Source organism: Megalobrama amblycephala, linkage group LG3 (assembly GCF_018812025.1).
Source record: "Megalobrama amblycephala isolate DHTTF-2021 linkage group LG3, ASM1881202v1, whole genome shotgun sequence".
Lineage (NCBI taxonomy): Eukaryota > Metazoa > Chordata > Actinopteri > Cypriniformes > Xenocyprididae > Megalobrama > Megalobrama amblycephala.
The window spans coordinates 20721370-20793458 of NC_063046.1; the positions used below are offsets into that span (position 1 = coordinate 20721370).

Below are 72089 nucleotides of genomic sequence, written 5' to 3' on the forward strand. Positions count from 1 at the left end.
GTGGCAGGTTTAACTAAAGAGTTCTGAGCGTACTCGGCCCATAGAAGGTAACACCCCCAATCCTCTTGATTCTGGTGGCAGTATGATCGAAGGAAGCGAGTGAGTTCTTGGTTAAGCCTTTCGACCTGTCCATTGGCCTGAGGGTGATAGCCGGAAGTCAGGCTTACGTTGACACCCAATGCCTGGAAGAAGGCGCTCCAAAGACGAGAGGTGAACTGGGGACCACGATCTGAGACGATGTCCTCCGGTAATCCATAGAGACGAAAGACCCAGTTACATAGGAGCTCTGCTGTCTGCATGGCCGTTGGGAGTTTGGGCTGAGGGATTAAGCGACAAGCTTTAGAGAAGCGGTCAATGACAGTAAGAATGACGGTATTACCTTGGGACTGGGGAAGGTCAGTGATGAAGTCAACGGCTATATGTGACCAGGGACGCTGAGGAGTGGGAAGTGGATGGAGTAATCCGGCGGGTAGCTGTCTCGGACTCTTATGCATGCTGCAGGTGTGGCACTGCTGAACAAAGACCGTGGCATCCTTGACCAGAGATTCCCACCAAAAGTGGTTCTGTAGCAGATGGATGGTGGCTGTGATACCAGGGTGGCCGGAAGATGGCAGACTGTGGGTGAGGTTCAAGACCTGGTCTCGGAGACTGAGAGGCACAAACACCTTATCCGGAGGGCATGCGGCTGGAATGTCTTGCTGAGCGTTATGTTGTTGAATGAGAGTCATGATGTCCCACTGGATGGGTGCTACGACTACTTGGAAGGGAAGAATGGCTTCGGGTTCACCGGAGGTCGGTTCCTCCTCGTACTGGCGAGACAGGGCATCAGCCTTGACGTTCTTGGAGCCTGGACGGTAGGTGACTGTGAAATTAAAGCGAGTAAAGAAAAAGGACCATCTGGCCTGTCGTGGATTGAGTCGCTTGGCTGTACGCAGGTACTCTAAATTCTTGTGGTCAGTTAGAACCGTGAAGGGATAATTGGCGCCCTCTAGCCAATGCCTCCACTCCTCGAAGGCTGCTTTCATAGCGAGGAGTTCTCGATCTCCTACATCATAATTGCGTTCCGCTGGGTTGAGTTTGCGGGAGTAGAAGGCGCAGGGGTGAACTTTGGCTAGAGGGCCCTGTCGCTGAGAGAGGACTGCTCCCACTCCAGTATTTGAGGCGTCCACTTCGATGATGAAGGGAATGGAGGGATCAGGGTGGCAGAGTATGGGTGCGGTGATGAAGCGCTGTTTGAGTTCCTGGAAGGCTTGGCGGGCTGTGTCTGACCAGTTGAGATGACGAGTTCCTTTCTTGACCATGGATGTCAGAGGGTTTACCACGGTGCTGAAGTTCCGTATGAACCGACGATAGAAGTTGGCGAACCCCAGGAAGCGTTGTAACTCTTTCAGGGTGCTGGGTTCAGGCCATTTGAGGACAGCGTTGACTTTACTCTCATCCATGGCGACCCCCTCTGGGCTGATGACGTATCCAAGTAAGACAGTGGACGTGGTGTGGAACTCACATTTCTCAGCTTTAGCATACAGTTTATGGTCGATTAGTTTCTGGAGAACAGCTCGGACATGGTGAATGTGTTCATCTAGAGTGTTGGAATATATGAGGATATCGTCCATGTAGACGATCACCGACCTGTTCAGCATGTCCCTGAATATGTCGTTGACGAAGGACTGGAAGACTGACGGACTGTTGACAAGGCCGAACGGCATGACCCGGTATTCGTAGTGCCCGTTGGTCGTAGAAAAGGCCGTCTTCCACTCATCACCTTCTCTGATGCGAATTAAATTGTAGGCGCAGCGTAAATCCAGTTTAGTGTAATATTGAGCTGTGCGAAGCTGTTCCAGGGCTGAGGGTACCAGTGGCAGAGGGTAACGGAACTTTACGGTGATTTCGTTAAGACCTCTGTAGTCGATGCACGGACGAAGCCCCCCATCCTTCTTCCGTACAAAGAAGAAGCCTGCGGCTGCAGGAGAGGTTGACGGACGGATGAACCCTTTTTCTAACTCCTCCGCTATGTATTGGGCCATGGCTTCAGACTCAGGTTGGGACAGGGGAAAGATGCGACCTCGGGGAGGTGAATGACCTGGGAGGAGATCAATGGCACAATCATGTGCACGGTGTGGTGGAAGAGTGTTAGCCTTCTCCTTACTGAAAGCAATTATGAGGTCGTGGTATTCTTGAGGCAGATTGGGAACGGGTGACTCCGGTGGCTTGACACAGACAGCGTGAACAGGAATGGGTGTAATGGCGGAGAGACATGAATCTTGGCATTGGGCGCTCCATCTGGTGATCTGTCCCTCTCTCCACGAGATCTGTGGGTCATGGAGCCGTAGCCATGGTAATCCTAGAATGATTGGGGCGTTTGATACAGGCAGGACGTAGAAGTGAATCTGTTCGTTGTGAAGTAGACCCGTTGACATTGATAGTTCCTGGGATAGCTGATTGATTGAGCCCGTCCCCAGAGGGCGCCTGTCTATCGTGGCTATGGAAAGGGGAGACGAACAGGGAATGAAAGATATATTATGGGATTTAGCGAACTCCTCAGAAATGAAATTGCCAGCCGCACCGGAGTCCAGCAGGGCGGTGGTGATCACACGCTCTCCATTTATCAACAATGTGATCGGCACAGTTACACAGTTCAGAGAAGTGACAGAGTTCGAGGTGGGACTCACCGATCTGGGGGCGGCAGAAGACGGACGTGAAGGGCAAGAAATCCGCTGATGACCAGGTAATCCACAATACAAGCATAGACGGTTGGTGAGACGACGATTTCTTTCCTCGGCCGAGAGATGATAGGAGTTAACCTGCATGGGTTCAGGCGTCTCTTCATGACGCGGTGGTGCAGTGGCAACAGAGCGTCGCGCGCTGGTGCGGCGCGCCCGCTGTAAATTATCAATGGTAATAGCCAGTTCAATGAAGCTGTTGAGGTCCCTGCCCTCATCACGGTATGCGAGTTCGGTTTGCAACTCGTGAGAAAGAACCTTGCGAAACAGAACTTTTAGCGTGTCACTCACCCAGGTAGTCTGTGCGGCCAGAGTGCGGAAATTCATGGCGTATTCCGCTGCCGTTAGTTTCCCCTGGGACAATTCCAGCAAACGTTCGCCTGCTCCCTTACCCTCTCTGGGATGGTCAAAGACCTCACGGAACTGTCTAAGGAACTCGTTGAATGAGGCAAAAGCCATTCCCTCAGCGGACCAGACAGCAGTAATCCAGTCCAGAGCCCTGCCCGTCAGCAGAGAGCAAACAAAAGCGATCTTACCCCTCTCTGTGTTATAAAGGGTAGGCTGTTGCTCGACGAACAAGGAGCATTGCAGAAGGAAGCCTTTGCACTTGGAAGCATCCCCGTCGAACTTCTCCGGGAACGCCAGGCGGGGGTTGACGTGAGATGGCGTCTCCGCCGCGTGTGTAATGTAATGTGTAACACAGCGGTGCTGTGAAGACTCTGAACGGCCTTAGCCAGCTCCTCCGTGATAGTGGTCAGGCGGTTCAGCTGGTGTTGGTTGGCAGCGATCTGACTTGCTTGGGCAGCCATGTGAGCACACAGACGATCATAAGCCGCTGGATCGGATGTAGGCGAAGTCTTCTGTAATGGTTCATCACTCGACATGGGATCCATTTTGCAAGCTTTATTAAAAGATATCGTGATCGTACAGGCAGGGGTCAGAACCAGCAAACACAGCAATGTAGAACAGACAGAATCGTGGTCAGGGACAGGCAAGAGGTCGAGGCAACAGGCAAGATACACAGTCCAGAGAACAGGCAGAGGGTCGGTAGGCAGGCAGCAACGGGTCAATAAACGATAAGCAGACAGAAACAGCAACAGGTAATCCAACAGGGTACAAACGCTCAGAAATGACAGCCGGGGCAATGATCAAGACTTTGCGTCAGACCAGTGTCTGGGAGCCGCTTAAATAGCGGTCTAAACGAGCTGCAGCTGGCAAGCAATCAGAGTCCAAGGCACGGGGTTATGGGAAATGTAGTGAGGATCAGTATACGTGGCTGAGTGGATGCGTGAGTGTCAGTATTCTGGGGATGGAGCCCTCTGCTGGCCAGTAGAGGGACTCACGGGGTTCGTCTCCGTGACAATAATAGTAATATGAAATTTTCATACTGTTTCATCTATACTCACAAGGTCCAGTTACAGGACAATTAAACTCCATTGATTCTCCCAGCCAATCAAACAATAGTTCAACTCTACATTAAACTGTATTGTAGGGCTTTCATTTATTTTCAGATTATTCTTACATCATTAAGACATTAACAATAGTCGATTATAGGAATTATTAATATTAAATATTACTAAACAACTGCTTCAACATTTTGCTGCTGAAGCCACTGCCATTTTGAGTGGTTTCACATGACAGTGTACTGGTCAGGTGGTACAAGAGCTCTCCAAATATTGAGAGTAATTACAAATTGTAGTTATGAGTTCTACAAGGACTTTTTACAAGTTCGAATTTCATAATTACAGTAATTCAGAAATTTTGTGAATGCATCTGTGTCTATCAAGTTGAGTCGGAGCATACAAGTTCTGAGCATATGAATGACCAACCCAATATCATGGCCATTCATAACTATTGTATTGTTTTTGTACGATTCACATAATTTGAAATCAAATGAAATCATCACCTCGTAACATAGTTACATTTTCCCATGAGATCAGGTTGGAATGACTGAGGGAAGTGGGGGGTGATTTGAAACATTACGGAAAGACAAATGATCAGTGAGCGAAAATCAAGCCTAATGTCACATTTTAGTCCAGATGATGATGAGCAGAGGACCTTAAGTCCTTTTAATAAACAAAGTAAAACTCAGGTAATCCAAGCAAGAAACATAAACAAAACAGTGTGTAGAACACAACACACGAACAATACCAGACACAACGGAATGAAATAAAGAGCTTAAATACACAGGGTGAATGAACTCAATGGCGAACAGATGACAACTAATTAATCAAAAACCATAGTAACAAATGAAGAGCAGAACAATGGAAAATGGGTAACTGAGAGAAACAATCTAATAATCAATGAAAATGAAAACAAACAGCGTAACAGTTCGACTGAGAGAGGGAGGGTCAGGGCTCTGAAGGTGAATGAGGAGCTGGCATAGAGCTTGAAACAGGCAGGGATGCTGGCCGGAGAAACCAGGGTGGAGTAGATGGTAGGAAGAGCCAAGGAGGAGTTGATGGTGAAAGGGCCCATGGAGGAGTGGAAAGTGGAAGGATCCATGTAGGAGCGGACGGCTGACAAGAGTCCAGAGCAGCCAGGAGGAAGGTGACCCACAGTGGAACTGATGGAGGGAGGAGACAAGGTGTAGATTTGAGCCCAACCGATTGAGGTGACACAGGGAGATGGTGAGGCCCAGGCAAAGTCCAATGGACTGAGAGACCCAGCGACATCGATGGACCAGAAAACCAAGACAGGGTCCTTACGACGAGTGGCTGAGGTAGTGCCAGGGGGCCGGAGGACTGAGGTGACGCCGAAGTTAGTGAGGACCGCGGTGGAGCCAGAGGGATGGAGGAACGCGACAGAGCTGTAGGGGTGGAGGGATGGATCGATTTTAGACTTGACTCGATTTTCACAATTTGCATTATGAAATTCACACAATTTGTTTTAATAGCCTAAATAAGTGTAAACAGTTATAGAAATTAATCATTTTAAAGGTCCCGTTTTTCGTGTTTTTTTGAAGCTTTGATTGTGTTTATAGTGTGCAATATAACATGTGTTCATGTTTCGCGTGTAAAAAAACACAGTATTTTTCACATAATTTACTTATCTGTTTACCGCTGTTTCCACTGTCATAAAAACGGGCTGATGACTTCCTTGTTCTATGAAGTCCCTCCTTCAGAAATACGTAACGAGTTCTGATTGTGCCAGCGATTCCTGTGTTGTGATTCGACAGCAGCTTAGCGCTCCTTGCCCGGAAAGGTCACGCCTCTTACCATAACGTGGAGATGCATGCGCTCAGTGTTATTGTAAACATGTCTTTAATTTTACCCTATCAATTTGAGCTGGAATCAGACCCGGTGATTGGACTGCGGGATGAAAATAACAGCGTTTCGACGACATGGCGACAAACACACTCTACAAGTGCAACTCTTGTGTATTCCTGTGGGCGGAGGTTAGTCAAAAAACTGTTTTAGTGACGTCATTAAAGAAGGAAGTAGAGGGATGTAGTCCAAACTGGCCGTTCGATGTAGGCGACTTCTGTTAAATAAAATATCTCGCTTGGCATTGAACTTTGAGCTTTAATATTTTACAGATTTTATTTATACTCTAACAACAACATTACACACTAACTAAAGTTTGAAACATGGGATCACGAAGAACGGGACCTTTAATACTCTTGAATTCAGATGTAGTTATTTGGGTTTATTGTTCACAATTTAATTCTTTTGTTTTGTTTTAGGCAACTTCCGTGTTAAGTTTTCGACTTGAATACGTGACATTGGAGTAATAACAAATGCCAGACTCTGAGGTACGAGTTTCCCAGGTGCACTTGAAGGTAGCATAAAGCCGAATAACAGATATTCGGATTTCAGAACAACGGCACTCTTGCTTGTTTAATATCGTGAGTTTCAGTCTTCAGACTTTGTAAACACGATTAGAATCAGCATGATTCTCTGTCCATAGCTGTAATGTCCTTACTTCATATTAATTAACAGTCCAGTGGAAGTCATCTGCTTTCTGCTTTTTACTGGACAAGTGGAGTCCAGATGTATAAGCACAAGTCTCTAAAATCTGATAGAAGCTTCCAAGAAATGGGGTAGGAGGTTGGCCCAGGCACGGTCTGGAGTGAATCAATGCTTATTATATTATTTCGCCACACCATTTTTCAACAATGTTGTTCACTAAAAGCTTTTTCGGAACAAGACCCACTGCCTGGCACATAGCCTGTACCACAGAGGGGTTACATATCATTTCAGCATGTTTTTTATCAAACCCTAAGTGAACACTGAACACTTTTCCTTATTATAAATGTTTAAATCAATTAATGTTTTAAATTAATTAATGTTTCGTCAGACAAAACTGGTGGCAAAGCTATTTATCTTGGCCAATAGCTGTCATGATTATGTTCTCCCTATGTCAGGGGTGTCCAAACTTTTTTTAAAGGGGGCCAGATTCAAATTCAATTTTGTGGACACCCCTGGGGGCCGGATACTTCTCCCTAATTTTATACAGGGCTCCAGACTAACATTTGAGACCAGTGATAGCAGCACCTGATTTGGTAGCACCACATCACACATGAAATATTAATCATATTACATGTTTTGTCTCTTGACAGTAGCTTGAGTTGACAGTAGCAGTAACTTGAGTTGGGATGCAGATGTAAATGTATTTTTACTTTAATGTCTGTAATTTTTAAAAAAAAGCTATTGTTTTTTGGTAAAATGTAAACTTTTTTTACTGAGTTAGAACTCTACTAGAAATTTACCCTTGGTCTTCCATAGTATATAATATATTTAGATCACCACAGGTAAGACAACACATGGCTTATTACCATGGTAAAAAATAACAATATGGTTTCTATAGTATCTAGAATGGCTTCATGGCATTTAGTCTATAAACTCATTATTAGGAGTGTCACCCAAGTTCCTTCCATTGGACACCAGAGGTCACTTTGCCTGAGTTTTGAATTTCAGACTTCATTTCACAGAATCCTCATACCTAACCTGAATGCCCATCACCTGGCAGCCATTTCACAGACTATTTATAGTTCAGCGTATGTATAGTTCAGTGGGAAGTATAGTATTACTATGGCCTGCAATTCTGAGCATTTTTCCCTTGTTTTGTCTAACCTGTTGTTGACCTTATTTGGATTATTGTTCTCTCGGCTCTTGCCGCCTGCCTTTGACCCTGTGCTTTGTATTTAGGATTACTGTTACTAACTGCTGCCTGCCTCAACTCCTGCCTGTTATGACCATGCTTACGTCTCTGCCTGCGTTGTTGTTGTTAACCTGGCTGTACCGACCTACGGCTTTCTGTATTCCATTTTTGCCGTTGTTAAATAAACCACACATGGATCTCAATCCGAGTGCTTCTGAGTCATTGTCACAGAATACTTTGCCAGCAATGGCTCCTGCAGTAATCATGCACATCTGAGGTGTCGGCTCAGGCAAATTTGTAAGCCATGCATCAACAACAGCTAGCGTGGCTAAAAATGCTAACATTGGACCAGTTCTTAGATCTAACCATCAGAATCGACAACCTCATTAGCGCTAGAAAACCCATCAGATCTGCTCAGCCAATCAACTAAGTATCCCACCATTATGATGACTCAGAACCCATGCAAGTTGGAGGAACACATTTAACACCTGAGGAACATGAACGTAAAATCAGATAACACCTGTGTCTGTACTGCAGCCAAACAGGACACCTGAGAGCAAGCTGTCCAACCCAACCTCCACAACAAGGCACTCCTAGGGTGAGAACATCCCTCCTTCTCAAATATTCCTCCTCTTGTATTGAAGTACCAGTCAAGATAATCTTCTCAGCGAGCACTATTATAACTAAAGCCCTACTTGACTCTGGAACTGCCACCATCAAAGCAGAGTTAAGCTCAGCCCCAAATCTACCACCTGAATACACAGACCTCATTGAAGCCTTCAGCAAATCCAAAGCCACACAGTTACCCCCTCATCGAACCTACGACTGCGCCATCAACCTTTTACCAAACACAACCCCACCACAAGGAATAATTTTTCCATTATCAGAAGCAAAGCCAAAGTTATGGAAGCATACATCAAGAGGAGCTGGCCAAGGGTTTTATCAGACCATAACTATAAAATTCAAATATCTACTACCCTTAGTCCTTGCAGCACTCGAACAACGGAGGACAGCTAAAATTTACACAATTTGACCTCCGCTGCGCATACAACCTCATCTGCCTTCTCCACTACAAATATCTTATCATGCCTTTTGGGCTGGCCAATAGTCCCTCTGTGTTCCAGTCATTCATCAATGATGTGCTCAGAGACATGTTGAACCAATGTTTGATTGTTTACATTGATGATATTTTGATTTACTCAGATTCCTTGGAAGAACATGAGACGTCCTGAGACGTCTAACTAAGCACCAACTGTATGCCAAGGCTGAGAAGTGTGAATTCCATCAGACATCCATCTCTTTCCTCAGTTACATCATCAGTTCTGACGGAGTGGGTAAGGTGGATGATACCTTATCTTACATCATCTTGACCCCAATACCCCATTCGTGGTTGAAGTGGATGCTTCAGACACCAGAATTGGAGCTGTCCTCTCCAGCGCCAAAGTAACCCTCCCAAGTTATAACCCTATGCTTTTTACTCTCGCAAATTCTCTCCTTTCGAACAGAATTATGATGTGGGCAACCGGGAATTTCTGGCCATGAAGGCTGCCTTTGAAGAGTGCCGTCATTGGCTCGAGGAGGCAAAACATCCGTTTCTGGTGTTAACTGATCACTGAAACCTGTGCTCAGCCAGAAGATTATGCCCCAGGCAGGCCAGGTGGGCACTATTTTTTTTACTCGGTTTGACTTTACAATTTTCTACCCGCTGGGCTCTAAGAACATTATGGCCAAATCTCTCACCAGCATGACCGCAGTCCTCAGAATCTCTCACCAGAAAGAATCATTCCAACATCACTAATCTTAGCCCCGATTCAGTGGGACGTTATGACTGAAATCACTCAGGCCCATTCACAACACCCACCCCCCTCCAGTGTGCCCTCCTAACCTGACATATGTACCGCCAGGCCTTCGTGAAAAGGTCAATCACTGATTCCACTCATCCCTAAGCTCTGGTCACCCTGGCATTACTGTTACAGTACAATTATTACGTAACCGCTTTTGGTGGGAGTCCTTGCAAGCTGATACTATTACTTATGTAAATAACTGTCATGTCTGTGCCACTACCAAGCCTTCCAGACAACTTCTGGCTGGCCTGCTACAACCTTTACCCATCCCCGTCGACCCTGGTCTCACATTGCCCTTGACTTTGTAACTGATCTCCTGGTCTCTCAAGGCAATACCACTATTCTAACAGCAAGCTGCCAATGGCTTTTTAACAGCACTATTCTAACCCAAGCTCCCAACGGCTTTTGAGACAGCTGAGCACCCTTTCCAGTATGTTGTTCAATTTTATGGTTTACCTGAAGACATTGTTTCTGACAAGGGTCCCCAGTTTACGTCCCGCTTGTGGTCAGCTTTCTTCCGTCAGCTCAGTGTGAAGCCTCACCTCGGGCTATCACCCTCAATCTAATGGCCAAATTGAATGCTTAAAATAAGAGCTCATAAGGTTTCTTAGAATGTACTGTCAACAAAACCAATCAGACTGGAGCCACTTCCTCCCCTGGGTGGAATATGCTCGAAAATCTCTTCAAAAGCCCTCCACTGGTATGACCCACTTCCAGTGTGTTTTAGGATTCCAACTTCCTTTGTTTCCATGGTCTGGGCAACCCTCTGATGTACCGGCTGTTGATGACTGGATCCAGCGGAGTGAGGCAGTATGGGATCGGGCTCATGTCCATTTGCAGCGAGCAGTAAACAAGCAAAAGAGGCAAGCAGATCGTCACCATCGTCCCAACCCTAATTATGCTCCAGAACAGTGGGTATGGCTTTTAACTCCTGATTTTCATCTCCGGCTACCCAGCAAAAAGCTCAATCCGAGATATGTGGGTCCTTTTAAGATTCTAAGGCAAATAACTCCTGTATCTTTCCGTCTCCAACTACCTACTAATTTTTGCATTTCTCCCACTTTTCATGTTTCTCTCCTGAAACCTGCCGGTGGTCAAATATCGCAGCGTCTGTGACTACTTAAGACTAGTCTCAGGCTCAGCCTTAGACGTCACACCCACGGACCGTTGATTGAATGTCTGATGCATATGGCATACTTAACTGGAAACACTTCAGGATTTTCGAAGTCGTCATCTGGTTGGTCGGATGTCTGGGAGATGTGTGTGTCGCATTCTTTAATGGTCCATCTGGAAACAAATGCCGTGACGCAAAACACCCTTGTGGAAGAAGAACGTCATCGTGTTTACAACCAGGATCATGTAAATGATGGATTTTCAAAAGTGTGTGAAGTTTGTGGCTCCATTCTTGCAGTAAACTTCCACAACATTCTTGAATGAATAATTTATTAGATGCACACCTGTCTGTTATTGTAGGGACATCGACTTTACATTTTCACACCCCTAAACATGACGCGGAACAAAACGAACTGTGATTGGTTGCGTTACATGTCAGTCTAACGTCTGTTAGGCAGTCCTTGGCCAATGAAACTGCAATAGAGTCTAGAGTCAGACCTTCTGTCGTCAGTCTGAAGGTCTGGCGATGTAAGACTAAACTCAAGACAGGCTCAGATCACGTCGCTGGCATGCTCATATTTGACGAGCATCAGCGACTGCAACAAGAACGGATTCGGTGGTGATATGGGGTTTTGTCACAGACCTCTGAAATATGTGACAGCAAAATCCAGCCAAAAGTCATGTAATGTGAGCCTGCCTTCAGTGGTCACGAGATCGAGATTCTACCCTGATTTTAGCCCCATGATTTGAACACTCTGTTGGAAAGGACGCGTCTGCTGTGAGACTTAAATATAAATGCCCACTGCTATAATTAGTCAACATCTTTGCATATGAAATAAGTATTACATGTAGAACTCTCTCTAAAATGTTTTTACTATTACAGCTGTTGAGATTAACTAGCGATGAGCATTGTAGCCTATGACAGATATGTCTGCTGAGCACATGAAGGCATTGATCTCATCATTGCAACTTTTCTGCACACTCACGAATGCTCTCATCATAAGTAATACTGTGTAAATAAGAGATTAATTGTGCAGTATAGACAGCGTCATTATAACTGGAGTTTTGGTGAGAGTCCAGAACTCAGTCGCTGATAAAATCGCGCTGTGTGATTTACAGCTCCAGCTAGGCTATTATAAAGGGAAGGTTCTTTGATCATTTTCTGTATATAATTTAATCACACTATTTAATCATGCTACTAAGGGAAACTATGTGAAATTAATTAATTAATTAATTAATTTAGTCACTGGCTTGATTTACAAATGCATAAACAGCAATAAACAATTTTGAGACAAAGAACATGATCAGAAATCTGTATTTTCTGGAAGCTTTTTTCAAGGTAAATGAAAAATACCTTTTCTTTTTCATAATTCACAATTTATGCATACAGTGCAACAGAAAAAACTTTGAGGAAAAATAAATGTTACATTTGTTTAGAGCTATAACTACAAGTCAAGCTGCAATACCAAACAGGACCACATGGAGATGCCAACATTCCATAGACTGTAAAAAATACATGGACGTAATGACGGATTAAACGGATGAGTTATAAAAAAATTCACCCCCCCTCACAGTTGTCCTGAAGGGCAATATCAGCTGTATAGACCAAAAATATATATATATATTTTTTTTTTACCAGACTGTAAACATGTTTTTTTCTGCTGTAAAGTTTGGCATTTTAACATGGGGGAGATACAGATTTGACTCCCTTTTGGAGCCTGTCTCTAGCGGCCAGTCGATGATTTGTCGTTTAAGTCACTTCCGTGTTGGCTTCAAGAGAGACCGTGGGAGGTTGCCACTTGGTTTAGCTTCAAAGAGCGTCTTCAATGACGGTATTTTATAAAAATGAAGACTATTTTTTTGCATTCCGATTCTGACATCCAAAGGCACAACAAAACATTTTTCTCTTATTCTGTGGATTTTGACCATTTTCCTCCACTTGTTACCACTATTTTTTTGCCAACACTATGCACACACAGCTGCAAGTGATGTAACTGTGATATCTGCTCCAAATTTGTCTATTGCATTTTGGGGGCGGAGCCATGAAAGGAGGGGTGTGTTTGTTTGGACTGATTTCACATATCAACAGTGTTCAACAACGATTTTGAGAAATCGCATACTGCACCTTTAAGTCTGCTTCCGTTGGTTAAGTCTGTTTCTGTTATTAAAAAGAGAAGTGTACAAATCTGAGAAAACAAAAAACACATAGTTGCTGAATGGAACTTTCTGTCTCTTGGTTTTCTGTGAGACAGTACAATGTGTTTTCTTAACTTTCCGAATCTTGCCAAGTGGTAAAAAAAACACTATTCAATTTGAATGAAACATTCAAATTTATTTTACAACAGGGAACAGTGTAACATAACATGTAAATATATTTTTCGCACACATGGGGCAAATTGTGAATCATATTTTCCTAGGCATTCTTTATTGCCATGAAAATGTGATAGACAAACCAGTGACTGAAATTCCGTGACTGTCTCTGTTTTGCTTGCACAGGGACAAGCAGCCTATCACGTATTCTGTGTCTGGATTATGTTTAATGGTTTCCTTCCTTCCGTGTCGTATTTTTTTCAGCTCAAACATATTGCAGAGTGCATTTTAGAATGGGACTGCAATATGAATGGCTGATTTTTACATAATTATCACATGAACTTCAAGGACACTGATCTGGGATCAGCTTTGCACAGTGTGTGGGAGCTATTTGTAACTCCACCAGCACCTGCCTCTGTAGATCAAAGAGACGTGTTTAATTTTGGTTGTTCTGGTTTTTGGCTATGACTTTGAAGACGTTCAATCACAGATATGATGATTTATGTCATTTGAGATTTCATTTGTTGTATTAACCATCAAATTTTGTGTCCTTAGCATGTTTAAAGTGTTAGTTCACCTAAAAATGAAATTTCTGTCATTAATTACTCACCCTCATGTTGTTCCTTCGTTCATCTTCAGAACACAAATTAAGATGTTTTTGATGAAATCCCAGAGGTTTTTATCTCCCATAGAAAGCAACGAAATTACCACATTCAAGGTCCAGAGAAGTAGTAAAGAAATCTTTAAAATAGTCAACATGACTACAGTGTTATGAAGTGACGAGAATACTTATTGTGCACAAAAACAAAAAAAAAATAGCAACTTTATTCAACATTTTTTCCTCCTTCCTGTCATTCTCCTAAACAGTTGCACAGTGCAGAGCTCCGTGTTTATGTACGAACGCCAGCTCTGTTCACATGAACACCATGACGTATGCGTGTGATGCTGACGCAGGAGCCGGCCAATACCGAGCCGGTGTTCGAATGTAAACACGGGAGCGCTGAACTGCATTCACTGTGTCAGCTGTGTATGAGACTGACAGGGTAGAGAAGAAATTGTTAAATGAAGTCATTATTTTTGTTTTGTTTGCACAAAAAGTATTCTTGTCACTTCACAAAATTAAGGTTGAACCACTACAGTCACGTTGACTATTTTAACTATGTCTTTAATACCTTTCTGGACCTTGAATGACGGTAATTAAGAGATCAAAAATCAAAAATTTCATCAAAAACATCTTAATTTGTGTTCTGAAGATGAACAAAGGTCTTACAGGTTTGGAATGACATGAGGGTGAGTACTTATTGACAGAAATTTCATTTCTGGGTGAACTAACCCTTTAATGTTACTGCAATCAGAACTAGTGCTTTACCTTTGCACCTTTGCTTTTTTTGTGTTCATGAACTGATGAAGAACGATATTTGGGAAAAAAAGAGAAGGTTTTCCATGGCTATGAATAAGATGCATCTCTATTCACCGATCATATTTCTGTTCTGCTCATATTCAGCTGAAACTGTGAGACCACTGCTGGCAGCTTGTGCTTGGGCTCATTTCCCTGTCACACTGCCATAAAATGTATTTCCAAGTATTGTGTGTGTCCTCTGTTTCAGAGAAGACAGCAACAAAGCTAGATAGCCTCTAATGTGATGACTGCCCAGACTCATGGTTCTGAAAGCTGCAACCACTTAGACATTTCTCAATCCTTGCAGCTTTCCCCAGACACATACTCTAATTTCTATACTTTCATTCTCTGATTTCACCCATAAAATGTGCTTTATCTGTACATATATTTGTTATTAAATAACCTCTTTTATTTAGCCATGCAAATGTAAAGTACAGTTCAGTCATGACAACTCTCAGAGTGAATAGATTTCAACCAGCATTTATTAGCATGGGGCATGGAATGTACATAGGCTTGATTTTGGCAGACGAGATCCGCTACGCTGCTGCTAAGCAAATGCATACTTTGTTGAGCTTAGTCAAAATAACAACAAAGGAAAGACTGCTGCAAGATGGTAGAACCCCCCCATAGCAGATCTCTTCAGGTGGCGCTGGGGAGGAGGTGGGATGATAGAAGTTCTCATATCACGCAGCGTGCTGATCGCAGCGAGGATGATACAATATAAATAAAGCTACGTGGATTAGGAAAGACCTCTGATTGGTTGGTGTTGCGGTACTGGAAGAACCAATGAACAATTGTTAGAGTTTCCTGCCTAAACTATATATTAATTCTAACTTCAAAATTATTATGACTGAAATCAGGTGTCTCTTAGATTAAGAGTTTTCAAACTATTATGACCCCTAAATATAAATTATGTTGTATTTATTATCTAGAAAATAATTACTTTTAGTTAAAAGTAAAGAGTGTAGCTTTTTTCCACAAAAAAATGCATCTACCCAAAATTAAAATATTAGAGAACCTTTTAATTTCAAAGCAGAAATAATGACATACAACCAGCAAGCAAGCTAAAGTCAACAGTATTGATGAAGAACTTGACAAAAAAAAAAAATAATAATAATAATTAATAATAATAATAATGATTTTATAATAAATAATGCAGTTGTACAGTTTTTCGTATTATTTTTTTTATAGCATATCCTGTCTATATTTCTATCATGACAATCATCTGAATTTGTCTCTGTCCAGGGCACAGTTCTTATACAGTTTTCTTATCTGTTATTTTGCAACAAAGTGATATAATTCTCTAGTAAGAGTCACCCCTCTGGTTTTCCCACAACTAAGTTCTACATCTTTTGCCTTACTCCCTTGTGTAAGGGAGGAATTCTGTAATTGTGGAATTCTGCCAATTGATGGTGCACCCTTTTTCTCATAGGAAAAGTGTAACATTGTAACAAGGACAATCAACACTCACCAGAGGCAAGAAGCCTCCAAGTGACATTTTTATTTCACACCTCTAAATAATGGTCTTGGTCTTTCACAGCCATCTGTTGTTTACTGGAAAACCCCTGATTTAGCAAAAAACTGCTCAATAGACCACAAGACTTTCTCAGATGCATCTGACTTTTGTAATCACAGTCACGTAGGCCATGAGGCCTCAAAACATCTCTGGCTTTTATAGTAAGCAAACTGATTCAGCAATTGTTTTCTATAGGATAAATAAAATATTTCATCATAACTAGTTGGCATGTCTGACATGTTCTTCCTATCAAATTAATGAAAGTGTAAATCTTTTGGTTTAAACATGCTTATATAAATAGCCTTTATGCACAGTATTTCTGTTGTGTGTGCTTAATGTTTGAGAAAATACATGACTTTCTTTTCAACACTGGAATTCCTCCACAAACAATCAAAAGGCTGCAACCCAGTTTGAAGGCTGATTGTCAGCGGCGTGATGAAAGCTGTCTCAGTTCATCCCAGTTCATTTAACAACGCTCGTTCCAACCTTTGTGGCCTTCAATGGTGTGTCCTTTGAAGTCAGCATCCTTCGAAGGATGCAGCCTCTGAATTGGGACGCAGCTAATGTGTTGCCATGTTTTCTACGGCAGTAAAAGCAGAAACTGAGGATAATGTGGACATGATGCCATTGACAGGCAACAATGAGGAGGGACGTTACACTGTTTAAAATTGTGAACTTCTCTGGATTTAAACATTGTTGGAAACATTTGAGATAATGTAAGTACACAAGTGAACAAAATATATAACACTGTGCTAGTGTTTTTTGGATATTTTAATGCAATTATCGTACATAATATTGTGCCTTCAATATTCAATAAAAAAACAACATTTTTCTTTGTAGATAAGTATTGCACACTTGTTGGCTTCAGATAAATATGCTGCCGCGTCTGTTATGTTGTTCTATTCTCCCAGTATGTCAACCAATGTCATAGTCCTGGGTGGGCAGGCACACACAATGCTGCAAATGCCTGAGGGGTGGTGGGGTTGGTGGGTTGCAAGGAGCTTTCTGCAAACATTAAAAGGCTGTGACTGTTCTTTTTTGTGACGCTATTGTTTCTTTGCTCTAGATTCCCTTATCTGGTGCGCCACCTCCCTCTGAGTCCACTTCCCTAGACACAGCAAGGGCTAAATCTCCCTTTGTGGTGGAGAGGAAGAGCGTGCTACACCAAGAGCAATCCCAGGAGACTCCTGTTGAGGGCCTGGCAACAGAAGTAAAGGATCCCCCTGACTGTCCTCATGTACCCCAAAAAAACATCCACTACACTCAAGCCCTGCTGCCATAATCATTGTTTCTGTCATGCGAGGTACAGAGAGAGCCGGGAAGTGGCAAGAGGTGGAATGTAGAGGCACAATCACCCTTTCTGTATGGAAACCTTTGTTACAGAGAGAGTGAAGGGGGGTCAGGGAGGTATGCCCCAACATCAATTATCAAGAGAAAGTGATAAGAATTGCTTGTCAAAGCACAGACAGAGATGATTCCAAGGTCAGATTCCCAGAGAGCATGTCTCTCACCTTTTTTATTCATTCCTTTGAAATGTCAAAGCTGTTGATTCTGTACGTTCAGTTTTCAAATTGAGTCCAGTGCAGACATTGCCAAGAACAGGGTTCTCTCTCTATACAGCCACCATTGTAGAATTTAGAACAAATGCTCCAACAAAGAGACCAGAAAAAGAGGGACTATATATATAATTACGTATAATACTGGGTGATATATGGTAAATAACTGTAGAAATTACAGAAATGTCTAACAGTGTAGCCAAACTTTGGGAAAAGAATGAAGGTGTGACTCATTCTGTGTGATGATTGCAGAATAGGTTTCAGCTAAAGTAATAGCAGTTACCCTTACAAAAAATAAAATTCAAGTGTGCTATCAGTATACTTCTTTTAAACTAAAAATTAGAAAGTTTCAGTCTACTTTTTGTGTACTTCTCAGAAATATACATAAAATTGCATGTAAGTATACTTGACATACTGAAAGAAAAGTCTAAGTATATGTGGCCTATTGTACTCTTGTATTGTTGATCAAGATATACTTAAAAGTACAAACCCGATTCCAAAAAAGTTGGGACAATATACAAATTGTGAATAAAAAAGGAATAATTTACAAATCTCATAAACTTATATTTTATTCAAAATAGAATATAGATAACATATTAAATGTTGAAAGTGAGACATTTTGAAATGTCATGCCAAATATTGGCTCATTTTGGATTTCATGAGAGCTACACATTCCAAAAAAGTTGGGACAGGTAGCAATAAGTGGCCGGAAAAGTTATATGTACATATAAGGAACAGCTGGAGGACCAATTTGCAACTTATTAGGTCAATTGGCAACATGATTGGGTATAAAAAGAGCCTCTCAGAGTGGCAGTGTCTCTCAGAAGTCAAGATGGGCAGAGGATCACCAATTCCCCCAATGCTGCGGCGAAAAATAGTGGAGCAATATCAAAAAGGAGTTTCTCAGAGAAAAATTTCAAAGAGTTTGAAGTTATCATCATCTACAGTGCTTAATATCATCCAAAGATTCAGAGAATCTGGAACAATCTCTGTGCGTAAGGGTCAAGGCCGGAAAACCATACTGGATGACCGTGATCTTCTGGCCCTTAGACGGCACTGCATCACATACAGGAATGCTACTGTAATGGAAATCACAACATGGGCTCAGGAATACTTCCAAAAAACATTGTCGGTGAACACAATCCACCGTGCCATTCGCCGTTGCCGGCTAAAACTCTATAGGTCAAAAAAGAAACCATATCTAAACATGATCCAGAAGCGCAGACGTTTTCTCTGGGCCAAGGCTCATTTAAAATGGACTGTGGCAAAGTGGAAAACTGTTCTGTCGTCAGACGAATCAAAATTTGAAGTTCTTTTTGAAAAACTGGGATGCCATGTCATCCGGACTAAAGAGGACAAGGACAACCCAAGTTGTTATCAGTGCTCAGTTCAGAAGCCTGCATCTCTGATGGTATGGGGTTGCATGAGTGCGTGTGGCATGGGCAGCTTACACATCTGGAAAGGTACCATCAATGCTAAAAGGTATATCCAAGTTCTAGAACAACATATGCTCCCATCCAGACGTCGTCTCTTTCAGGGAAGACCTTGCATTTTCTAACATGACAATGCATGACCACATACTGCATCAATTACAACATCATGGCTGCGTAGAAGAAGGATCCGGGTACTGAAATGGCCAGCCTGCAGTCCAGATCTTTCACCCATAGAAAACATTTGGCGCATCATAAAGAGGAAGATGCGACAAAGAAGACCTAAGACAGTTGAGCAAATAGAAGCCTGTATTAGACAAGAATGGGACAACATTCCTATTCCTAAACTTGAGCAACTTGTCTCCTCAGTCCCCAGACGTTTGCAGACTGTTATAAAAAGAAGAGGGGATGCCACACAGTGGTAAACATGGCCTTGTCCCAACTTTTTTTGAGAATTCCCATAAACACACTCCTAAACCTTGTGGAAAGCTTTCCCAGAAGAGTTGAAGCTGTAATAGCTGCAAAGGGTGGGTCAACTCCATATTAAACCCTACGGATTAAGAATGGGATGTCATTAAAGTTCATGTGCGCGTAAAGGCAGGCATCCCAAAACTTTTGGCAATATAGTGTATATAGAGATATAAGGTGCTTCAGAACTGAGTAAGACAAATAGACCAAAAATCATGTGTAATTAGATTAAACCAGCGTTTCTCAAAGTGTGGAGCGTGCCCCACTGGTGAGGATTTTAGTGCCCATCTCTATTAACCTTTTGCGCGGTACGGCCCCACATATGAAATTTAGAATCTTTAGTGACGTCACATAACAGTCAGATTCAAACTCTGCTTTTGTGCTTTGGCTGGTGCTGAGCCAGAGATGGACGCGCTCAGCAGCGCTTGTCATCTATCACAACTATGCAGTGTTTTCAACAACATAATGTTTATTTTAGGTTTCAGACATTTAAATATACATAAGTACTAATAAAACAATACATTTAAAGTTTGTAAAATACACACTGATGTCTATGTAAGCAGCAATAACAGTCAATTCAAATATAATTTGCCAGCATGTTTTATCCATATCAAATACACAAAGTGTAAAGTAACTATAAAGTTTACTCTATTTGTCTCCCAGATCATCGGCCACTTACATGGATTTCTGGAAAACTTCACACACAGTAATTCTGACTGACAGGACTCTCTGACCTGCTGCGCAGACAAACATGGTGACGCGTATCTTGCATTATAGATCAAGATAATTTATTAAGGTTTTTAAACGACAAAACACACTCGCTTACACATATTTGAGAACCGGAATATCAGATAGTTAATGACACAGTCACCGTCTGTCCTGGCTTCCATGAACTCCATTTCCCATCATCCTCCCTGGTTCCTCACCTGCACACAATCATCAGCTCTGACAACAGAAGTGATGTCTCGCGCATATACTTCAATGAGTGTCAGACATCACTGCCGCTGTCAGAGCACGATCAGACATCACTAAAGGAGTCATGAACGGAGTTGGACATAGTGGTGTATTAGAGTTAAAAAATGATATAAATACTGTTCAGTTTCTCACACAAACCGATCGTTTCGTGTCTTAGGACATCAATGTGTCGTCACGAGCCGCAGGGTTTAATTTGGATTTGTCTAAGCAAGCTTTATTTACTCTTATAGATGAAGTTCCCATCTACTGCCATTATACGACTGACAGACGGCAGCGGTTGGAGTTAAAAATCATCATTTGTGTTCTACTGAAGAAACAAAGTCACCTACATCTTGGATGCGCTGGGGGTAAGCAGATAAACATCAAATTTTCATTTTTGGGTGAACTATCCCTTTAAGTCTTCAGTAGCACTTCCATCAGCCATTCATCTTCCCATGTTGCTTTTCTGCACTGTTCCCCAGATCTCTGAAATAAAGACTTATTTTGTACCTACCTTGTCTGTCCTCCTCTGTGTACTATGACACATGGTAAGCAAGTTTGTGAATATTTTGAATAAAGGAGAAACTAAATTATTGTGTTACATCTGTCATGCAGTGTTGTTGCATGACCCGCATGACCCGTCGCCATGGAAACAATAAGAGGAAACGTTGCGTAAAAAACTCAGTTAGAATAATATCAAATGTATCATTTATATTATAAATAATTTAAACTCATGCATGAAAGGGTTATTTCCTAATTCAATTGCATTATTACTATCTACTTTTGAACAAGTCTTTTCATGCAAGGTGATAATATAGGCCTAATTGCATTTTTATTTTCTCTATGTGAAAGTTTTTAATGCTGTTATTTGACGTTATGTTTTTAAAATGTGATGTTAATAAAATACATTTTAATAAATTTTAACAGTTAAACTTAAAGCCTAATTTATTACCATTTTGTTGGGGTGATTGGGGACAGGTGGGGCTCGGAACCCTTCCCTACCTCCAAAGTGGGGAATGGTAGAAAAATGTTTAAGAAACCCTGGATTAAACCTAGTGAAAAATAAATATACCAAAATGTTTTTGAAATACATTTATTTTTTGCTATATACCACAAATACATTTACATTTTTATGTACTTAATATAAATACCATGCAATTGTACTTTTGGTGTACTAAATTGATATTTAAAGTTTGCTAAAATGGAGCAACTAATTTTGTACTTAATGCACTTTAGTTATCCAGAAGTAGTGCTGAGGTCAAGCTAAAGATATACGCAAGTATATTTGATTGTGCTAAAATGGAACTATTGCAAGTATACTTTAGGTACACTTTAAATATCTTGCATATTGGGCCCTATTGTAATGATTTAAGATTATGGTCTAAAGTGCACGGCACAAGTGTGCTTAGGGCATGTCCGAATCCACTTTTGCTAGTTTAAGGACGGGAAAAATGGTTGACGCGCCTGGCGCAGGGTCCAAAAGGGTTGTCCCTGTTCTCTTAATGAATAATGGGTGTGTTTTGGGGCATAATGTTCAATGAACCAATCAGAGTCTCATCTCCCATTGCTTTTAAAAGCCAGTTGTGCTCGCGCCATGACAGATTCGTTATATTACATAGCAGAATTTGCAAGCGGAAAAACTGAACGCTTCTCTAGCGAAGAAACAGATCTGCTTGTGCGCGAGGTTAAAGCATTGTATGGGTCAAAATGATTGATTTTTTGATTTTTCTTTTATGCCAAAAATCATTAGGATATTAAGTAAAGATCATGTTCCATGAAGATATTTTGTAAATTTCCTACTGTAAATATATCAAAAATGTATTTGTGTGAGTGGATATGCTTTGCTAAGGACTTCATTTGGACAACTTTAAAGCGATTTTCTCAATATTTTAATTCTTTTGCACCCCCCAGATTCCAGATTTTCAAATAGATGTTTCTCAGCCAAACATTCCTAACAAATCATACATCAATGGAAAGCTTATTTATTCAAAATCTTATTTATATTATGATGTATAAATGACCTTGACTGGTGGATTTGTAGTATACTTAGTATGAATTAATGTATTTTAATTACATTTTGGTATAGATTAGTTTTTCACTAGGGTTTCAAAAAAATAATTTGGTATGTACCTTTAATTCATTCTATTGTTTCTATTATGATGATATAATTTACACTTCCTTAAAACAGCACTGCACACAGAAGAAAACACAATTACGTAAACCATCATGTGAATTGAAAAAGACCATGTGTCATGAGCAGTGAGGCAGACTAAATGCTTAAAAAGACGGCCCTCAAGCCACTCTGTCAATGAGCTGAGTAATTTTGCATGGTGTGTGGTTACAGGCCAAATGCAGTCAGTCAAAATTCAGGGGTCCCCTTTTCTTTTGATTAACAAGACCATAAACCTGTCTGTCAAATTCAATTTCTGAGAAACTTGTGCAGAGCACTTCACGTTTTGTTCTGCTTCCTGATTCTAATTTTATATCAGGCAAGGGATGTAGTGTGCCAAAGCCAGAGCACAGGGTTCATGTGTGTGTGTGTGTGTGTGTGTGTGTGTGGTGTGTGTGTTTGTTGTTACTGCCAGATTCTCTTTCCACTCTTCGCTCTCTTCCACTTGGCCTGGGCCTCTCAAAGACTACAGTGCTTTCTTCGGTCTGTACAGTTCTTGTCAGGTCAAATCTCAACCTAAGCCAAGAAATGTATGTGCCAGGGCATAATGAATTAATTCTTAACAGTGTTACCTTATTTGAAAAGGTCAATGATACCAGACATTCAAGTGAACAAATGGTCTTTGTTGCTGTTTAACACAGGTGCAAGTCTTTGCACAGTGTGTAAAGGGCCGTTCACACCAAGGACGATAACTATAAAGTTTTAATACTCATTCTGATTCTACTCTGCTGAAAAATCCAGCATTGCTGGTCACCAGCATAAGTCAAGTCAAGTCACCTTTATTTATATAGCGCTTTTTACAATGTAGATTGTGTCAAAGCAGCTTTACATTGATAACTGGTACATTATTTTGGCTGCACAGCAGCTCTTAAATAATAGTGTCAATGCAGGCAGATCAAAGCACTGTTGAATATCAAATGTCAAGTCAAATGTCAAGTGTCCCCAACTAAGCAAGCCAAAGGCGACAGCGGCAATGAACCCAAACTCCAACAGGTGACATCAGGTGGCAAACAAGTGGCAAATAGGTGTTAAAATGGAGAAAAAAAAAACTTGGGAGAAACCAGGCTTAGTCGGGGGGCCAGTTCTCCTCTGGCGAACAGTGCTTTGTTACAATTCAGGTTGCTACCATAAGTCCGATAGGATCGCAACATTCAAAGTATTTATTTCAGTTCCATCCAGATGAGGATGGTATTCATCACGCCGGTATGGACGGTTTGTTGAGGATCTGTGCCACTGGTTGTCGTGTTGATGAGGCCTTCACAGTGGATGATCTAGTTGACTCAATCTCTGCTGATACTTCAGGGCTGCGTTGTGGTCGTGTCAAGGCGCAGGTCCTTGGTCTCACCTGGATACGGCCCGGATCTGGTTGACTACGGTAAACCTCGGGATAAACAGAAAGACTAATATTAGCGTAGATGCCATTCTTCTTCTGATGTAACGAGTACATCTGGTGTTATATGAAGTGTTCCCAGTTCCGGCTGACCTAATTTATGCAGCCCAATAATCCTTTAACGGATTTGAAAATATAAATTGATAATGTGTTATATGTATGCCAGGTTAAAGAGATGCGTTTTTAGTCTAGATGACAGAGTGTGTCTGCTTCCCGAACAATGCTAGGAAGATTATTCCAGAGTTTAGGTGCCAAATAGGAGAAGGATCTACTGCCTGCGGTTGATTTTGATATTCTAGGTATTATCAGCTGGCCTGAATTCTGAGGTCACAATAGACGTGAAGGACTATAATGCTTTAAGAGCTCGCTCAGGTACTGGGGAGCTAAACCATTTAGTGCTTTGTAAGTAATTAGCAAGATTTTAAAATCTATACGATGTTTAACAGGAAGCCAATGCAGTGTTGACAGAACTGGGCATGGTCATACTTCCTAGTTCTAGTAAGAACTCTAGCTGCTGCATGTTGTACGAGCTGTAGTTTATTTATCAGGCGAGCAGAACAACCACCCAGTAAAGCATTACAGTAATCTAGCCTTGAGGTCATGAACGCATGAACTAACTGTTCTGCATTTTTCACTGAGAGCATATGTCGTAGTTTAGATATATTTTTAAGATGGAAGAATGCGGTTTTACAAATGCTAGTAACATGGCCTTCAAATGAAAGATTAGTATAAGGTATATTTTGCATGCTGGTACCAGGGATGCTGGTCACCAGCATGTGAAGCGGGAGTGCTGTGGTGATCAGCTACACCAGCTCAGTTTTGCTTAAGAACAGCATGACTATGCTGTTCCACCAGTTAAAGCACTATACCTATACCTATACACTATATTTAACCAGTATAAACCAGCATGTCCAGGTGCAGAAAATGGCCCATCACAAGATATTGTTGAAAAGTCGTTATTTTGGGGGGGGTTTTTGGCACACAAAAAGTATTCTTGTCACTTTATAATATTAAGATAGAACCACTGAACTCACATGAACTGTTTCAAATATGTTTTTAGTACCTTTTTGTACCTTGAGAGTTTGAATGGCTTTGCTCTCAATGGAGGCCTCACTGAGCCAACGGATTTCATCAACAATATCTTAATTTGTGTTCTGAAGATGAACGAAGGTCTTACGGGTGGAACGACATGAGGTAAACTAACTCTTTAAATGGATACAACAAACAGAATGTTATCATCTGATGGTTATTGCTATCTTAGTTATCTTTTTTATAGTTATCGCTTTTATTGTGAATGAGCCTTAAGGCTTGTTAGTTGGACTACAGAAGTTTAAGGGATCCCTTTCTCCAAAGGACTACTGATGGAAGTCAAAGTTCAGATATTTAAGTTTTATATGTGGGAGAGTGTGTGTGTGGGTCATCCCCATCCCAGCTAAACTCAGTGGCCCCTGCTTTATTCTCTATTACAGACTCACATTACTGCCAAGAAAGAGACCGCCCAAACATTGTTTAGCTTTTACTGCCTGGGCCACATCAGCTCCATGCTCAGCCAAAACTAAAGCTAAACCTTGTGACGTGCACGTCCTCTTGAATGGTGAACTGGGATAGAAATAGAGCTCATTGTTCAGCAGATCCTGCAGAGGAAGTTCAAATTATTATGGAGCATGATCCTTGCAGCATTCCAATATTACGTAATATAGAATATCATAGCTAGTTTATAGACATGCTCAGAATGGCATTACCCCTTCAGTCTCACCTCATTTGACACACTCTGGGGGGTCATCGGGGTTGGAACAGGTGCATCACTAAATAATGCAGTAGACCCATTGCATTGAATGCAGACACACCAAAAATGTTCCTTGAGGAATTTAATTGGTTAGCCAGAATGTTCCAGAGCTCCAGATGTGCTCATTCCCTTACAGGAGCCATCCAACCACAGGTCAAGCTGGACATCATTGGTATATCCAATTCGGTGTCGCATTCCTCGCACCCTCCCTACCAAAGCAGAGAACAGACAGCACTTGAGTTCTTTCCTGAGTTACAACCCTTGTGGGGCCCGCGCAGATGCTTGGGGTGGGGGGTTATTGGTCAGTCTTTGCACACAGTATGGTATTTCACACAAAGGAGAAATAAGACTTTTGGATACTGGGGATCCATAGCAGGCTAGTTATGAATGATGGGTTTCTAATGGATTGTTTCCACTCATCCATTGAATAATTTTGTGCCACTTGAGAATATGAGTGGTCTTCATCAGGCCTCATCACTTAAAGCACAGCCTGCCCTGGAGTGCAGAGAAATAATGGTGACTGAAAACACATGCCACCAGAGATTACTGGAAAATTACATTCTATTACTGTTGTCTGTCTATCTATGTACTGTAAAATCAACTGTTAAGGAAAATTAAATCAAACCGTCTAATTCAGATTCTATGGTGGAAAGCCAGCTGGCATGCAGATGTTAAAATATGTTATGCTTTGTGGCAGCTAAGACGCAAAAACATACCTCTTTGGTTCAGTTCACACATTCAAACAAGAACAAAGTTTATCACCACAAACCATGCATACAAACAATAACATGTTCTCAGTCTGTGGCCTTACTATAGAGATAATCTTGATTCTTACTCAAGAATCATATCTGTTAAGTAACCATAGTGATTTTTGTTAGGATGTTGTTTAGGACAAAAGACTTAAGAGATGAGATTTTCTCTGTCTCTGTGCTCTGGAAGGAGATGTTCATATGCCACACAGGAATGTTTTTTTTTTTTTTTTTTTTTTAAATAATGCTTATATAACGACTAAAACAAATGCTAAGTGCACCTACAAGACGCTTCAGTTCATATAGCAGATAAAATGCTAATGAATCCTTTATAATATCTTTAAAGCATCAATGGACAGATTTGTTTGATTTTCTTGACATGTGGCAACAATAAGGTTGTCAGACTAACTGCTGGGTGTTAGAGCAAGCTTAGAAACATTTTTATGTGGAATATCTTTGTCATGAATGTTACTGTTATGAATGAAATGGCAGACACTTGTTATTTTTTTCATACAACAATTTTGAGTGAAAATTTTGATGTCCAGTAAGCTATATAGATGTTTGTGTGAGTGTCACTAACAATTACAGTGTGTAGCTTCTCCAGGAAATAATAATATTTAAATAAATAAATAAATAAATAAATAAATAAATAAATCATGCTAAAACTGCGTGCTTTACTTTCTTCTGTGGAACACTTCTTTTTGAAGATAATAATAATATTAGACAGAAGAAAGAATAGCCTACATGTTTGGAATGCCACGAGGGTAAATGACGAAAGAATTTTCAATTTGCATAAACTAGTCATAAGATATAATGGTAACAAAAAATACATGTGAAAATAAACAAAAAAAATGCATGTGCTTAACGGTTTTCATAAATAGTTTTAAAATATTGTATTGCTGCCATCTAGTGTAAAACTGCCTATAGCGCAACACTAAAAAGCTTGTGATGCTGTAAAGCAGAAAAAAATATATCAGCACAAAGTATCTGCATTCAACGAAATAACTAAAAAATAAGCTTAGCATTTGCCTCTCTCGTAGAGTTCATTTTATAAATAAAAATATCAGTTTATAATAATAAGAGTATTTTACAAGTAAATAATATTTACATTCGTATTTATTGGTAAGGACTTTTAATTTGAAATAGAAGTGTAACTGTTTTCCCGGATGTAGGTGCGTCGGTCAGCTATTAAATACACAAATTGTCATTATATGCCGACAATATTGGATTCAGTGTCTCTGCTCTATTATAAAACCTTTACTTGTTGGTATTTGTGTAGTCTTTTAAGCAGCATGGATAGATTAGCTTGATGAAACGCTTTGGATATTGATCGAGATGTGCGCGTTACTCTAAAATGTGATTTGTTTGCAAAATGATTAGTTAACGGTACAGTTAGTCGTGCTCTCCACGCATAACAAGCGGTTAATATTAGGTCAGTTTCAAGTATCTTATTGGTTTGGTGCACTATTGCAAGTTAATTACTACATCTAGACGGGATTAGTTTACCCATAGCATGAGAACGTGATGAGAGATTTGGGTTACTGAGACGCCCGCTCCGCTCTCAGGCTACAGAATAGTAAATGAGTAAAGATAGAGCTAGCCGTCGCTCAAAGCTGCTGTGTTGGTGCTGTGGATGAGTAAAGCTCAAAGATGTGTCACGTTAGTGGTAGTTTTCGTGTAAAGAAAAAACAGTGCAGGTAATGTTGGCTGATTCAGATATGGTGGAGCAGCCCAGAGTCCTGTCATCAGTAACTGAGCAGGTGAGTTTCATGGTTCATAGTGCATTGTTTCATGAGCTGTAATAGGTCAATGACCTATAAGAATATCCGAGTCAATAAAAAGGAAACTAGTTTAAAACACACTTCTAGAAATATTATTTTTGCACTCATGTGGTGTCAAACATTTTTGAAAAAAAAAAAAAAAAATACAATTGTTTAAACAATTTTCTACAAAAACTTTAAATGTCTCTAAAATGACAAGTGGTGTAGCCATCAAATTTTTATTCATCATTAAAATGTTGTTAAATGAGAAAAAAAAAAAAACTTTAATATATTAAAAAAGTTAATTTCATTCTGGATGAAATAATTTAGAAATATAAAATTGTGATCAGTGTTTTAAATATTGTTGTTCACATTTTTTCACATTTGTATAGTGCTTTTCACAATACATATTGTTTCAAAATAGCTTTCCAGAAAATGCATGTCAACATTACAATTTAGAGTAATCTATCAGAGGTGACTGTGTCCACATTATGTAATTTCAGAAATGTACATATACAAATCACACAGTTAGCTAACAATGTATTAACTTAAGCAATGTCCAGATCAAAAATCCAGAGTTTTTGATATAATTTTAAAGGGATAGTTCACCCCAAAAATGAAAATTCTGTCATCATGTACTCATCCTCATGTCATTTCAAATCTGTATGACTTACTTTCTTCTGTGAAACATAAAAAAAAATATATTTTGAAGAATGTTGGTAACCATACATTTTTGATTATCTTTGACTTTAGTTGTATGGACAAAAAAACCCACTTCACCATTTCTCAAAATATCCTCTTATGTTAAAAAAAAAGGGAGCAATACAGGCTTGGAATGACTTTAGGATGTAAATGATGATAGAATTATCATTTTTGGGCGAACCATCCCTTTTAAAGGTGCAATGTGTAAATTTTAGGGAGATCTATTGACAGAAATGCAATATAATATACATACCTATGTTTTCAGTGTTGTATAAAGACCTTACATAATGAACCGTTATGTTTTTATTACTTTAGAATGAGCCATATCTATCTACATAACACCACGGGTCCCCTTACATGTTAAGTCGCCATTTAACATGTAGCACTAAATGGACAAACTGCTCTACAGAGCGTGTTTGCTTGACTGGCTTCTCTCTGCTGTCTCAGACGATGACATCTTTGTCCTGTGTTGGCCACCGTAGCTTCTCTATATTGCAATTTGCAACCTCACCACTAGATTCCACTAAAATGTACACACTGCACCTTTGAAGGAACACTCCACTTTTTTTTGAAAATAGACTCATTTTCCAACTCCCCTAGAGTTAAACAGTTGAGTTTTACCGTTTTCGAATCCATTCAGCTGATCTCCGGGTCTGGCGGTACCACTTTTAGCATAGCTTAGCATAGTTCATGGTATATTTTTCCTGTTTAAAACTTGACTCTTCTGTAGTTACATCATGTACTAAGACCGACGGAAAATGAAAAGTTGTGATTTTTCTAGGCCGACATGGCTAGGAACTATACTCTCATTCTGGCGTAATAATCAAGGAACTTTGCTGCCGTAACGTTACCATGGGTGCAGCAGGCGCAATGATATTACGCCGGAATGAGAGTATAGTTCCTAGCCATATCGGCCTAGAAAATCGCAACTTTTAATTTTCCGTTGGTCTTAGTACACAACGTAACTACAGAAGAGTCAAGTTTTAAATAGGAAAAATATCGAAACTCTTTGGTCATTTTTGAGCGAGATGCTAACGGTCTCATCAGATTCAATGAACTATGCTAAGCTATGCTAAAAGTGGTACCGCCAGACCCAGAGATCGGCTGAATGGATTCGAAAACGGTAAAACTCAACTGTTTAACTCTAGGGGAGTTGGAAAATGAGCCTATTTTCAAAAAAAGTGGAGTGTTCCTTTAAGGAGCCTGCAAGATCGAATCAAATCTTTGTTACGTTAAAATCGGCATGAAACAGAAGTTGTGGTAATCTTTTCCTCCCTATTGTCACGATTAGCCAAATTAAATGGCTTCTTGAACGAGAAAAAATGTAAGGTGGGATTTGATTTTGTCCATTGCAAATTTGCATGGTTGTGGTTTGCTATTGCTGCAATCTCATGTGAGTGACAGGTTTTCCCACTCTCACACCAGTAAACGCGTCATCAGAGAAGAGAAGAAATGTTGCTTCAAGTAGGAGGGGAAGTTATTTTGATTTAAAGATTACGAGGGCACATAAATTTAAAAAAAAAAATGATGATGTGCATGGAAAATCATAATAAATGCTGCAATATTCAATAAAAATTAAGAATTGTCCATTTGGATTTCATGGTGACTTTTAATGGCAGGAGTGACAGAAGGAGGATCCCCTCTCATGGATGTCTGCAGTAAGAACTCCAACCGCACAGCCCCAGTGAGCGAGGGGGGACCCAGGAGAGCTGATGTGCCCCTATGCTCTCGGACCAATGGTTGGAGCTGGCCCCCGCACCCTTTCCAGCTCCTGGCCTGGCTGCTTTATCTCTACTTTGCTGTTACTGGCTTTGGCGTATTTGTGCCTCTGCTCCCCACACACTGGATCCCAGCTGGATATATTGTATCCTTGTTTTAGAGTTTGTCATGTGGCCTGCAAAGAAGCTGCATGTTGTTATTATTGTACAGGTCAGTTTATCTGTACCCTCCCTTGGAAGTTGGAACCTTGTACAGCTCTATGTGAATTACATACAGCCAAGTTATCAGTCTTTAATTCAGAGCTCAGTGTACAGCAATTACATTTGTCTGTCACCTTTTCATGCACCTGATGGCCGTCTCCATCGACCCTGCAGATTATAATGTCCGAGCTAAAAGTTATAAGGGACCCATGCCGGTGTTTGACCGCACCAAACACGCACACGTCATCGAGAACTGTCACTGCTACCTCTGTGAAGTAGATGTGTAAGTACAGACATGCTGCTGTCTATTTCTCTCTTGTCATGCATTTATTCAACCTTATTTCTTTATTAATATGGCTGCAATAGCAATATAAGAACAAGACCGAAAATTTCAATTATTGTCGCCTTGTAAGTTTTAAATTGGAAATGACTAAACTACTGATTGCAGCACTTTCTAATGCTGACAGACTGCATATATACTTCCATGTGCAACTTGACAGATAACTACTTTGCATCTGACAGACTGAGTAATGATTGTTTTCAAGTGGTTTTCTGAGTTTACATTGTTCTTTTTTATCATCTCCTGAAGTAATGCTCATTGGTGGATCCTGACATAGCATTTGCAAATTTCAATGGATTCGCTATCTGTTCTGCCCAGTGCTCTACCTAAAAATGAATTGTGTCCAAGCGTGCAACTTTTTTCAAGCAGCTCTTCTATTCTGTCCTACAACCTGTAAATTTGTACTTTCCAGGGGCCCTAAATCAAAACACTGTAGTGCGTGTAATAAGTGTGTGGCAAGCTTTGACCACCACTGTCGATGGCTGAACAATTGTGTGGGCAGCAGAAACTACTGGTGAGTCGTTTTCACTTCCTCTTCCTCTTGTTTAGGTTTGTTTTCAACGTTCTGCTGTTTCCATGGATAGATATTTTAACTGTGTGGGTCTTCAAGGTAGATCCTGTGTCAAACTATTCAGAAAAAAAGATGTAACATTTAGATATAGCATTTTATTGTGTATGTCACCATATCCAGTATGCTGACATGACACATTTCATTTGATTTTATGACATATGTAATGTTTTCTCAAATGGAAGTCATAAAGAAATCATGAGATCAAGTGCTGTTGCTTAGCATCACATACAAACAGAGTTTTATTTTCACTGGCAGACCTTTGGGATGCTTACCAATGAATCAGTCATGTGTTTCTTTACCTTGTAGTGTAGCACATGTCTTTTCATTAAATGAAGATATGAATATATGTGCAGTACTTATGACATAACTTATGTAACATTATGTACAAGCAGCATGACATCCACAAATTCACCTTTATACACATACATAAAATAGCATTTAGTCTAAAAAAAATCTCTTTGAAGACCTGAAAATCAATGTGTTTTTAATTATTTCTCTTTCTATCTTTTTCTATTTGTGACAGGCTTTTTCTCAATAGTGTGATTTCTGCTCTCCTGGGGATTGTTTTGGTTGTAGTTATGGCTAGTTATGTTTTTATAGAGTTCTTTTTGGACCCATCAAAGCTTCGGTCTGACAAGCACTTTCAACAGGGTAAGAGGTGTTTTTTGTGTGTTTGAATGTACTGAAGTTGGTCCTTCTACACACAACAACATATAATACAGTACATGTGATATTTCTGTCCGTGTGTCAAGGCTCTCATCCTCTTTAATTCTCTTTGTCTTTCTGTCTGCAGTAAGGAATGAATCTGTGATGTGGTTTGTGTTCCTGCCGGTGGCTCCAGTTACCACAGCAGGTCCAGCTATTCCCGCTCTAGCAGGAGTCACCATTGCTCTGGGCCTACTGTCTGCACTTTTGCTGGGCCACTTACTCTGCTTCCACATATACCTCAGTGAGTACACTCATGTACTTAACCTACTGTTCAAAAGTTTGTGGTTTTTATGTTTTTGAAAGAAAGGTTTTACGCTCACCATGGCTGCATTTATTTGATCAAAATAACGGAAAATGGTAATTTGCGAAATATTATTGCAATTTAAAATAACATGTTTTCTAATATTATATGGTTTAAAAAGTCATTTATTCCTGTGTTGGCAAAGCTCAATTTTCATGATCCATTATTCCAATCTTAGGGTGATACAAGATCATTCAAAAATAATTGTAATGTCCCAATTTGGTGCAATGTTGAAAATAGTTGTGCTGTTTAATATTTTTGTGGAAAGCATGATACAGGATTCTTTGATGAATAGAATATTCAAAAGACCAACATTCATTTTGAAATAGATTTTTTTGTAACAATGTAAAAGTCATTACTGTCTTTTATTCATCCTTGCTGAATAGAGTATTAATTTCTCTAAACACAAATCTTACGAACTCCAAACTTTTGAACAGTAGTCTGAGAGATCACTCCCCAGCAATGCCCACTTTTGCCTTCAATATTAACCAAAGATTAAATTTCTGTTCTTAATAACTTGCCTGGTTAAATAAAGGTTAAATGAAAATGAAACTGCTACTAGGCTTTTAGTGCACTCACATTCTTAACTGAACTGAATGCATTAAAAGTCAATGCACCACACTTTAAAGGTGCCCTCGAATGAAAAATTGAATTTATCTTGGCATAGTTAAATAACAAGAGTTCAGTACATGGAAATGACATACAGTGAGTCTCAAACGCCATTGTTTCCTCCTTCTTATACAAATCTCATTTGTTTAAAAGACCTCCGAAGAACAGGCGAATCTCAACATAACATCTCAACATGTACGCCCCCAATATTTGCATATGCCAGCCCACGTTTCCAACATTATAAAAGGCATTAGACAAGGGCAGCCAGTATTAACGTCTGGATGTGCATAGCCGAATCATCAGACTAGGTAAGCAAGCAAGAACAATAGCGAAAAATGGCAGATGGAGCAATAATAACTGACATGATCCATGATAACATGATATTTTTAGTGATATTTGTAAATTGTCTTTCTAAATGTTTCGTTAGCATGTTGCTAATGTACTGTTAAATGTGGTTAAAGTTATCATCGGTTATTACTGTATTCACGGAGACAAGAGAGTCGTCGCTATTTTCATTTTTAAACACTTGCAGTCTGTATAATGCATAAACACAACTTCATTCTTTATAAATCTCACCAACAGTGTAGCATTACCCGTTAGCCACGGAGCACTATCAAACTCATTCAAAATCAGAAGTAAACAATATAACCGTATACAATACTCACATAATCCGACGCATGCATGCCGCATGCATGACGAACACTTTGTAAAGATCCATTTTGAAGGTTATATTAGCTGTGTAAACTTTGTTAAGGCACTGTTTAAGGCAAGCGCGAGCTCTGTGGGCGGAGAGCATGGGATTTAAAGGGGCTGCAGCATAAAATCGGCGCGTTTATAATGATGCCCCAAAATAGGCACTTAAAAAAATTAATAAAAAAAAGTCTATGGGGTATTTTGAGCTGAAACTTCACAGACACATTCAGGGGACACCTTAGACTTATATTACATCTTTTAAAAACATAATCTAGGGCACCTTTAAAAAAGAAATAGGCATATATTTGCATATTTGTTACAAATGTATCTTTAAAGCGTTGTTTACTGCAACTAAATATTAACTACCTGCTCCTTTTGAACTGTGCCAAGAGGTGAGGGTGTATTTCCTTGATGTCTGGAATAAGCAGGAAGCTCAGATGAAATCTTAATTCTTCTGCGTAAGAGAGACCGCAGTTTGATTACCACTAAACTGTTTGGGTCACTCACTGCCGAATGCTGCCTACCTTCATCTCAGGCAGATCTGTGTAGCTTAGAGCCGGCCTTGGTAACCATAACAACAAAACACCACAGGCAAGATCAGTTAATTTTCTGAAGCCTCACCGACAAACAGTCAACCTGTAATCAATCTTTGGTTCTGAGGTTATTTGATGTCTTGTTGCTCTGATTGTTATTATAATTAAACATTTTCCTCTGTGGGTTTGTCTGCTTGCAGTAGAGATGCTTCTGGCTGAACCGAATCAAATTAACAATAGAAGAAACATGAATGTAAAAAAAAAAGACATCTCACTGTGTGCCACAAGGGGGCATTCCTAGGAAATCCAGTGGCAGTAGAACTTGGTTCATATCTCTTTCAAACCTATTTTTGAGATCAAATCAGAAATAAACATCCACATCTACACTTAGTAGATTTCAGGTTTTGCCTAATTATAAGTATAATATGTAGATATAGTTCCTATTCTGAATGATAAAATAAATGATGTGATGTGTATGGGTGATATGGCAGTTGACATTTTGTCTCATTCTCTCCATCTCATTCTCTTCTTCAGTGTGGAACAGACTTAGCACATATGAGTATATTGTGCGACAACGGCATCGGCAAGAGGCCAGAGATTCTAGAAAGCCTCCTCCAGAAAATGAATCTGGGATTCCCAAGATGAATCTCATCAAGGTACTTTACGTTGCACGGCAGTAATTTTACATTTGATGCGCAGTGTTTACACAATTTCTTTTTGTGTAAAAGTAAAAAATGTGATAAATTAATATTTGTTTCCACCCACATTCCTGAGAATGAAAAAAGGAATCCTGAAAAAATGCATTGCAGTTTCAACAAAAATATTAAATAGCACAACGGTTTTCAACATTGATGATAATAAGTTTTTGAGCACTAAATCAGCATACTACTGTAATAGTAGTTCACTATGTGGATTTAAAAATATATTAAAATAGAAAACAGGGCAATAATAATTTTTCTTATATTTTATGATCAAATAAAGCAGCCTTGGTGAGAATAAGGCTTCTTTCTAAATCATTAAAAATCTTACTGACCCCAAACTTTTGAACTGTACTGTATGTATTGCCACAGCTCCACACTTCCTAAACAACATTCCATAGTGGTTTAGTTTTTTGAATTTTTGAAGTATCTGTTCACAAATCTATCAGATTCCCTTGTAGGCTTGTGTACTGAATTTGAATACTGAAAACAGAGCTGCGTTGCCCACATATGTAATCATCAGGGTGGATAGCTCATGGCAACCTAATTGTTGTAACAACCAGGTTGTTAAAACAACCTAGTGTGGGGACGAAATCATCTGCACAGTTGCTTCTCAGAGCAATTAACACATTCCCAGGAAAACTACTCCAACATGCTACTGCCAAATCCTCACAGGGGCGGCATATTGAGCTCACACTAAACTATAGGAAATGAGCACACACCATGAGTTCACTTCCTGCCACAGAGCGCATGATGTGTGTTCTGAGGACAGTGTGATCCTGCCTTGATAGTCATTGGCACTGCACTTTAAATGTAATGCTATAAGCAGGCATTACAGTAACATGTTGCTCTTTGACAGTACGACTGAATTTTCTCCATTATGGAATTTATGTACTGCTCCAGGGGCTTAATTTAATTGTGATAATTTTTACAATATTTTATAAATAATTTTTAAATGTATATGCATGCTACCATTCAAAAGATTGATTTTTAAAAAAAGAAATTAAGACTATTAAATAAGGAATCATTAAACTGGTCAAAAGTGACAGTAAATACTTTTACATTTTACTGTGATGGCAAAGCAAGTACATTTCAAAATGTATTTAAATAGAAGGTTATTTTTAATTGTGATATTTCACTATATTATTGATTAAAAAAATACAGCCTTGTTGAACATAAGAGACTTACCAACCCCAAAGTTTTGATCAGTAGTGTACTGCACATATTAAAATTAAGTATGTAACAAACAATATAACTTTTTACAGTTCTGAATGTATGATATTTTGCAAGAATCTCTTACCTAGATAGACTAGGTTTGTAGTGTGTGCTTTCCGGAAGTTGACCCCAGCCTTAAAGGGTTAGTTCACCCAAAAATGAAATTTCTGTCATTAATTACTCACCCTCATGTCGTTCCACACCCGTAAGAAAAATAATGACTATATTCAACAATATCCTCTCTTCTGTGTCATTAGCTTACGCTGTTTTACATTCACCGCTTCCAGGTTCTACGTCAGAATGGCAAGTCATTATTGGCCGGCTCCTGCATCAGCATCACGTGGTGCTCACGTGAACAGCATTGGCCAATACTGAGCCGCCGTTCTGACGTACAACCTGGAAGCGCTGGACGTAAACAGTGCAGGAGAATGACATGGAAGAGAAGATATTGTTGAATAAAGTCATTATTTTTGTTTCGTTTTTTTTGCACAAAAAGCATTCTCATCGCTTCATAAAATTAAGATCGAAACACTGTAGTCATGACTATTTTAACAATGTCTTTAGTACCTTTCTGGAACTTGAAAGTGGTGGTTAAATTTCTGTCTACTGAGGAGTCATATACCTCTCAGATTTCATCAAAATATCTTAATTTGGTTCCAAAGATAAACTAAGGTCCTATGGGTGTGGAACGACACGAGGGTGAGAAATTAATGACAGAATTTTCACACTTTAACTGAAGTGTGCATGTGACTTCACTGTTTCTTAAGAACTGTTTGCTTTTTGCTCCTTATGTAAATTTTTGTGTTGGGCAGGGCTGCCATTTCTGTAATCATACATGTTGCCACATACACAAGCACAGATGTGCCATCGTTGTCCCACACCCATAAGACACACAAACTTGAACGCACGTACTCTTAGATTCTACACTCCTGTTCTCAAAATAAAAAAAATAAATAAAAAATTCATCCATATCAACACTTGTGCAAATTTAACTATTGTTGTGAGTTTATTGGTTGAGAGGTTGTGTTGCTATGATGATTTTTTTTCTCCTCAAGGTTGTGCATCTTGGATGCCGATGCTAAATTACATTTTTTTTTAGTGTACCAACTAATGTTTCATGTGGGACAACTACTCATTTTCAAAGCAATAGTGATTAGTAATGTATCTCTGTCTCTGATATGCCTGTTTTCTCTCACCATGATTTTATTTCCATCATTGTTTTGTTGCAGCAGCAGGTCGGTTATAGTGGGACGCTCGGCTACACCAACCCTGAGATGGAGGTAGAGGATCCAACTGCCATGTGTTCCCAAGAAGGAACAGCGTAAGTTTTTCCAGCTAGAAAATAATAAAATGTGATTACATGCTTAAAAATAATAACCTAAAAGTTTAACCTAATAATCTATCTTTGTAAAATACTTCGGGTGGTGAGACTGTGATGCTTTACATTAATTGCATTTAATGCTACATTAAAATAATACTAATGACATGGCCGGTGACTCGAGCTAATGTTTCGTACACTACCTTTTAAAAGTTTGGGGTAATTTTTTATTTTTACTGTATTTGTGAACAAATAAATACAGCCTTGGTGAGCATAAGAGACTTCTTTCAAAAAAGAACTTCCAAACTTTTGAACCAACGTGTATATTATGAGACAAGTGTTAAAATGGTGGCCAGACAGCTCATTGTTGAAGCAAGTGAGTAAATGTCACTGACTTACTAAACACCGTGAAGAAATAATTGAATAGAAAAACAGTCTCCTGTTCGCACAAGTCTTGGCTTTCTATCCCCTTTAGCATTGCCCGCATTAATGTCTACAGTCAGCCAAATCGACGTTACTCTGCACTTTTTGTTCTAATAGTGGCTTAAGGGGATGATTGATTCCTTTAACAGTGAAAATAGAAATAATCTCATTTATTTTATTGGCCAATTATGCTATCATGTCAGTCCTCTGAGAACTCAGCTGGAAAGGAATGAAGGATATTAATGCTTTTGTGGAGCAGTTAAAATGTGAGCTAGAGGATCAGTTGTAGATTAAAGAAGTTTTGCTTATTTGTTCTTTATATCTGGATGGACTAATCCATCGGTTCCTTTTACATCTGAATGCTTTATACAATAATCCTTATTTTGATAAGCTTTTTGTTTAATTGAGAAAGCCCTGTGAACCGAGTGTTTGTTAGATATTAAACTTCTCAGGCTCCTAACTGGAGCAGTTACTTGAGTCTGTTTTGCTCATGTGTCATATTGCATAATAAGAAGCAGTCACCATTAACGGTATTTCATAATGCTTATTACAAAACAAGCATTGACATTGTTGTCATAGTGGCAAAGTTGTTTCCCATGACATTTTAAACCCTTAGGTTATTATACATTAAAGGCTTCACAGTTAAATAGTAATGTCTATTCACTAACAGTTGTTGTTGTTAGTCAGTCAGTCTGCTGTAACTGTAAATAATGTGAAATATTACTGTTGGACATTTAATGGTGCTCTTGAGCCATTAAGTCATACCTATTCTGATGCAAACCTTCTTGTTAGCTGGAGTGTCTGGAACAGGTAGCAATGACATAGAGCTAAAGAAAAGTGTGGATATGTGATTGCATGTGGCAAAGCAGTACTGTGATCTTACAGGGCGACAGCCATGCTGAGTGATCAGTGATTCCATAGAATTTGGAAACAGTTTGTCATTGCATTTTGTCATTTGGCTCTTGGCTCTTTCCACTTTTAGAAATCATAACACATGATCATAGGGAACAGTGGACACATTAGCCCCTTTCTCACATATGGTTTTTACTGGTAAATTACTGGTAAGAGATCAAGAGACCTTTTTCAAAAATATCGGTTCTGGCAATTTACCAGTAAGGGAAGTTGTAACAATACTGGTAAATAACCGGTATGATGCTGTGTGTGAACGCAGAATAAAGATTACCGGTATGAGCACTTACGAAGTCAGAACGCCCTGACGTAAGAAATCTGCTTTGGGCCAATCATAAAGTTCTTATGGCGAAGATGTGATTACTCCACGATGTTTACACTAAGCTCTGCTGCTTTTAATAGTTTTTCTATGTAAATATGAGCTAGATGGATGGACATCTTTGACCGTTGCACCACGTTTCACAGCTTTTTCAACCTGCCTTCTTTTTTCATTCATCAACACTGCGGCTCGGCAGTTGGAAACTATTATGCACGTGTTTTGAAGAACAAAAACGTATTCTTTTTTATCATCCCCTTATGCCTGTCACTCAGACGTGAAAAATGTTGTCAAAATAAAAATGTTGTCGAATATTATTGAAACTAAAACGCTTTTCCTCATGTAGGCAAATGAATGGTGCAGCGTTTGAAGATCATTTCTGATGACTGACATCTTAGAATTTACCGTTATTTTGATGCTGATGTGAAAATGGTCTCAGTAAAGTCATAACACTGTTGCTTGTGTGAACAGCATATTTGTGTATTTACCGGTAAAGTCATTCTGGTAATTTTACAGTAATTTTATCTGGATTGCTGTGTGAAAGGGGCTATTGTCTGTGGTATTACATTTGAAGTAAAAAACAAAGAAAAAAAAGTCACTATAGAAATGTTCTTTTGTCATTTGTGCAGGCATTATGGCAACGGCCGGATCAAAGCCTCGTCTGAGCACATGGGTGTAGAAGAGCTCCTCCCTGCTGTCTTAACAGAGCACAAAGCATCACCTCACCCTCACAAACCCACACAGGTGTGCCACGCCACAACGACCAGGCACACAAAATCGATTTTATATTAATTTCAGGGTCTAATTACACAACCAATGGCCTGTACACTCTACTGAAGTTGTAACATTCTTCTGTCCCAATATGTACTAAAACAATTTCATTTATTTCCATAGAAAAAAAAGAGGAAAGTGCGCAAACTTGCAGCTGAGGTAAACAGTGACAGGTCCACTGACACCAGCACCAACAGAGGCATGCCAAAGTCTGCTGAGCAGGGTAAGACAAACATACACAATCAGCTGATGACTATAATATCTCATTGATTTACACTATCGTTCAAAAGATTGGGGTCGGTATGATATTTTTATGTTTTTTAAAAAAAGTCAAAGAAGGACATGAGAAGTGCTGTAATATGTGATACCAAGATCAGAGGAGTACAGGTCAGAACAGAGAAGAGAGTAAGGAATAGTGAAAGTAAGTGGTAAATGTTTGGGAAAATTTAGCCTGGTATATAGCTAAAACATTAATATTATACGTTTATTCACTTATGTTTATTATGCAATTATTAAAGGATATGTTCTATATATTAACATTTTATAGTAATTTATATATTAACATTATATAAAGTGCTGCAACAAATTAGCAGCATATCACATATTGAACATCAAAACTAAGATAGGAACTTGACTAATCCAAGTGCGTCACTAGATTAGGATATTTGTAAGTTATGGAAGACGTTGCTATGATATAATATTAAAGAGAGGGCAGATCTGCATCACTGAACAACACCCTGTTTGCTTTAGGCTGGAGTATTGTACTAAGAAGATAAAACTATAATATGAAAGTTGAAACCTGTTTTCTTCACCTGATGTATAACTTTATTTATCTTCCAGTGCATTGTTCACTTGTATTTACAGTGTTTGAAATGTTCTGTGGTCTTAACTGCCTGTGTGCCTTGTTCAAATGTTTGATATAGTGTTTATTGAAGCCTATTTCTGCCACATATGAAAAAACACAAGTCTAAGCTATGACATACCAACTAATATAATATATATATATATAACTGTTTTCAGTGGTGTATAAAGACCATAATGAATGTACATAATGAACCGTTATGTTTTTATTACCTTAGAATGAGCCATTTTTATCTACATACACCACGGGTCCCCTTACATGTTAAGTCGCCATCATGTGCCGGCATGTTTCTACAGCAGCCCTAAACGGACAAACTGCTCTACAGAGCACGTTTCATCACTGTGTTGTTGTTCTTCTAAATCGTCCGTGTTTTTAGAGGCAGCTTGCATCGTCACTACGTTGAATATGCACAAAGTAGTAGTCATCTGGTTTATTAGAAACAGAGACTGTTCTTTGTTAGAAGTAAGAAGAAACCTCATTGCTTCACTGGCTACTCTGCTGTCTCAGACGACGACATATTTGTCTTGTGTCGGACAGATGGCCACCGTAGCTTCTGAGAAAGGCTGGGCTGAGCGCCATTGGTTGCAGTTCGCAATCTCACTGCTAGATGGCACTAAAATTTACACATTGCACCTTTAATCATAAGGATTTATATCATAATTATGGCTTATCTCACAAGTTCATTTTATGTCATAATTTATGATTTTTTTTCCTTATGTGGTGGAAATGGGCTTCCATAAATAAGCTGTTTTTATTTACACAGGTTTAAACATTTAGTGTAGCATGTAGTTTCCCATTATAATCTTGTTAAAATGGCCATTAATTGAATAGATTAGGTCCGAGGGCTTCAGCCCTGCTCCTGGAGGCCCACTGTCCTGCAGAGTTTAGCTCCAACCCTAATCAAACACATCTGAAGCAGCTAATCAGCTAATAAGCTCTTCAAGATTGCTTGAAAATCACAAGCTGAAGCAGGTTGGATATAAACTTTGCAGTGAGATGGACCTCCAGGAGCAGGGTTGAAGACCTGTAGATTAGGTAATAATTGTAGCAAATGCTACTTTTTCATACTTAAAAAAATCTATATGGTGTTTTTCAGTGGTCTTAATATTGGTGAAACAGTGTGTGAGTAGTTACCTTTGTGATCTGTGTCTGTGCTTTACACAAATAGAGTCCTCAGTAGCTGCTGCCACTGTGTCCTCCTCTCTTGGTCAACGCTTACCCTTCCCAGCATTTCCCTTGCGGGCCTCCCTCCCACCTCTTGCACCTGTTCAAGCCGCTGGCCCCCCTGCTGAGTATCATTCTGACTCTGCAGAATCTCTGGAGGAGATCCCTGTAGCAATGGCACGGCTTGGCAGCGCAGCCCTGGCTGGAGCTCCGACCCCCACCTGTGCTACTACTGCTGCTGTTTCTGCCACCACCTATTCCTCTTCTCTCCAGTGTGCTTTGCCTTCCTCAGCAGCTGGACAAGCTTTACCCTCCCCTCAGCCCAGGACCAAGAGGAAAGCGGCCGTTCATAAAGCTGCAGAGCAGAGCTTTGAGATGGTGTCCCATAATCCATCTATGTTCGTGAGTCGAGAAAGCAGGGAGCCTGCCATGCCCCAAGAGGGCATTATCAAAGAAGAAAGTCCCTGTGTGGCGAAACGCAAACAGACAGGTAAAAAGAGAAATATGGAGGGCACAAAGCCCAACTCCAGATTAGGAACCCCGATGGTGTAGAGATTACATTACAGAGACGCATCACTACTCATTGGCCCTTGGTCAGTCTTGTTTTTCTATTAAAAAAAACAAGCTGCTTTGGTTCAATCACATAAAAACTGATGTAGCACTCAGAACCTGATGCAACCTATGCAAACACCACTGAATGTCAGCAATGTGGTTTTTGCTGGACAAAACATCTAATGCTGGTTGTCATTTGGTCATTCTAAACACCTCATATTGCATAAAGTTGCAAACAGACATATTTGACTGTGGGTTATACGGTCCAGTCTTAGATCAAAATCCTTATATAAATATTTATTCATGAAATTATGGTAAAAGTTGGTTATGGATTGAAGCCTTGGACTTGGGCCCTCAACTTAATGAATCTTTTAAGGAAACCAAGACACTATATACATCTATTTAGCCTTTCATTTATTCCAGTACAGTTCACTACAACTTTGCTGTAGCATTGCACAAATATGTTTTTTAAATACTTAATGCAGTGCTGCCATTTTAAACTATTTATTTATATATGTAAAATGCCAAAGTTTTAGTTTTCTATGATGAAACGCACGTGACCACTGACTTTCATTTTTTTGCCTGTGTACATTATTGTACATTAAGTTACCTAATTTTTAAATTATTATTGTTGTTATTAACTGTTGCATTTCCTTTGTGTTGTTTTTATAAGCTTTTTGTATGTCTGGTTGTTTGAATCCGATCCAGTTGTGTTTGAGTGAACTTGAGTTATGTTCTACCGAGTGTACTTCTAGTGGTATTTAAATCTAATGTCAGTAATGTTTTCTGTTATTACACCTTTAGTACTTACTTGAGTACTTTTGTCACTTTCTAAATGAACATCATGCCGCATGATGTCAGCCCTTATGAGTGTAATCCACTCCCTCAATCTCAAATGCTGCTCAAACAACCCACTTACACATTAATGTTCAATCTGTGAATGGAAACATTCTTGGTACATGATGTTTTGGGCAGAGGGAGTGGCTGAATGATGGTGTGATGGGGAAGCAATATGATTTTTTTTCTTTATTTAAAACAAATAAAATCAGTTTCTCTTTAACTGTTTTCCTAGACACTTTTTGTTTAGAGTTACCAATGGTTTTTAATATCATCTGTTAATTTAATTTATTTACATGTTATTATATCAAATTTAAAGAATTGGTGATTGTATTTTCGTAAAATTTGACTCAAAACATTTGGATAGGATAGTAGAAAGGTCCACAAGATGGAACTCATGCTCGGATTGCTTAAAGCATAATTGCGCTAAAATGTCAGAGTGCTGCCCACGAGGCTGTTGGCTGGCTCTGACTCAAAATATCTTGTAATAAACATTTACACTGCAAAAGACCCCTGCAATATTAGAATTAATAAAAGGGTATAAATCTAGTCACACTCATTCTTTGATGAAGATGATAAATAAACAGGTAATGACTCTCAGACTCAGGCTATGTTTGTTTGGAAAAGAATACTAGTTTACTGCATCCAGTTTAAAACGTGAAATAGAAGTATGATCGAGATGTTAAAAATAACAGTTGATGCTGTTACAGTTGATTGCGTAGCTACTGTATCCCATGGTGTGTTCCACACACAATGCCCTGGATGTATTGCACATTTCGTAGATTATCTGGATATTCCAGGCATGTGGAAAATTTGCAAATGGTGTTCCATGTATATACTGCAGAAATAGTACTAGTAGTACGATAGTATGCCATTCTGAACATAGCCAGAGTTATCATTATTCCTGTACCTTTTACCTTTTTTGCCTCAGTTTCTACTGCTCAGTAAAATCTGCACATGTAGCCTTGCATGATTGTTGTCCTGAATCCATAATAGAATTTTTTTTTCAAGAGGACATTTATTTTTAAGGCTCCACAATTTATGTCCATACAGAGTAAATCCAAAGCCGCCATGCTGGGAGTGGGATTCAGTGGGGTTCTGTATATTCTTGGCTTGATTTTAAAGAATACTTTATGCCAAAAAAAATCTATATAAAGAAAAAGGTCTTACATTATTGCATGATACTTTCATACAGGTTATTTCATTTTAATGTTTACGAGCTGTTAATTAAAGCTGCAGTCCGCAACTTTTTTTGGTAAAAAATTATCCAAAATCAACTTTTGAACAAGTACATAACCAGCCAGTGTTCAAAACTATCTAATTATCTTGTCTCGATTCACGACGGTTAGCTTGTAATAATGTTTTATAATAAGAGCGAACTGGCGGATTTCCGCGGGAAATTCAAGCATGCAGCAGTTCCTCTGTGCGTCATTACGTCACGTCCGTAAACAGAAAGGAGTCCCGTCGAGAGGCTCAGTTAAATCATGTGAGGAAGCTGCCGGTAGCGGCACGTTTATAAATTTTTCTCACAGCAGCTGAAATAATTAAACTTATCATTTTGATGGTGGATTGTAATCCAGAAAGGTCTAAATGACAATCATCAGTGACAACTGGAGATTCACCTGTAGTCAAAAAGCAAAAGACTTCGGACTGTGGAGTAGATACAGAAATTGAAATCTACAGGTAACACTAATACACACTAAATACACAGTCACGCAGTGCTGATGTTAACAATAACAATTTGAGAACAATATAACAGTAATAATAATTTACACGGTTTGGTGTGATCAGAGCTAATCATTTAATCATCATTGGCAGCGTGATTTATTGTAGGCCTAATGCTTTTTTCCTCAGTTGGTCAAAACAAAAGTGGCAGAAATGTTACTTGTTCAGATGATATTTTCCAGTTAAAATTCTTATATTGGTCATACTTTCAAGACGTAGAGTCTGTGATTCTGAAATACAGTATCCACACCGGTGCGGTGACTGACAGCAAACATTAGATTCATCCGCGCTGACGAGCTGTGCCGAGGCACAACGCACGTACAGATAACTGTTCCGCATATGACTGCAATCGCATGTTTCAAACAGAGATGGCGACAAAGAGGAAAAACTGCGGACAGCAGCTTTAATAAAAATTGATCAAAATTAAGAATCTTTTCTTCTAGTGATATAGCAATATTGGGTAACACAAATACATGACAGACTTTCTTGAGAAAAGTTTAAAAAAAGATCTAAATATCCAGAATTAAAATCAAACTACACTACTTAGAGGCTGTGTAATTGTGTAAAACTGTATTGAGAAAAAGCATTCTGTATGTAGCATAGACCTCAACAGGACCTGCACACAATCATGTCCCAAACACCTGCTGTAGCTCCTGGTATATAAAAAACACTACATGTTCATAGGCTTATCAGTTGAGAACACTACTACTGTTCTCTGCCAGGTCAGAAAGTTGTCAGACAGCCTGTTGTCAAGGCCGTAACATAGGTGAATAGAATTTTAGCTGATGGTCACACATGGAGTTGGAGAAAAATCTTTTTTATAGCCTACTTCAAATTGAGATAAAAATTTTTTTCAAAATCTAGCTGCTTAGAAACATGTAATAGAATTTGCCTGAGTCATGACATCCACTGAATAAGAGTGTGGTGAACCACTTAAGTTTATTTACCAACAGCTGAAGTATGATATCATTGGCAGTTATGCTTGTGATTTCCTTGCCTTGAGAATGGGACTATTGTTTTGGTTAGAAAATAACACCGGCAAGATAGATCCTGTTCCTGAACCAGCTGTATAAATTCATTCAGACTCTCCTTCCTCTCCTGCTTGAAGCTCAATATCATGTTCTGCTCCTACATCTATTTAATGTCAAACTACTATGAAAATGGCTGCTTATTCTGCTTTTAACGATTTTTCATAGGTATATTATATTTTTATAAGCCTTTAAAATGTTTTAAAAATGCCTCTCTAAAAAAAGCCAATTGCACATTCTCAGACACTGTACTTCTGAAAGCCAGGTGGCTGTTTTGCAGTAGTGTGTACCTAGAGTAACCATGGCATCAGGATACTATAACACTGTAACACTGACAGTCAGTTCCTCTGGTGAAGAGAGGCATGCAGCCGAACTTGTGACAGGACTCACAATGACAGCAGCAACATTACTGGCAGAAACCTTTTGGCTGGAGCCAGCGGTACATGGCACGCAATTATTTACCAGAGATGAGCTCAGTTTTCACAATTCACCTTGGTTGATTTATTATGTGGTCAAATCATTGTCATTGGAACAGATTTACAGACTCTGCTGATCATCATAGTCAAACAAAGGCCTTATTATGACTTGCATTATGACTTCTCATGAATTATACGGTGTGCACTGAAGGGAATTTAGTATTGTCAGTATGTGATAGTGAGATTAAGGGATTTTATGTCCAAAGCTCCACCCATGTTAGTTTTACTTGGGTGTTAGTTTTTTTCTTTCACACAACATCACCACTTTTTCTTTTTAAAGTCTAAATTCTGTTCAATATAGTTTAGAGATCTAAATTAAGTTTTCTATTAATATTTTGTAAGATGCCTTATTAAAGGTGCCCTAGAATTGAAAAATGAATTTACCTCGGCATAGTTAAATAATTAGAGTTCTGTACATGGAAATGACATACAGTGAGTCTCAAACACCATTGTTTCCTACTTCTTATGTAAATTTGATTTGTGCAAAAGACCTCTGAAAAACAGGCGAATCTCAACACCGACTGTGACGCAACAGTCGGGATCATTAATATGTACGCCCCCAACTTTTGCATATGCCAGCCCATGTTCAAGGCATTAGACAAGCCAGTATTAATGTCTGGATCAGCACAGCTGGATCAACAGACTTCATGCAGGTAAGCAAGCAAGGACAATAGTGAAAAATGGCAGATGGAGCAGTAATAACTGACATATTCCATGATATTTTTAGTGATATTTGTAAATTGTCTTTCTAAATGTTTCGTTAGCATGTTGCTAATGTACTGTTAAATGTGGTTAAAGATACTATGAAACTCATTCAGAATCAAATGTAAACATCCAAATAAATACCATACTTGCATGATCTGATGCATGCATGCAGCATGCATGACGAACATTTTGAAAAGATCCATTTTGAGGGTTATATTAGCTGTGTGAACTTTGTTTATGCAATGTATTATAGAGTTGCCAGCTTGGGAGCGGAGAGCGCGAGCATTTAAAGGGGACGCGCGCTGAATCGGCGCATTTTTGAGCTGAAACTTCACAAACACATTCAGGGGACACCTTAGACTTATATTACATCTTGTGAAAAAGGGTTCTAGGGCAACTTTTAGCAAAAATTTGTGATTTTGTCTTTTTGGAAACCAATACTGTGTGACTATATATTACATGAGAGGGATTTTCCTTTTATAGAAAAACAGTTTAGTAAACACATATTATTGAACAAAACGTTACAGGTTTAATAATCTTCAATATCACTGCATAAATGAATAACCCCAACCTACAGCTACTATATTCAACTTTGCCCACATACATTCATGTACAGATATGGTATATAACAAATTTCAGCTGCGTGATTGTTTATATTGTTACAAAACATAAACTATATTATCGCCTATTATATATTTCAAATTGGATTTGGATATATAGTAAATCCAACTGTATACTCATGTAAAGTAATATAAATCTGTAGATGTAAACCAGAACAGCATGTCACCATGTAATGCTGCAAATATCAGTTAAATCCTCTACCTTTGCTCGGAACAGGTTCCATTCAATTCAGTCCATATAGCAGATAAATAATAAGCAAAAGCCTACTCATGCAGTTGAGGTAAGGCTGACAGGGAAAGAGTGGTTAAACAGAACTGTGTGTCCTTTCACTTATCAATGTCTCTCAATCTGTTTCATTCATTTCCAACGGTGACCTCACCATCTATAGTCCTTAACCAGAAAAAAAAGGAAAGAAAATAAGCTCTTCTAGCAGCAATCATCTCTATGACAACAGTTAAAACAAAAGCTGAAATATGAAGTGTGTTGGATGCCATTAGATTGACCCTCCAGTGGCTCCCCCACATCTCTCTAATTTTCCCACAGCTTTTGTTCATTAAATTACAGCATTGTTGTGGACAACCAGTGGTCATTGTTGAACAGATGCAGTAGGCTACTTTATTTTCTAATGGTCACACATACATGCAGGTGTCGAAAACACAGTATACCCTTCATATACTTCATATAGTCTTGCAAAAACAAGCTGCCTTAATGAATGGTGGTTGGTGGAATAAAAGTTGATTCTTTTCATCATACATCAAACACACAAAGACACACATGCAGAAAGCCACAGACCTTTTGTTCTGAGGTGCACATCTGTTTCCTGTTGGCTATGGGTTTCTCTGCTTTCGCTGCGCTAAATGAGCTGAAAATGGACAGACATTAGTTTACATAGAAAAGCAGCTAAGTAAATTAATCAAATGAGAAAAGGGAGAAGAAAGAGTAGGTTTTATGATATTTTTGGACTGCAACAGCCCAGCAATCCTCCATCTGCTGACCACTTCCTTGCATGCACATTGATTCATGCAACGAAAGAGTAAAGATGATAAAATATTCCAAATTGATGATGCATACTGCATTAAAACTAACTCTGACTGGTTAGTCTTGAGAAAAGTTGAAAACAACTTTCCTGTTTTCAATTTGCATGTGTGTACCTATAAAAGTTATTTGTTATGTGTATAAATAATAATTGCTCTTTTTATTGGTGATAAAGAGGTGCTGAGAATGAGGGTAAAAGTAAAACAATTATGTGGTAAATGCATGTCGTGTCTCATCTGATGCGTTGAAATGCTGTAGTGCAAGTGTCACACTATGGCAGATACTGGACTGTTCACTTTCTGCACACCATGAAGTTTGATGTCACAACAAAGTGTTTCCATGACAACTTGCATACACCCACTAAATGTGTCAATCATCAAAAGGTCATACAGATTTTGAGATTTACAGTGTGTCTTAGCTGCTCAATGTGTAACAGACATCACTCAACACTTTATTGAAACATAAAAGTTCAGTTAATAGGGCTACGAGTGCATATCACACATCTGTAGGTTGGAAATCATTGTTTTTACAGAAATAATCCAATCCAGCATGTTTCCATATTAAATGATAATGTCTATAACAGAGTGTGCACCCAAGATTATTTATTTATATATTTCAGGATGTGAATGGTTTTTGTGGTCAGAAAAGCGTAGGATGGACAGGTGTTTATTGGCTTTATTGGCATTTTAAGCTCATGCTGTGGATGAGCTCTTATTCTGAAAGCCAAAATACAAGCATAATGTGTGCCACTCTCATGAATGTGATGTGAATGCAGTGGCTTTCCACTTTCAAAGGGGGGCGCCACCAAAAAAGCGTCTTCTAAATCAGTGGTTCTCAGCTTTTTTGACTTGAAGGCACCCTATAATGGTTAAGATATTTCCTCTGGCATTTCTGCTGTAATTATTTGAATGCTGCTTACTGATGTGCTGATATATTAAAGGGTTAGTTCACCCAAAAATGAAAATTCTGCCATTAATTAATTACTCTCCCTCATGCATGTCGTTTCAAACCCGTAAGACTTTTGTTCATCTTTGAAACACAAATGAAGGTCTTTTTAATTAAATCTGAGAGCTTTCTGTCTTTCCATTGACAGCCTACGCAACTACCACTTTCAAGGCAAAAAGGTATCAAAGACGTGTTCATGAGAGCACCACGACGCATGCATGTTGTGTTTACATGAAAGCAGACTTTGTTGCGTGAACGTGCGTTGGAGATTAATATTTTGTAAATAAAATAATTTAAATTATAAATTATGTTTTTTACTCAAACATAGCACTCACGTCGCTTTATAAAATTGAGGTTAAACCACAGTCACATGGATTACGTTTATGATGTCTTTCTGGGGCTTGAAATTGATAGTTGTAAAGGCTGTCTATGTAGGGACAGAAAGCACTCAGATTTTATTAAAGGTGCCCTAGAATTAAAAATTGAATTTATATTGGCATAGTTAAATAACAAGAGTTCAGTACATGGAAAAGACATACGCTGAGTTTCAAACTCCATTGTTTCCTCCTTCTTATATAAATCTCATTTGTTTAAAAGACCTCCGGAAAACAGGCGAATCTCAACATAACACAGACTGTTACGTAACAGTCGGGGTGTACGCCCCAATATTTGCATAATGCCAGCCCATGATTGAGGCATTACACAAGGGCAGAACGTCTGGATGTGCACTGCTAAATCATCAGACTAGGTAAGCAAGCAAGGAAAACAGCGAAAAATGGCAGATAGAGCAATAATAACTGACATGATCCATGATAACATGATATTTTTAGTGATATTTGTAAACTGTCTTTCTAAATGTTTCGTTAGCATGTTGCTAATGTACTGTTAAATGTGGTTAAAGTTACCATTGTTTCTTACTGTATTCACGGAGACAAGAGCCGTCGATATTTTCATTATTAAACACTTGCAGTCTGTATAATGCATAAACACAACTTCATTCTTTATAAATCTCTCCAACAGTGTAGTGTTAGCTAGTTAGCCACAGAGCATAGCCTCAAACTCATTCAATATCAAATGTAAACATAAATACTATACTCACATAATCCGACGCATGCATTCAGTATGCATGACGAACACTTTGTAAAGATCCATTTTGAGGGTTATATTAGCTGTGTAAACTTTGTTTATGCACTGTTTAAGGCAAGCGCGAGCTCTGGGGGCGGAGAGCGCGCGATTTAAAGGGGCCACAACCTGAAATCGGCTCGTTTCTAATTATGCCCCAAAATAGGCAGTTAAAAAAATTAATTTAAAAAAATCTATGGGGTATTTTGAGCTGAAACTTCACAGACACATTTAGGGGACACCTTAGACTTATATTACATCTTTTAAAAAAAGTTCTAGGGCACCTTTAAAAAGACCTTCATTTGTGTTCTGAAGCTGAACAAAAGTCTTACTGGTTTAGAATGACGTGGGTGAGTAATGACAGAATTTTCATTTTTGGGTGAACTAACCCTTTAAAATAATTACCCATGGTTCATTTTGTGATTACAGGAGACTTTATAAAATGGAAATACAATGGAGACTTTCAATATTTTAACCCTGACAAAGATTTTCTCAGTTTTCAATGGCTTTGATCCCAGTTATAATCTGAACACATCTTCCCTTTCTCTTGCAATGCATACAGTGCTATGTATTGTCATGGTATGCAGTTTTCCTTTCTCATAACAAGCCTCGATGCTGTTTCTGGTGGAGGCAACTGTAATGTAATCTGGTCAAGTGAGTGATGAAAGATCATTATTTGGAATGGCAACACTCCAAAGTTCCTTCAGAGATCTTATTAGAGTACACACACACACATGCATAAACACTCAAAATATTTGCATAATCACACCATGTATTTGCTGAACCTAGGAAACAGCACACAGGACCCAACTGAACCACCAAGACAAGAGGTTAAATGCTGTGCTGTTGAGCTGTGAAAAAACACAACCCAATAAAGTTCATCATTCTAGCTTTGGATGCTAATTGGATTGTCATGGTGAAAAGAAAAAACAAAACAAAACAAAAAAACAACAAAAAAAAAACCCCACCCAAAATAAATAACTATACCAAAATGATAAATATTTGAATGATTCATTTATTTATATTAAATCTTTTTTAAATATTTTATATATAATACTATATTATAATAATATTATAACTGATTTGTATTTTGTGATTACTTTTTAATTGTTTGTTTATAAATAAATAAACCTAGCATATTTATTGAGATGATTGTATTACATTGTAAAAAAACAACGAAAAAATAGCAGCTGTGTGCATCGATGAGATGCCAGGACCTCATGTCGTTCCAAACCCGTAAGACTTTTGTTCATCTTCAGTGGCACAGCTGTGGAAAGATGAATGTAATGCAGTTTAAACAAACTTCTCTGTGCAGAAATCTGAATGTAAAGCTAAACATAGAGTGAAAAGTAAATCTTTCAGCACCATGATTCAGCAAATGAACAAAAGTGCTCTTTGTATATAAGGAGTTAATGTCAACGTTTAGCAAACAGTTGGGGCAGTTTGATCGGTCTAATGTACCTGGCAAGGCAAATGCTTCATCAAATTCCTGTATATATGAGCCTGACTTATTCAGTTAATTTAAACTGTTGTTGTATGTTATTGGCGTGAAAATGTACATGCTCCAAATATTTATGTTGATCAGTGGTACTAACTGTTTTAAAGGTTCAAATATATTCTGGTCCTGCATAATGCATCACTCAAAAAAAGTGATTCCAAATGGTAAAAATGGTTTAAATAACAAAATTAAAAATACATTTCTCAGTGAAATCAGGCTCCACTGCAACACATTTGGCCCCAGGCTGTTGCTGAATCGTGATTCTGTTTTTTATATGTCCTGTTCTTCGGACAAAAAAGAGGAAAGAGACAGACAGTGAGGGCAACTATGGAAAATATTAACTCAGTGGATGAAGGAGAGGAGCCAAACTATAAAGAAAGACAGAAAGAGAAGAGCAGGGAGAGAGAGAGAGAGAGAGAGAGAGAGAGACAGAATTAGAAAAAAGACCTGTCCGCCCATCTTCATAATGGCCCTCTGAGAGATTCAGCTGCACCTGAGAGACACTACATGGAAGGGATAATGTAGAGTCAGTTATTGTAAATGAACCCCAACAGGCCGATCAGGGTCTCATATCACACTGAAGGGTTTATTTTGAAATAATGGCCATTTGATTGTACATTATTCCACTTATTACATGGCTACCTGCATAAATAAATACTCTGACATAAAATATTGATCTGAGCTGAAATGATTTTATTAGCTTAATTAAAGACAGAACTTGAGCACATGGGTTTCCCAGATGACCAACGGAACAATGGTAATTATTTAAAAATATTTGAATGATGAATGATGCTATTGACCAATCAGAATAAATTATTAAAGAGCATTGTGTTAAAGTAGGCTTGAAAAGAAAATTCACTTTTTTTTTCTGAAAGCTTGCTATTGATGTTACTGTAAACAGTTTTTCTGTGCATCTCTGGTTAAACGTCAGACTTCTCTCTGGTAACAAATGCTGGATTTCTCCAATCATTAAGTCCTCTTAAACCCACCCCTTTTGCAATCGACTGCAAGTATTGCAAATCTGCCTCCATCCAATAAACAACTGATGGATAGAATCAAGTCCCCACCCTATATTTTTTTCTTTTTCAACAGTCTGTTAGACTGAGATATATGTCACAATACAAAAGAAAAGATATGCCACTATTTCTGTTTCATCGTAACTTTTAAAAGGTTTACTTATTTTAAATAATTTTATGTTTCTGAATGTCCCTAAATAGAGGTTTTGTCAGATTTGGCTTGAGCACTTCTGGGGACAAATCTGGTGTGTGTTAGTGTAGCTAAGTATGGATACACACACATGTTGGGTTTTCATGTTGTGTGGGGACTCTCCATTGACATAATGACGGTACAAATCTGTTCTATCCCCTAACCCGACCCCTGAACTCTTTTGGATATTGCCATCTTTGTGGGGAAATTTGGTTCCCATAACGTAGGGTTTAACAGGACCACACACACACACACACACAAACAAACACACAGGCAGTATTGGATAAACATTCTCACATACTCACACTACCACATGCATGTCATGCTGGATGAGTCGCATTTCTTACTCTCTTCTTACACACTCATACTGTTGAATGAGTAGCATTTACATAAAAACACAACACAGCAAAACAGAGGATAAACACAAACCACAAATTAAACACAAAGTCTTTTTCTGGTTTCTCTATGTTGCTATGCTCAAGCCTCCTGTTCACCCTGACTGATAAATGACCCTGGTCACTACAACTTGAGTAGGCTCTCTTTCTCTCTCTCTCTTTCACACACACACACACACACACACACGCACACACACTCTCTCTCTTTTATAGCCATCCCTTGATGTTAAACAGGACGTCTCCATGGATACAGGAATAAACAGATGATAACAAGCCCTCAGCCTTTTAAAGCCCATTTCAGAAGGGAGTAACAGGACAGACAGAGAAAGAGAGAGAGAGCAAGACGGGACAGAAGTTGTGCAGATCTGGGAGTGTGTGTGCATGTGTGTGGATTGCCAGCAGCTGGAAATCAGTAGCACAGGTAAGAGTGATTTCACTGCTAATAATGTGATAGAATGATCTTCATAAGCAAATGTACTCCACACCTGTGAACATGCATACAGTATGTGCACTCGTCTTATTCAATATATGCATGCACACCCATAATATGCAATGCACTGGTACACAGCATCTGTGGCTTACATATTGAAACTAGTAATGCTGTATATGAGTATTGCTGCACAATAGAGTGTACATTCAGCGAGTACGTTGAGATAAACACAAAGTGGGGTTATTTCAAGACATTTTTTATGCCCTTGAGCAAACATACATTTTTTTTTAATGTTACTATTTTTTTCTCTCCTACTGGTCATATATCACACAAGTGTAACATTGTGTAAACATGTTTTAAATGAAATAATAATAATAATAATAAAATCTACTCGTTTCAATGAGCAGTAAGTAATGTTCTAACTGCAACATCTGCAGTGTGACTAAGGGCCATCAAGTGCCAGAAGATGAAATCATATTCATATTGGATAATTACAATTGTCACTGACTAAAATGATTTAGATTTGCAATTATATATAGGCTATATAAACTGCATGATGTTTCCCAGTGGCAAATTGGCACAAAGGGATGCTATTCATACAACTGTTGAACAAAACACTGCTGACATCACAGGTTAATTATAGGGTTGCTGTCTGTCTGATCAGAAAGTAAACACCCATTAAGTTGCCTATATCATTTATATTTCAGATATATCAGTTTTATGGTTTATGAAGTGATTATCACATATTACATCTATTATACGTCAATATGAAATACACAACAAGTGTGAAGAAACATGATGTGTGGGGAATACAGGTATCTTGCGGGCAGGATCACAAAGAAGGATTACCTGTAAAACCCTAGGGCTGAAGTGGAGAAAGATTGTAATCTGCACATAAAGTCTTCAGGACATGCCTTTGTTATTTTGATGTGTCCACTGTTTGTTTGTGTGTTTTGTCTGGATGGGTGGGTAAGTGTGTCTCAGTTTCCCTTTTTAATACAATGGTTTCCATGGACACTTCCACAAAGTCTTGTCCTGATTGAGGGGATCTCTTGGGAGGTGGGCAGTGTGTGTTTATGTGGACGGCTGCCTTTGCATGTGTGTTAGAAGGGTGAGGCTCATACTCACAATGATGTCTTTATTCGGCCGCATATGTGGGAATAACCTCAGCAGCAGCTCGCACACGATTCCTCGCACTATTAGGGAAATACTCAGCACACATGTGCAACATGTTAAGCATGACAACATATAAAATGCAATGACTTTGATTGTTCAATGACTGAAGAATTGTTTGACAACCCAGTGATGATTACAACATATTTGGGATATCATGTGATAAGACTGGAGTAATGGCTGCTGAAAATTCAACTTTGTCATCAGATGAATAAATCACATTTTAAACTATATAAATATAAAAAATATATTTTAAATGGTAATAATATTTCACAATATTACTGTTTTTACTGTATTTTTGATCAAATAAATTTGGTGAGCATAAGAGAGTATTTGATGCAACACATAAGTCATATGTGTGAGCTGAGAGGAAACTACAGATGGTTGAAGGAGTTGGAGTTGAAGCCAGGGCAAGCCCACCCACCACTGCTGTACACTCATCACCTCTCCATGAGGCCATCAGCTGCCAAACTTCTGACATCCATCTGAAACATTCCACAATAACTCCAAGACACATCAGACCATCCACGCACCTACTCTCGCCTCCATTGACAATGGCTGGATTGTGTAGACAAACCTAGAAAGTCTGGAATCGGCCTCATGATTTTGTATTTTACCTGCAGTCGAAATAAAGAAAATAGAAATAGAGTATTATGAAGGAAGGAAAGAGGCTGTAAATTCAGTGTTTTTTGTGTGTTGAATGAATAATTAGCAGTCTGCTGAATGCTGATAATCACCTCATTAGCTCAATCCTTATGGCCCTTAAATTTTACATCAGGCTCGGTCGTTCCACAGACACCTAATGTGTTACTTTTGGCTGGTGCTTTATTTGGTATTTTATTCATTCAAAGCCATTCAAAACGCAATGGAAAAGAGGGTGACCTGCTGAAGAAGTTTGCCAAAACTCTGCAATAAGAAGACCATTAGTAAAATATCTCAAAGCCAAAATTACAGGACAGTTTAGATAATTTAGATCATTTTGAATGGCAAAATCAGAGTTTAAGGTTCTTTATTGTCTGGGCTCAACCTCATCTCTACAGACTGCGACTGTGGATGTTATTAGTACATACTAAACATCTGAGATTACTATAATGTGATAATACAGTGCAACATTTACTTTTTTGTGTATCACAGTAATCTGCCTTCTCTCTTTTTTTTTTTTTTTAAAGGGAAAAAAAATTAAAGGGATAGTTCACCCAAAAATGAAACTTCTGTCATCATTTACTCACCTTCAAGTTGTTCCAAACCTGTATGAATTTCTTTCTTCTGCTGAACACAAAAGAAGATATTTTGAAGAATGTCGGTAACCAAACAGTTGATCGGTCCCATTGACTCCTTTTTTTCCATACTATGGAAGTCTATGGAGCCCATCAACTGCCTGATTACCCATAGTCTTCAAAATATCTTCGTGTTCACCTGAAGAAAGAAACTCATACAGGTTTGGAACAACTTGAAGGTGAGTAAATGATGACAGAAGTTTAATTTTTGGGTGAACTATCCCTTTAAGACTTCAGTAATTGCCTGTTTATCATACCTATTGCAGATGATTTATATGGTTGGTTAAAACATCTCTTTTTCTAGAGAAATTGTTCCATTAGGTCATAGTCTTACTATTTGTTTAGCAGAATACCCAATATGGCAGAAAGCACAGACATGGACGAGCTTCTGAGCTCCTTTAAGAAGTTTGCTGTTCATGGTGACACCAAAGCCACTGGGAAGGAGATGAATGGAAAAAACTGGGCTAAGCTGTGCAAAGACTGCAAAGTCACTGATGGCAAGAATGTCACCAGCACTGATGTAGATATTGTCTTCACTAAAGTCAAGTGAGTTTTTCATCTTTTTTTTTGTTTTTTGTTTTTTTGTTCTGAGACTATTTACATTTTTAACAAATTGTAATATATGTTTTTGTTATTGTGCACACAATATAACCATATAAAATGTAAATAAAAATGTAAATAGTGTAAATGTTAAAAATATCTTCATAGATGAATTTTTCATTTTTTTTTTTAAATGCACTGTTCTGGCAATGTAACAAATATTGAAAAGGCTATGTTTACCATATGATTCAGAGCAAAGACATCTCGGGTTATAACATATGAGGAGTTCCAGAAAGCTCTAGAAGAATTGGCCCCAAAGAGGTTCAAAGGTCAAAGCAAAGAGGAGGCATTGCAGTCTATATATAAGCTAATTGAGGGCAAAGAACCTACCAACGTTGGTGTAACGGTAAGGCAACCATTTAAAAACAATAATTTAAGGTATTTTTGGATGAAAACTTGTAAATTGATGCCGACATAAATAAGCGTGACTATACTGCATCCAAAGGCGGCATCAAAGTCAATGTTATCAATTCAAAACATCACTGTTATACACAACCTTTAAAAGGTTTTTTTCCTATTCTTCATATTAAATTGATTAAAAGCAACAGTTAAATGTTACAGATATTCTAATTCAAATAAATGTTCTTTTGATCTTTCTATTCATCAAAGCGTCCTGGGAAAAAAATGTATTAGGGTTTCCAAAAAATGTTAAGCAGCTGTTTTCAACATTGATAACAATAAGAAATATTTCTTGAGCACCAAATCATCATATTAGAATGATTTCTGAAGGATCATGTGACACTGAACACTTGAGCAATGGCTGCTGAATATTCAGCTTTGCTATCACAAGAATAAATTACATTTAACAAAACAAAAACAGTTACCAAGCCTGCCAAGCAGTTGTTGCTCAAGAAGGTCCCTCAACACTGCACATTTTGAATGTCTCCTGTATCAGACACATAATTCAACTCATCATCTCATTTGTAGAGCGCTCCGTGAACTCGACTGGGTGTGTCAAATTAGTGAGACACCTAAAATGAGTAGTGTTGGTGGAGCAAGATAGAGAAACACTAAAAAGGTACTACCACATCATTCCTCAGTAGGTTCAACACTAGAGGGCAGTAACAAATCAAACAACAATAAATCAATTTTGGCAACTAGTTAAAAGTTCAAAGGGAGTTGCAGGAAAATGTGATAGAAAAGGCTCTGCTGGGGCAGGCTGAAACAGACTTGTACAGATCATCTGATAAAATATCAATGCTAGTTTGCTGAAGCATGTTTTTATGGTTAATTTCTAGTTCCATTATTATATTGCTCTCCAACTTTGATTGACCTTGCCAAAATGTAAAAGCATTATTCATTTCCTTATTCATTTGTATGTTTCTTTCTTAACCGTTCTAGAAAGTGGCAAAAACTGCTGCAGTGGACAGATTAACCGACACAACTAAATATACAGGCTCACACAAGGAGCGCTTTGATGAGAGTGGGAAAGGCAGAGGAAAAGGTGGGCGGGAGGAGATTGTGGAGCACACGGGCTACGTAGGGGCCTACAAGAACGCTGGGACTTACGACGAGAAGACGAAGGCCAAGTAAGGCCCCACTGTTTCCATGTCAACGTGTTCAAAGCTCTGAGCTCCATCTTCATCAGCACTTAGGTCTGGACCAAAGCCAAACTTGAACTTTGACCTGTAAAATCACACAGCCACTATGCAGTGTAACACAGGAAGTGTTGTAAATGTTTGTCTTTAAGGATAAAGAACATAGTATTACAGTCAGTTTTCGTTAGAAAGTTGACAGAAGGGTAAGAGAGGAACTGGTCTCACTCCTTTCATACAGTTACCAGCCCCTGCTGTAGGATTTCAGGTGGAAAAAATCAGAGCAAGCATAAAGACAGCTCTGCTGGAGGGGAAAAGATAGTGTATTTGTTTCAGTTTTTATGTTGCTGTTTAATAGCTACAAGGAAAGTGCATCTGAACATCACTATACTTTAGAGAGGGAGAAGTGAACACAGGAAGCTCTTTAAGAGATTTTCTTTCTTCTAACATGTGTATAGACCTTAGTTAGTGCCACATTAAATTTTTGACAGGAATGAAAACGAGGCTGTGAGGGACAGAATACAGAGCGTTCAATGTTGTTTAACATACCGATTGTTCAGCTGATGAAACATTTTTACAAAAAAAAAAAAAAAAATGCAGTAGACAAAACCCGTTTTAAAAATTGTGAGTTGTGAAAATTACGTGATCCAGAACCATTATATAGTGTGTGCCATTGTAAAGACTGTATGTCTCTCCCTCACAGCCTCGTTTTCATCTACGTTAAATCCAATATGGCATCTAACTTGACTAAGGTCTATTGATGCTCTTAATTGCAGTTATAAACTGTAACAATATTCATTACTAAAAATTAAATGTCATTCAAAGGATATTTCCTGAATTGTGAACCAGCTTTATGTGTATATTATCTACCCTTCTGTTGTTTACTAAAATTATTTCCAAAAATTCAATGTTGTATCTTTGTTTTAGTTAGCTTACTGTGTTACCGAAACTGGAAATTGCCTTTGTATAAACCATTACTAAATTCTTTGGTGTTTTTTTTTTTTTTTTTTTTTTTTTTTTTGTACTTTGGTCTATTTTAAATAAGAAATAAAATACTTTTTTGCAGCAAAACCTTTCTAGCGATGTAAAAGACTGAAACAGACAATAGACAAAATATAGTGAATATATCGAATATATGCATCATTAGCTACTATAACTACTAGTTTCAAAATAAAGATGGAATAGATTATGGTTTCACATTCTACAGCATGTTCAAACACATCCATCATGTTAATATCCTGCAAAAATTTCAACCAGGGGTATATGAATTGCGGAACCCCGGAGGCTGTCAATGAAATTATATGCCATGTTTAATTAATGTACATTGTTTTAAAAAAAATCACACGGGAGCTCTCTGGGTTGGCATCCCTGGTTTTGTAAAGGTTCGGGGCATAAAATGAAGTTATTATCAGTAAGCCTACCTGTCTGTACTTTCTCTCTTAAACCTAACAAAAATGTGCCGCTGTAACCATGGTAACAGCCAAACATAATCGTAGTTAATGCAATTATTGTTGAAAAGTTGTGTTAAAAATAAAATAAAAACAGGGTCAAAACGCGACCTTCTGCTGAACGCTTTACTGTCATATTCAGCATTAGGCGCAGCGTGTGTTCTGAACGGCGGTCCATTTGTCCGAAGTCACCCCTGAGGGACAGGCAGGACGCCGGTCCCTCTGTTGCCGTGGCAACCGTCTGATACACAAACACAACAGCCCGGCTCGGCACCTGGCTCCGGCAGCCTTCCCCTGCCCTCTGTGTGTTTGTAACCAAACACACTCGTTCATGGCAACGTTTGTTTGGTTCATCTCCTTGGAAGCGTTTAATCAAAAACATCTCGCTCCATTCCAGCTCGAGCCTTTGTTGCTCCTGTCACACGTTGATGAATGGCATCGCACAGCAGCGTCGCAATCGCCTTTAGTCAACTTCTGTGCTCGCCGCGCGCTGTAATCAACAGGCTGATTAATTGCCTGTTAACATGAATTGCAGACCCAGACAGGCTTGACTGGCGCTGTTGATGTAATATGCTGCACATGCAGGCAGATGACTGCCGCGCGCTTGTGAATGAACTCGAGTCTCACCGGCGCGCACGGAGTGCCTCTAGGGGGAGGTACGAGACACGATTCTGTAATGTTAAAATACTAAAATATTAGGCTAGATGAATGTGAAATTATACTACATTAATTGTCATTTTCATGGCAACATGTTTTATTTCTTATGGTTGATTGATTGCAATTTTAATAAAGCTTTGTGCGTTTAATCACGCGCGTGCATGTAATGTTACTTGCTCTGCAACGTTTAAGGACCACCGGACTTTGCGCTGGATATCACTAAAGCACCGAGTGGAACAATAAGACATCATTCAATAATAATGAATTTATAATGAATATGAATTGTGACTTCTTAAAGTTAACTTTCTGCAATTATTGGAATTCAACCCACCAAATATTTAGTATGTTCAGGTGCCACATTTCATATTTCATATAAAATTTTACATAGCCTATAAATTTACATTTATATGTAAATATGTCTTTTCACATATATAATTTAAAAAAATAATATAACAATTTACGAAGTAACAACATGCTGCAATGATAATCTCATGTGTCATTAGGCTTGCTATGTACTGGAGTGAAATATTAAAATATGTGAAAATAAATTTATGAGCAAATAAACATGATCCGAATGGACTTATTACGAATCCCCTAATAAGTCTCTAATCCTTTAATATGTCTCTGAATGAGACTTATTGTTGGCTCGATTGTACCACCTTGTGGCGCTTTGTGGAACATCTCTCTGATAAATGTAAACATTTTATTTCACATGGTTTATACAATATTTCATGAAGAGTTATGCTGCACTAGCGTTCAAAGGGTCATTAAGAATTTTATTTTTTAAATAATTAACACATTAAATTGATCTGAAGTTACAGTAAAATCTTACATTGCTACAAATTCTGCTTCAAACAAATGTTATTCTTTTGAACTTTCTGTTCTTCAAAGAAACCTGAAGAAAATTCCATAAAAACTATTAAGCAGCACAACTGTTTCAAGACTGATAACAAAAAGGAATGTTCCTTCAGCAGCAAATCAGCATATTAGAATAATTTCTGAAGGATCATGTGACTGTGTCATGATCACCTACTGGAGTGCCCTTGATAGCCACCAGAGGGCACTCCACCCCAGACTATTGTCACTATCAAGGACTCCAATTCCCATAACCCACATGATTGCTTTCAGCTGTGTTCACTCATCTTGTTAGTTTCTGCCTATTTATACCTGGTTGTTACTGTCATTTGTCATCCTGCACTTTTGAGCACTCTCCATGGTTCCTTGTTTTTGCTGGATTTTGTAAGTATTTTGACCCTTTGCCTGGGATTGATGTTGGATTTCCAAATAAAACTGCAATTGGATCTTACTGAAGTCTTGGAGCATTCTGTGACACACTGAAGACTGGAGTAATGATGCTGAAAATTCAACTTTGCCATCACAGGATTAAACTACATTTTAAAATATATTAAAATAGAAAAGTTATTTTAAATTGTAATACTATTATTAATGTTTTTACTGTTTCTTTTCAGTAAATAAATGCAGCCTCGGTGAGCATAAGAGACCTCTTTTAAAAACAAATGTTTTACCAACCACAAACTTTTGAACAGTGTATTTAATAGTCAGACAATGCATATGCATGGGGAAAAAAGCAAGAAAAAGCTCACTGTAAAAAATATCCCGTTAAATTTACGGTAAAATAAAATGCCAGAAATTCACTATAAAGAATACAGTTTTACAGGATGTTTATATTTTGCAAATTATAACTGTTTATTTCAAGCGATATAGTAACAATAATATACCTAGCCACCACAATAATACAGGTGGCAAAACAGAAAGCCAAATGATAAATCAGAGTTCATAGTTACCTTGTTCATAAAACATGGCTAATACTCATGTATAGATGGTGCACAGAACCATACACACAAAGACAAAACATCATCAGAGTAACATGACATTAAAATAATGCAATAAACATTAACTAAATAGTATAAAATGTAATGCAAAACACACAAATGTAAGTTTCTGATAACAGAAATGAGGAGAAACAAAATTATTTATTTTTTCCCCCTTGTAAATTATATGGTAATTCATTTTATTTGCATAAACCATAAATTTGACAATTTTACAGTAAAATTATAATGTGATGTCAAACCATTTACAATTTTTCACCATACAGTATATGCTAAGGTAACCTACAGCATTTTTACTGTGGCATTTTTAGTGTTTTTCCATAAAAATTACAAACATTTTTTTACAGTGCTCAAATATGTGTGCATGTAGCCCAAGAATGAAAAAAGAGTACCAGCATACTCCAAACATAATACTAAAGGAATACTTCGTATAATCTATATTCATGTTCTGAACTGATTATTCAGTTAAGGGTAATATGTAGTTTGCACCTTTAATGATTCCTACGTGCTGTTGCTAACACTGATTTGTGACCCAAAGTGCACACTTTACCATATCTCAGTGTTTGGTTCCAAGAAGAATCTCTATAGCTACAAGTAATCCTATTGCTGCTTATAATACCTCCAGTCTTTGACACTCTTTGAATTGATTGTTGTAGCATTTACATAATTTGAAATGAGAAGTAAACACAAAATAATTGAGAAAATTAGTTCTGATTATTTAAAAATTAGAAAAAGATGAGCAGGAAACAGGTCTCCAGGTCTCTTTAACATCTACTGTGAACATATGATTTTCATCATATCATGATGCATACATGTTTTTTGACATGTGCTCAATGTTTATAGTGTGTGTGCTCATAAATTCATTTTAGCAGCATGGACTTCACAGATCAAGTAGATGAATATGCTGTAAGAAAACGCTGTCCTTCAAACCTACTCAAATGTATACTATAAGCACCAAAGTATTAACACATTTAATAGTGCTAAATATTTACCCAGTATGTATTTATTCTTCATAAAGATCCAAAATTTGGTGTGTTTTAGAGTTCAAACCTCCTCCCTCTCTTCTCTGCTTTGCAAAGTCCTCAATGAAAAAAAAAACAAACGGTTACTAACGTAACCTCGGTTCCCTGAGATACGGAACGAGTACTGCGTATGGGGAAAGGTCTCCTTTTTCCCCGTTACTGAAGCCTTTTTCAATAACGCAGTGTAACTGCATCGTCATTGGTTCACTCATAGACAAGTTGTTGAACCAATGACGGCGCGGCATAGCTGATAGGATTTCAGGTCATTCGACTGAAGCGACGACACTGAAGCCGCAGCCTCGTGGCACGGCATGTAACGCAGTACTCATTCCGTATCTCAGGGAACCGAGGTTACATTAGTAACTGAGTACGTTCCCTTTCGATACTTCACTCGTCCTGCGTATGGGGAACGAATTCAACCGCGCCGTGCCACGGCAGGGAACGACTGGACTTGTCTTGGGCACCGTGAGGGAACCAGAGGACAAGTGAGAAGGCCGGAGCCGTCGAACCCTCGTTACACTACAAAAAGGGAGCTAACTCCCAGAGTGGCATGAAGCGGAGCTCGATAGAGGCCGCTGGATCATACCAAGAGGACCCGAGCTTGTAAGGTCGGGAGGTCCAAATGATAAAATCTGACAAAAGTGGACGGCGAGGACCAGCCGGCCGCCTCACAGATGTCTTTAATCGAAACTCCACTAGACCAGGCCCAAGAGGAAGCCATTCCTCTAGTAGAGTGAGCTCTAACTCCTATGGGGCAGTCGAGGCCCATAGAGGAGTAACAAAGAGCAATAGCGTCGACTATCCAACGCGAAAGACGTTGCTTTGAGACCGAAGACCCCTTGGTGCGGCCACCAAAGCAGATAAAGAGCTGATCAGATTGCCGAAAAGGCTGTGATCGATCAACGTAGGTCCTTAATGCCCTGACAGGGCAGAGTAGTTCCAACTCTCGCTCGTCTGACGAGGGAGGAAGCGCTGAGAGGGAAATAACCTGTGCTCTGAATGGAGTCGAGAGCACCTTAGGGACGTAGCCATGCCTAGGTTTCAAAACGACTTTGGAGTCGTTGGGCCCGAACTCAAGGCATGCAGGACTCACGGAGAGGGCCTGCAAGTCACCAACTCGCTTAACCGATGCTAGTGCAAGTAGCAGAACGGTTTTGAGCGTCAGGGGCCTGAGGTCAGCTGAACGCAGTGGCTCAAAGGGAGGCCCTTTAAGAGCTCTGAGGACCAAAGAGAGGTCCCAGGTGGGAACAGTGAGAGGACGAGGAGGATTTAATCGCCTAGAACCTCTCAAGAAACGCACCACGAGGTTGTTTCGTCCCACTGACTGGCCAGCGATAGGAGCGTGAAACGCTGCAATGGCTGCTACGTAAACTTTGAGCGTTGAAGGGGTCCGACCCAGATTCAAACGCTCCTGGAGAAAAGACAGAAGCGAGTAGCCTCGACTTATGGTTCCCAGAACCCAGCTTGACACTCCGGGGATGGCCCGCCAGGCCTCGGCCCGCGTGACAAGGGGCTGAATGGTATCGGGTGACGGGCCGCCCATCAGGGGCCCGTGCACCGGAGAGAGTGGAAGAGGAACTTCGCTCTTTCTTAGAGAAGGTAGAATATTCATAGTGTTCGCCATAAGAATAGCGTTTTGCATGGACGCAGCACTGGGCCCAGTTAGCACAACACTGAACATATCTCCCACGCCCGGATCTGAACGAGGCGGAGGGGGGGTGGAACGAAAGAGCTTTTGGGGTGGTCCGGCCGTGGCGAGACTTTGCCCCATCCTCTTCCTTCCTGAAACATCAGGAGGGCTTAGGAGGCGTCGGGTCCAGTGTAATCTTAGGCCAGGGTCCCTGACGTTGCCTCGGGAAGGAGGAGCGCTTACGATGGCGCTGTTCCTTGGGTGGTGCTGCCTGAGAGGTAGAGGGAGCAGGTTTGTTCTGCTGAGCCGGCGCAGACTTGGGGCGGCTGGAAGCAGACGTGGAGCTAGAGCGTTTAGGCAGGAAGTGTCGCATAGCCTGAGACGACATTTGTGCTGCAGTAAAACGCTCCGTAAAGCCCTCTACTGCTGGCCCGAAGAGATCAGAAAGAGAGACCGGGGCATCCAAAAAGGCCGTCTTGTCCATCTCCTTAATCTCGGTCAGGTTGAGCCACAAATGGCGCTCAAGCACGACCAGGCTGGCCATGGATCGTCCAATGGCCTGAGCTGTGGCCTTTGTGGCACGCACCTCTACTGCTTTCGAAAGGATGCGGAAGAGCTCGGCATCCATACCCGGCTTGCAGTCAATGGGCTCCAGCGAGGGAAGGCGGGTGGGGTCAGAATCACCGGCCCAACCTTCGGATTCAGAGGCCGCGAGAGACATGACGTCATCCATCGGCTCGTCCTCAGAACCGCCAAAAGAGATGAGGTCGCTCGCATCTGCCGAGGGACGCAGCTCAGGGCGGGAGAACAGGACGGGGGACTGCTCTCTCGGGGGAGAGGGTGAGGCACGCGGGGAAGCCGGCGTGACGTCATCCAACTCCGTGCGCTCGGCCGCTCTGCCCCGCCGTCTCTTCCTAGCCGGCTCGCGGGAGGAAGAAGACAGGAGGGCGCGAGCGGCGAGATCGCCTTCACTGAAGAAGGCGATCCGCGAGCGCAGAGAGGCGAGACTCATGTTCTCACAGTGAGAACACAAGGTCCCGGTGAGCGCGGCCTCTGCATGGGGTCTGCATGTGCCACACGAGTGGCGCGGCATTTGTAACAACGCCGTTTGAGGGGCTCTTTTAGAGTGGCGAAAACCGCTGTTGGAAAGCTCTTTTAGAGCAACAATAAACCGCGGGAAAATCGCTCTTTTAGGCGCGCCGAATGGCGGCAAGAGACGGGCTGGCAGGCGACCAGAAGCGGGAAGCGGGCGGCTCGAGACGGCGCTCGAGGCGGCAGTCGACGAGGGCGCCGGCGCTTCTTCCTCGGCAAGCTCAGCAGTCCGCTGCGGGAGCCTCTTCGACGACGGCGAGAGCTTCTTTCCAGGTGAGCTTCTTTCCAGGCGAGCTTCGGTGATGCCGGAGATCAGTGAGGAGCGATGTGAAGTCGTCGCTGAAGGAGAGAGAACTGAAATCCTATGGCGAAACGCCCGCTTATATAGCCCTAAACCCCACCCATTTCAGGCGGGAATATTCACGCGCTCTGTCACCATAGGTCGCGCAGCTATGCCGCGCCGTCATTGGTTCAACAACTTGTCTATGAGTGAACCAATGACGATGCAGTTACACTGCGTTATTCAGTAAGTATCGAAAGGGAACTAAGAGTCCATCATCAGGCCAAGCAACCACAGGTAACCAGTAAATTTATTCTCATCACTGGCCCTCATACACACCAAGTTCAGAGAGAAAACACTTACCACTAAGTTGCTCGAAGAATAAGAATGTAACAATAAGAATATCATTGAAGAATATTACTTCAACCGCCTGCTCCAGCTCACTTTAGGTTCTGAAATATAATGCAAAAATACACTGATCTTGGAAGCCAGCTAGGTAAATATCAACGGCATCTTGACTTCAGAGTCCAGAGATTTTAAAACAAAACAAATCACTAACTCCTCAAAACTTAATTACTCAATTACAATATCTGTTGGCCAAAACAATAATTTGATATTTTTGCTACATTTTCTTTGTTTCATAAATGGTTTTGTATCATAATTGTTTAAATTTGGTTGAATATGAGACAAAAAGTAACCTAACCTGAGAAATAAACACTTAAAAATAAAAGCTAATTTCACTATATCACCAATTAAATGTGTGTAAATATTTATAAACTGATAATCTCAATTGATTTTGAAGGAGCAGATTCGACAATCTGTTTTAAATCTACTCCCTTGTTTACGCCCTCTCCAGTGCAACCTGAAATAGTGACACACACACCACTGAAGTCTTGCCTTCAAAGACAGATTAGTTTATCCTGCTTATGAGTATTAAATATTTATGTCTTTAAGTATACTATTTTTGACAGTGGCTTAAAGAGAGAAAAACTTTATTTTTGTGTATTGTTGTGCATCGGTGGTCGAATGGCGCTCAGTGTTGTGGATGTATTGTCCTGGCCTTGGGCTAAAGCGTACACAACATTCAGTGTATGTTTACTGACGAGATGCATCTACAACCTGTATGAAGAGGCGAAAGATCCACTCATTCAGACCGCTCTAGTGAACAAACTCTCTCAGAACTCACCCGATGGCAGGATAGGCGATGACAATGTCAACAATGAAGAATTACATTCAACTGTTTTGTGGTATCAGGCCACGGATAGCTTCTGTATATGGGTAAGTGGTCCAAGTCCTAACAAGACCAGGATTGTATATGGGTCAGTAAATGACATTATTTTTTATTCATTTATTAAAACATGCAAATAAAACATGTAAAACTTGTCTTAAACTTCTATGACGAACGTTTTCCATTTGAGTTTAAAATAATTTAGATTGTATAATATATAATACCATTATATAATTTATAATTAAAAACAATATCTAGCTGTTTAAACTGGATTTGTTTGGTGTAATATTCTGTTATTTCTTTAAAAAACGTTTTTTACGTTAAACGTTTTTTAATATAATGAAAGTTGTGCATTCATGTATATTCAAGATACAACTGCATTTTAGTACTTTCAAATGGTTAGACCACTTGAACACTAACACAAATAGCTGAGAATTTTCTTTTTTGATGTGTGAAATCAGCATGGATACAAATATATTTCTAAGAAATTGGCACGTGACTTTTAAACTAGATTTTTCTAATTTTTTTCTTTTTGTCATTCAAAACAAATAACATGGTCATGCCCATTCTTCAGACCTTATGTTTTTATATTTTATAGACAGTATATTACGTTTTAATTAGTGTCATTAGAGCAAATGTACATTAGTGCAGCTAGTAGTAGCCAATATTACACTATTCATCTTCTCAGGTCCTTGTGAACACACTGTGCTGTTTTCTCCTGCTGATGGCAAAATGTATCCAGTTTATTGTGTTCAGTGATCTCAGAATGAATGAAAAACAGGTAATCCATATGGCACATGTCCAGCCTGATGTAAACCGGAGATTAAACATAAGTCAAATAATTATGTTTGTTATAGCCTTGTACTGTGTGACTAATGAACCCTTCTGTTTATTTTGTTACATTTTTGGCCTTGACATTCCTGCTGCAAGAACCTCAAGGGCAAAATCCGTAACTTTCTATTCTACAAGTTCATCTTTCTCTTTGGTGTGCTGAATGTGCAGACGGAGAGGGAGCTGGCCATGTGGTGTGTTTGGTGCTCTGCACTTCTCTTTCTCCAGCTCTTGGCCCAGCTCTGCAAAGATCGTTTTGAGTATGTAAGTAAATATATTGTCAGTTGATATCCAGATAACCAATACTCAGAGAGAGAGAAATCTAGTGCCTGGAAACTGTGGAAAACACAGATGACCTACCATGTGACTACCCAAGTCCATATCAATTTCAGGTTGAACATTATAAATAGCATTAGAGTCCTTGAATCCTAGTGTGTTTACTAAGATAATTTTCAGTTGAGTCTTAGCATTAGAGAAGATTATGCCTTTAAATCAGTATCATTCCCCATGTAAGTGCTCTCACCTGCACAGCAACAGCGAGGTTAATGAGGACACCGTAACACAAAATTCTGTTGTGCATCTGTATTATTTGGTCATAATCATCTCAATGCCATGTATTCAGTGTAATTTGTGGGCATGACTTGAGAATGATATTGTGTGTTTTGTATTTCATAGCTCTCGTCATCCTCCACCACGACTCTGGCCAGCCATATGCGCGTGTTGTCGGTGTTGATGTGTTTGTTTGTGTCCTCTGGGGGGCTCACTGTCATATGTGGCCTGTTGGGTTTTTTTTCCCATGATATGCACACTCTGTCCTTTATGGCAGTTGAAGTAAGTTTGGATTTGTGTGCATGTGAACCTGTTTGTATATGTGTAACTGAGTCTGTATTTATGTGGAAGCAAGCACTGTATACATTTGTTTTTAAGTGTACAGATTCTTAAAAATAATTGTTTTTCTACAGTGCCTTATGGTAACTATATATATGAGCCATGCAATTCTACGGTAAGTATTTGTAAATGTGAGCACACACACGCGTGTGTGTGTGTGTGTGTGTGTGTGTGTGTGTGCGTGCGTTTTTGTGATTTATAAGGACATAAATTTGTATAACTTATATTATGACGTAAACATGAAATATGAGGACATTTCATGAGTCCTCATATTTAAAATAGCTTTAAAAACATACTGAACAATGTTTTATTAAAAATATAAAAATGCAGAATGTTTTCTGTGATGGGCAGGTTTAGGGGCAGGGGTAGTGTAGGGGGATAGAATGTACAGTTTGTACAGTATAAAAACCATTACGCCTATGGAATGTCCTCACTTTGATAGCAAAACAAACCTGTTTGTGTGTGTTTGTCTGTGTAAATTGTAAATAACAATTGGAAGACTTAAAATACCATACATAACTTGTATGGATTACCTTTATGATGCTTTTATTCTGATATGCTATGATTTGTGATTTATGCAATGCTTTTTTTTTTTTTTTTTTTTTTTGTCATTTTTGGAACTTGAAAGCTCCTATTCCCCATTCATTTACATGATGTTCTGAAAAAGCATGAAACCCATGAGATGTGATTGGAATTCTTTTGTTATATGCATTTATAAAAGATATATCCTTTTATGTCCTTTAAGCTATGTGCCTGCTAAATGATATTTTATTTTGTTCAGGTACACAATTCACCTGTATGACCTGATCTGTGAAGATTCTTGGGAAGATAAAGAGGTCTGTATTTATTACACAGACTTTGTCATGGAGATGGGTATTCTTTTCCTAGATATGATGCATCATATCCACATGCTGGTGAGACAATCCCTTTTATGTTAAAAAACAATTAATTAATTTAGCAAGCCATTTATAGAGGTTTATTTTTATTACTATTAAATTAGAATCATTATCACTTATTTTTCTTGTCTTTTGCCTTTTTTCAGCTCTATGGGAATATTTGGTTCTCTGTGGCTGATTTGATTATATTGACACATTTACGGTTCTTGTCTCAGGAAATGCAACACAGGTTACTTCAACACAAAAATTACCTGCATATTTATGATGTTATGGACATGAGGTAGGTGTTACAGGATTTTTAAGCCTTACCATAGTTAGGTAAATGTTTATAGTGGTGAATGGGACACTGCAGTGTGTGTGTGTGTGTGTGTGTGTGTGTGTGTGTGTGTGTGTGTGTGTGTTCCCATTTGCTCCAACAACAAAATAAAAAAAATCCTTGTTAGCATTTTCACGACTTTCCAAAATACTGTATGAAAAAATTACGGAAGAGGATTATATGGAAGTAAAATAATGCCAAATGTTTTTGAAATAAAAAGCTTGTTGAATTGCACTATTTGAAAAAAATATGCATTACATTAGCTGTACTTGCATTTAGATGCACTGTATTTTTAAGGCTTGCATTTTTATGGGCTGAAATTCAACATGGTCGTATATTTAGGCTGTGAATATTTCAATTAAAAATATTTCACACACATTTTCATTATTAAAAATTCAATAATTCATATTCACCTTTTAGATTTCACTTCCAAAATATTCATTCTGTTTAAAAATACAACCTATAAAATTC

The 72089-nt window shown here is 39.1% G+C and overlaps 3 protein-coding genes across 7 annotated transcripts in view; all 3 read left to right on the top strand.

The window, feature by feature from the left end:
* The first annotated feature begins 27653 nt into the window (after nucleotides 1-27653).
* Nucleotides 27654-42926, top strand: zdhhc1 (zinc finger DHHC-type containing 1). 2 transcript variants are annotated; one of them, XM_048184607.1, is made up of 11 exons: nucleotides 27654-28268; nucleotides 30590-30834; nucleotides 30997-31172; nucleotides 31642-31743; nucleotides 32324-32451; nucleotides 32594-32749; nucleotides 35179-35300; nucleotides 37787-37878; nucleotides 40153-40267; nucleotides 40418-40517; nucleotides 42325-42926. In XM_048184607.1, the coding sequence occupies exons 2-11, from the start codon at nucleotides 30616-30618 to the stop codon at nucleotides 42870-42872; spliced, it is 1758 nt and encodes a 585-aa protein (XP_048040564.1). In that variant the 5' UTR covers nucleotides 27654-28268; nucleotides 30590-30615; the 3' UTR covers nucleotides 42873-42926. The 2 variants fall into 2 exon arrangements, with proteins under 2 accessions (XP_048040564.1, XP_048040566.1); XM_048184609.1 differs by having other exon boundaries at nucleotides 37790-37878.
* An 11811-nt stretch (nucleotides 42927-54737) lies between these two features.
* tppp3 (tubulin polymerization-promoting protein family member 3) lies at nucleotides 54738-60110 on the top strand. 2 transcript variants are annotated; one of them, XM_048184610.1, is made up of 4 exons: nucleotides 54738-54886; nucleotides 57691-57891; nucleotides 58138-58291; nucleotides 59287-60110. In XM_048184610.1, exons 2-4 carry the CDS (start codon nucleotides 57704-57706, stop codon nucleotides 59476-59478), a joined length of 534 nt encoding a protein of 177 aa, XP_048040567.1. In that variant the 5' UTR covers nucleotides 54738-54886; nucleotides 57691-57703; the 3' UTR covers nucleotides 59479-60110. The 2 variants fall into 2 exon arrangements, with proteins under 2 accessions (XP_048040567.1, XP_048040568.1); XM_048184611.1 differs by having other exon boundaries at nucleotides 54749-54886; nucleotides 57694-57891.
* Nucleotides 60111-68282: 8172 nt separating this feature from the next.
* amfrb (autocrine motility factor receptor b) overlaps nucleotides 68283-72089 on the top strand; it is a 10521-nt gene continuing 6714 nt past the window's right edge. For 2 of the 3 annotated variants that reach the window (XM_048184612.1, XM_048184613.1), the window contains exons 1-7: nucleotides 68283-68737; nucleotides 69376-69468; nucleotides 69618-69782; nucleotides 70194-70349; nucleotides 70481-70521; nucleotides 71188-71320; nucleotides 71449-71582. In XM_048184612.1, coding sequence (XP_048040569.1) covers nucleotides 68486-68737; nucleotides 69376-69468; nucleotides 69618-69782; nucleotides 70194-70349; nucleotides 70481-70521; nucleotides 71188-71320; nucleotides 71449-71582 — 974 coding nt within the window. In that variant the 5' untranslated portion in view covers nucleotides 68283-68485. The remainder of the gene's footprint in view (nucleotides 68738-69375; nucleotides 69469-69617; nucleotides 69783-70193; nucleotides 70350-70480; nucleotides 70522-71187; nucleotides 71321-71448; nucleotides 71583-72089) is intronic. The other variant, XM_048184614.1, reaches the window with a different exon arrangement.

What these genes read in the sequence shown, in the direction of transcription:
- tppp3 (XM_048184610.1), top strand. Translation starts at nt 57,704, where the DNA reads ATGGCAGAAAGCACAGACATGGACGAGCTTCTGAGCTCCTTTAAGAAG. An exon ending in ATTGTCTTCACTAAAGTCAA is followed by an intron (nt 57,892 to 58,137) that starts GTGAGTTTTTCA and finishes CATATGATTCAG; the next exon opens with AGCAAAGACATCTCGGGTTA. An exon ending in CTACCAACGTTGGTGTAACG is followed by an intron (nt 58,292 to 59,286) that starts GTAAGGCAACCA and finishes TAACCGTTCTAG; the next exon opens with AAAGTGGCAAAAACTGCTGC.
- zdhhc1 (XM_048184607.1), top strand. Translation starts at nt 30,616, where the DNA reads ATGGATGTCTGCAGTAAGAACTCCAACCGCACAGCCCCAGTGAGCGAG. An exon ending in CCAAGATGAATCTCATCAAG is followed by an intron (nt 35,301 to 37,786) that starts GTACTTTACGTT and finishes GTTTTGTTGCAG; the next exon opens with CAGCAGGTCGGTTATAGTGG. An exon ending in TGTTCCCAAGAAGGAACAGC is followed by an intron (nt 37,879 to 40,152) that starts GTAAGTTTTTCC and finishes TCATTTGTGCAG; the next exon opens with GCATTATGGCAACGGCCGGA.